The 60,388-nt window shown below is 47.4% G+C and overlaps 1 protein-coding gene across 2 annotated transcripts; it reads left to right on the top strand.

Moving 5' to 3' along the window:
• The first annotated feature begins 6,577 nt into the window (after window positions 1-6,577).
• Mapre3 (microtubule associated protein RP/EB family member 3) lies at window positions 6,578-60,119 on the top strand. 2 transcript variants are annotated; one of them, XM_057782371.1, is made up of 7 exons: window positions 6,578-6,743; window positions 55,796-55,923; window positions 56,550-56,695; window positions 57,268-57,424; window positions 58,624-58,778; window positions 58,884-59,036; window positions 59,194-60,119. In XM_057782371.1, the coding sequence occupies exons 2-7, from the start codon at window positions 55,803-55,805 to the stop codon at window positions 59,260-59,262; spliced, it is 801 nt and encodes a 266-aa protein (XP_057638354.1). In that variant the 5' UTR covers window positions 6,578-6,743; window positions 55,796-55,802; the 3' UTR covers window positions 59,263-60,119. The 2 variants fall into 2 exon arrangements, with proteins under 2 accessions (XP_057638354.1, XP_057638347.1); XM_057782364.1 differs by having other exon boundaries at window positions 57,268-57,469.
• Window positions 60,120-60,388: the final 269 nt, after the last annotated feature.

Here is a 60,388-nt window from a genome sequence, read left to right as displayed (position 1 = left end):
AAATAAGTAAAGCCGGGCAGTAGTGGCACATGCCTTTAATCCCAGCACTTGGGAGGCAGAGGCAGCAGGGGATCTGTGAGCTCAAGGCCAGCCTGGTTTACAAAGTGAGTTCCAGGACAGCCAGGGCTACACAGAGATGCCCTGTCTCAAAAAACCAAAATAAATAAATAGACAAATAAAGGATGTATCTGTCATATACTGAGCATCAAGATTAGTTATCTGGGTGAAGAGATCTCAATCAGGAAAGTGCTTGCCCAGTAAGACAAGGACCTGAATTCCATAACCAGAACCCACATTAAAGCAAAATAACAACAACAAAACCAAATGTGGTGGTTCGCACGTACAACCCCAGTACTGAAGAGGCAAAGACAGGTGGATCCCTGTGTCACTGGCCAGCCTAGCCTGTGTGTCAAGTTTTAGGTCAGAGAAACATCCTGCTTTTAATTTGAAAAATTAAAAAATGTGAACCAGGCCAAGAGAACAATTCCCAAGGTTGTCCTCCCACCCCCCCCACACACACACAAAATCTTAGGAAAGAATTATAACCCACTGGGCAAAAAAAAAAATCTATATCCACATTTATGTACGTAAATAGAGCAATGGCAATACTGAACTGGTAGTGTGTCACTGGATTTCAGTCACTATGGACCAGTAACTACGATCTACACCTTCGCTTTCCTTCCTCTTTGAAATGAGGGTGTCTGTGTCAACGATCCCACGTCTAGACTACCACTGTATGTTGACTATGTAAGAGGCAGGTGATGAGGTTTTGACTTCATCCAAAAACTGATGGATGCCCTTGCTCTTGGATTGGGAGGATCAACATAGTAAAAATGGCAATTCTACCAAAAGCAATCTATAGATTCAATGCAATCCCCATCAAAATTCTTCACGGACCTGGAGAAGACAATAATCAACTTTATATGGAAAAACAAAAAACCCAGGATAGCCAAAACAATCTTATACAATAAAGGATCGTCTGGAGGCATTACTATCCCTGACTTCAAATTCTATTACAGAGCTACAGTATTGAAAACAGCTTGGTATTGGCATAAAAACAGAGAAGTCGACCAATGGAACCGAATAGAAGACCCGGACTTTAACTCACAAACCTATGAACACCTGATTTTCGATAAAGGAGCTAAAAGTATACAATGGAAAAAAGAGAGCATCTTAAATTGTGCTGGCATAACTGGATGTCAACCTGTAGAAGAATGAAAATAGATCCATATCTATCACCATGCACAAAACTCACGTCCAAATGGATTAAAGACCTCAATATCAGTCTGAACACACTGAACCTGATAGAAGAGAAAGTGGGAAGTACTCTACAACACATGGGCACAGGAGACCACTTCCTACGTATAACACCAGCAGCACAGACATTAAGGGCAACATTGAATAAATGGGACCTCCTGAGACTGAGAAGCTTCTGTAAAGCAAAGGACACTGTCACTAAGACAAAAAGGCAACCCATTGACTGGGAGAAGATCTTCACCAACCCCGCAACTGACAAAGGTCTGATCTCCAAAATATATAAAGAACTCAAGAAACTAGACCGTAAAAGGCTAATCAACCCAAATAAAAAATGGGGTACTGAGCTGAACAGAGAATTCTCAACAGAAGAAGTTCAAATGGCCAAAAGACATTTATGGGCATGCTCAACTTCCTTAACGATCAGGGAAATGCAAATCAAGACAACTTTAAGATACCATCTTATACCTGTCAGAATGGCTAAAATCAAAAACACCAATGACAGCCTTTGCTGGAGAGGTTGTGGAGTAAGGGGTACCCTCATCCATTGCTGGTGGGAATGCAAACTTGTGCAACCACTTTGGAAAGCAATGTGGCGGTTTCTCAGGAAATTTGGGATCAACCTACCCCTGGACCCAGCAATACCACTCTTGGGAATATACCCAAGAGATGCCCTATCATACAACAAAAGTATATGCTCAACTATGTTCATAGCAGCATTGTTTGTAATAGCCAGAACCTGGAAACAACCTAGATGCCCTTCAATGGAAGAAGGGGATGAAGAAAGTATGGAATATATACATATTAGAGTACTACTCAGCAGTAAAAAACAATGACTTCTTGAATTTTGCATGCAAATGGACGGAAATAGAAAACACTATCCTGAGTGAGGTAAGCCAGACCCAAAAAGAGGAACATGGGATGTACTCACTCATAATGGGTTTCTAGCCATAAATAAAGGACATTGAGCCTATAATTCGTGATCCTGGAGAAACTAAATAAGAAGGTGAGCCCAAAGAAAAACATATAGTCATCCTCCTGGATATTAACCTTCATCAGGCGATGAAAGGAGACAGAGAGAGAGACCCACATCGGAGCACCGGACTGAAATCCCAAGGTCCAAATCAGGAGCAGAAGGAGAGAGAGCATGAGCAAGGAACTCAGGACCGCGAGGGGTGTACCCACACACTGAGATAATGGGGATGTTCTATCAGGAACTCACCAAGGCCAGCTAGACTGGGTCTGAAAAAGCATGGGATAAAACCGGACTCGCTGAACATAGCAGACAATGAGGACTACTGAGAAGTCAAGAACAATGGCACTGGGTTTTGATCCTATTGCACGTGCTGGCTTTATGGGAGCCTAGGCAGTTTGGATGCTCACCTTACTAGACCTGGAAAGAAGTGGGAGGTCCTTGGACTTCCCACAGGGCAGGGAACCCTGACTGCTCTTAGGGCTGATGAGGGAGGGGGACTTGATTGGGGGAGAGGAAGGGAAATGGGAGGCGGTGGCAGGGAGGAGGCAGAAATCTTTAATAAATAAATTAATTAAAAAAAAACTGATGGATGGACTGGTACCCAGGATTTGTAACCAGAATACAGGACTAGAGGACCCTGGGACCTGATTCAGATGATCAGGGCTGCTGGAATAAGACTTAAAGTTCTTGAGGGAAGAATGAGTGAGTTTTGTAAATAGATGTCCAGATGTGACAAATGACACCTCCCACACTAGTAGCATCAACATAGCTCCCATTCATTTAAATGTATTGGACTTCAGTTCATAAATGCCTGCCACACAAGCATGGGGATCCGAGTTTGATCTCCAATACCCAAGTAAAAGCTGGACGTGATGGTGTGAGTCTGCAATTCCAGTGCTGGGGATGGTGGAGACATGGGTCCTTGAAGCTTATTGACAATTAGTTTAGAAAATCAGTGAGCTCCAGTGGGGCCAGTGAGAGATCCTGCCTCAAAAAATAAAGCAGAAGCTGGATGTGGTGGTTCAAACCTTTAATCCCAGCAGTGGGGAGCAGAGGCATTTACATCTCTATACAGCTGAGGTCAGTTCGATCTACATAATAAGTTCTAGGCTAGTCAGGGCTACATAGTGAGACCCTGTCTCAAATAAATAGGAAGGGATGGACGGAGTGAGGGAGGGAGGGAGGAAGCAATCAGACACTGATATTGGCCTCAGCCTTACACACACACACACACACACACACACACACTCACTCACTCACACAAACAAACACATACGGAAAAAAATGTTGCATACTTTTGCTATATGACTTTGACCTTTTTTCCATGGAAACATGGGATCTATGCTCCCCGCCTTGTAATTGTGTTTTTTGGTTTTTTTTTGTTTGTTTGTTTTTATTTTTTTAATGGCATATAAATTCATAGTTTATTAGTCAAGATTTTTAAAGATTTATTTATTATATATATTGTTATGTCTGCATATATGCCTACTCACCAGAAGAGGGCACCAGACCTCATTACAGATGGTTGTGAGTCACCATGTGGTAGCTGGGAATTGAACTCAGGATCACTGAAAGAGCAGCCAGAAGCCAGTGCTCTTAACCTCTGAACCATCTCTCCAGCCCTGCTTTTATTTTTTAAATCAACAGGACATGACTCAAGTATAGGATTTTGAAGCTAGGTTATAAAAAGGGATTTCATTTTTCTGTGCATTGTAACATCTACTCTTGGAACCTTCAACTACCGTGTGAATAGCCCAATTGCCCTGAAGCTACCAGATGGTAGGAAAGCCAAAAATCTAGGAGATACCATGAAGGCAGGAGGTTGTCCAGGAAGCCCCTAATGTTTAAGCCCAGCCACCATTTGACTGCAATGACACTAGAGCCATCCAAAGGAGGTTGCCCTAAAATCCCAGCCCACAGAAATTAAGATAATGAAACGATTGTTTATACCATAGAAGTTATGACAATTCACTATGTAAAAACAAACAAGCAAACCTTCAAGTGTTGCCGCGGGGAGACTCTGGAAGAGGGGGTAAGTGGAGTGTGCTATCGCTCCTCTTGCCTCCTGTGTGATGAGAGCTGCTGACTTACAACCTTTCATCTCAGGATTACTCAGGCTGTCTGCACCACTCAGGTCTGCACCTGCAAACACAGGGCTGCGCTAGAACTTCACAAGGAAGCAAAGTGCCCTGGGCCTGAAATCTCACCCTCGCTTTCCTAGCATCCAGACACCTTCTGGGTGCAGTCGGGAACCACGTCGGGTTTCCAGTTCTGCGGCCAGGGGCAAATGTAAACTGGTACCTGCATTTCTAGTGGGAATTATTTGACAGATTTCCTGAGAGTTCCTTTAGATGGGAAGGGGGACGAAGGACTGGTTCACTACATGCCAGGTTTTCTAGTTTTATTTTGTTTTCTCCTTACTCTCCTCTGCCTCCTCTTTCCCCTGAGAAAACAGACCTGTTTGGGGTGCTTTGACATCAGTAGTCCTTGGGTGGTATTCATGAAAGCAAGAAACAGAGATTTATAGGAGAAAATTAGACCTCAAAAGCGACTTTTAAGTCACTCAAAGAGAACATAACATCTCTGGTGTGTCAGCATGTCCAGAAGAATTCATTGATGTTCACCAAAGGGGTGTGATGAGAATAGTCCTGTGTTCATATAGAGGGTGACTGACGTCAAGGAGGGGAGGAGGATGTCTTCAGCCAGTATGGACATACATCTCATGAGAAATGCCTATGACTGTAGAAGGGAGGACTGCAACAGGTGAGGATTCGGGATATAGAAAACACCAGAGTCTTGGTTAATAGATGCCGAGAGTCTTGGCAGCAAGATCAAAAGGTAAGGGTGTGGGCCAGCTAAAATAGTAGCATCCGTAGTCTACAAAATATGTGCATAGACAATGAGGAAGATGTGGACTGAGAGTCTGAGGGAGTGGGGCCAGAGAAAGTGAGGGAAAATGAAACCTTTGTCTTCGCGTGAGCCAACGACATACACAGTTGGTCGCTCTCTTCTGTGTGTCACACTCTGTGCGAGATGCAGAGGAGGCTGATGAGTAAGACAGAATTCCTGCCCACCCGGACACGTTGTCTGACAGGGGAGACAGAAGCGTAAACAAAGGATGTTACTGTCAGATGTGTGTAACAAAGGAAGTGTGTGTGAGGTGGGTTCAGAGGTTACCACAAGGCATCTATGGGAGTCAGGGATGGGTGTGGAAGAGATGGAGAGCCAAGCCAAGGAACGACATCTCGTTGAAGCTGGGCATAACAAACCCGAAGAGAACATTGTGAGTCAAGGGACTGCAGGCATTGGGAGGAAGATGCTTCCAAAACCGAGGCCATCCATCAGAGCAGAATTGGAACAAGGAATTTGGCAACATGAATGGGTATGTCAATGAAGGATCTAGTTGTGAAAAGTAGAATACACACCGGCGTGAGGGCCAGAGGAAGGAACAAGAGCTGTTTTCAAGTGCATTGGGAGAGGACTACATGGCTGGTGGACACTCAAGGGATAGCTGATCAGAGATGGTAAGGTCAAGGCCACCAGGCTACAGAAAAGAGCCCCTGTCTTTGGTTTTGTTTTGTTGTTGTTGAGAGAGGATGTCACTCGGTAGCCTAGGAATGACTTTGAACTTTTGGCAACCCTCCTGCCTCCACCTCCCAAGTACTAGAATCATAGGTGTGAGCCTGTAATTTACCAGGCTGGGAGGACCTGTCTCAAACAACAATGGCAAATAAACAAACCCTCGGATATGTGTATAAATGTCATTCTGTTAGCTCGACTTCGGGGTAAAGGTGCAGGTTTCCTGGAGGGAGGCTAAAAGGGATGCTTGGCTGAGGGAGAGGAAAACTACACGCCATTGAAGATTAGAGTAACAGACTGCAGTCGGAAGACAGAAAGCGAGAAAGGCCATCACACCCGACTTCAGTCCTCCAATATCAGCGAAAGAGAAAAAATAGACTCTTCTTTTGCCTTTGCTGAAGCGGTAAGAAAGAACCATCATCCCGCCACTACGGAATGAGAAGTAAAGGCTTGTTCCTTTGACTAGACAGGGTGGAGGAATTGTTAACTGTTGCTAAGGAAAAAGGAAGGGGCTGTTCCCAGTTGCCATGGTGACAAGGTAAGAGCGTTCCCTCGGTACTGTCGTACGTTTTCCTGGCGGTTTCTTGTCCTCGTTACTATGGCGATCTAGAGCGATTGTTCTCGTCTCCCGCACCTCCCGCCGCCGTTGCCAGGACGAGTTAGAGGTAGGGGTTGTCCGCCTCTCGCCGCCCGGTTGCCGTGGAAACGGCGGGTGCTCTGGCCCCGCCCCGCTCGGGCTGACAGCGGCGGCCGCATCGCGCCTGCGCACTGCTCTCTTACCCCCGCAGTCTCTGTGCGTTGAAGCCGGAGACCGCGGCGGCCTCTGCTAGGACCCTCCGCCCCGGAGCCTCCGGCCGGAGCCGCAGCCTCTGTCGCATCGTCCCCGCCGCCCGTCCCCTCCCCTGCCGCCTCCACCGGAGCCGCCTCGCGCACTGTGAGTCGGGGCCGAGGCCACGGTCGCCGTGGGGCTGAGTCAGCGGGAGGCCCGGGCCGGGCTGGGGGAGGGGAACCGGGCTCCCCATCTCCGCCGGCCCCCACCCCCACTCCCACCCGTGTCCCATTCCACCGGTCTCCGGCCCTCGGTGGCCTCCGGGGCCAGGCCTCCCCAGCCACTCCTCCTACCCTGCCCTCCTTCCTTTCTCCGTCCCTCCGAACCTCGGGGTTCTTCCCCTCTGGATGTGGCGCTGTGGCACCTTTGCCCGTGGCCTTGTATTTTCTCCGAAACTCCCTCCTGCCTGCCCTTGTCCCTTATCCCTTATCTTTACTCCGGGGCCTGACGTCTCCCGGCCTCTAGTTTCCCCAAGTGACATTCCAGAAAAAGAGTGACAAGTGAGACAGCCAGTGGAGACTTGGGGGAGGGGGGAACTGTATCTGTCCAAACCTTGGGACCCTAGGAACCAACTTACCGACCCTCTTCTGACCCACTCCTGACCCTCTCCTGACAGATTTGGTTTTGGAAAGCAGGTCTGGATAGTTCTAAGTAGCTTCAGAGAGCCGGCGCGGCTTTCGGAATAGCTTTTTGCTAAGAGGGGACAGACTACCATGTTCTCAGCTACTGTTGGGTGCACGGGGCTCGTGCATGGTGGCCTTCTAGTGTGCTGAGCCACTGCCCTGGCCACAGGGAAGCGAAGGGAGGGAGCATGGTTGGTTTGGGAGTTTAAGCTCATGTGCTTCCGGTGCGTTTTTAGAGTCACATTACATCCTTGGTATATGTGAAGTTTGAAGACCAGCCTGTAATATCTACAGCAAGTGCTTGTTGTATGAGGGGTTTTGGCAGGACTTGATTTCTGATACGTGTGAAATTGGTGAAGTAACCAAGCAGGCAATAGCGGGTTTTGACGGCGTGTGAGCAGAGTTGGGAGGAGGGGCGGTCGTGAGTCCTCGTGAGTTGCTGGGAGACCTGTATTCCTGCCTCCTGCCGCTCTGAGTCCCAGTGGGGGTCCATGACTCCTAGGATTCCCAGGGTTGCCTTTGCCACCCACCCACTTGCCCGTCTTGCCATACCTAGTGTTGAAATAGAGTCCCAAGCTATTTTCCTTTTTTTCCAGCAAGAAACTCAGCTGAAGTTTGTTTTTTGCGCTGGTAGCCAGACAGTTCCTCATAGACATGCCTCAACTCGAGGGCTCCTAACTACTGTGTATACCTCATTGCCAGCCTCTTTTGATTCCCTCCCAGATTTCAGTGTAGTGTTAGAAACGGTGTGTAACTATAAGGCAGTTCTAATGAATAAGAGGCTTTGGATTTCTTTTCTTTTTTCTTTTTCTTTTCTTTTTGTTTTTTTTTTTTAACTCCAGGCTCCAAAGGGCATGGTCTGCTAAAACCCAGGGTGGAAGAGCCACTCGTCAGGTGTTTCAGGAGTTGGGAACAAGGGTTTTGCACCCAGGCCTGCTCACTCATGGCCTATTGGCAGCCTCCTCGGGGCCACTCCCTGCCCCCATGCCTATTAGATTCGTTTGCAGCAGCAAACACGGCTGTCGCTCTAGTTTTAAGCACAGAGGTGGAGTTGAGGGAAATGACAGCCCCCATCCAACAGTGGAGTGTGTTCTGTCTCGGATGCCAGTCTGGGGTTTGGCGGGACGCACCTGCCTGTGGTGCAGTGGGAACTCTGGGGCCTGGGCGTTACATTCCTTCTTGTGGTCCCTCTGTGCCGCATAGCTTGCCCAAATACCCGAGGAGGGCAGGCGGAGACAGCTGTGCTGGAGAGCTGCTCTTCCTGGACTGAGTGTATTTTGGGAATCAGTGTTATTACTGGGGTGGATGGGGGTGAATTAAGCAAGAAAATGTGTCAAGGATAGAGCGATGAGGGGAGTGTGAAGTGCAGTGTTCCCTTTGCAGTCTGCTACGGGATAGAACATGAGTGTGGCTTTTATACGGTTTGATTTGCCTTTGAAATCCTAGCAGTGTTTTATGAGATAGTGACTGAATGCTTTATAAACTGATCCTCTTAAGAGACATGGCTGAGACCTTTGTCATACACCTCTCCAACTGCTATTGAAGGTAATTGTTAAGATCAGGGAGCAGGGCATGATTTGGACCAAGTCAGACCTAAAGCTGTGTGACAGATGTTAAATGGTTTTATAGGAGTGTATTTCCTTGATCTTGAGACAAGCCTGTAATTTACCAACAGCTTTTAGGTAAAGTGTGTGTGTGTGTGTGTGTGTGTGTGTGTGTGTGTGTGTGTGTGTGTAGATTCTGAGCTACATCCTAGTTTTAGAAGCAGGAGTTATCAAGCCTTGAAGGAAGTATTTGTGTGTCTTCGAGTTAGAATGGTGTTTTGTTTTTTGTGAAGATGCCAGGACTGCCCCACTTGACTGCGTTCATTATCAAGATAGATATCTCCAAGCCCATGCTCCCTGTGGGCTTAGATGATTAACCTGACTTAGTAGTGTATTGTTTTGGTTTTGATTTTGATTTTCGAGACAAGGTTTCTCTGTGTGTTTTTGACTGTCCCGGAACTCACTCAGTGGACCAGGCTGGCCTCAAACTCACCAAGATCCACCTGCCTCTGCCTCCCGAATGCTTGCTAGTAGATATTGAACAAAAAGAAGTTCTCCGATGGGAGTCCAACTCAGGGCAATAATATAGTACTCTCCAGAAATTTAGCAAACAGCTGGAAGAAAATATCTTATGAACTAGCCCTGAATATAATAAGCAAGTAGCGTTTTCCAGAAGTTGAGTAGAAAATATAAGTGTTTTTCACATATTCATTTTACAAGAAGCATGTGTTCCAGTTCATTTGTAGGCATGTTTGTGAGGGTGCCAGACATATGCTCCTCTCCCTATAGCATGTTAGAAATGACAGGACCAAAGATGTCATAATGTTCTTATCTCCATGTTTTGACATGAGACACTAAGAAGTGATTTGCCCCAAGGTGACTCAACTAATGTAGAAGGTATGTGAAAACTGTCCCCTGTGTACAGTGTGTGAGTGGCGTTGGCGGCTCTCTGTGTCTGAGTCAGGATTGTTTCCAGACTAGGGCTACGCTGCACCACCACACTGCTGCATCTGTCACATTTAATAGTACAAGGGGCTTTAATAAAAATAATTTAGTAGTCTCTAATTATCCCTGTAGACAAAGGCTTCTTTTATTGTCTGAGATGCTGCAAGGCCAGGCAAAATTTAATGTCCAAGTGTCTAATTAAGTATTTATTCTTGCCACCTTAAAAATAATAATTTTTCCTCACGTGTTCCAACTTCGGGAGGCCTTCGTTTTCACAATATGCATCACCTAACAGAAAGCAATGTGAAGCTGGGTGTTGAAGTCTTCTCGGCCCATCCATGAGCTGCTGCATTCTGGAAAGCAAGGAGGAGAGAGCAGAAATGGGGCTGGGGCTGAGAGTGGGAGCCAGCGTGAGAGGCAGCTTCAGGGCCACCTTCCAGCTCTCAAGTGCAACATTTCATAGGTCCCGGGGGCCACGTGGTGTTCTCATCCCCAGCCTTTGGAAACTGAGTTGATCTGGCCTCTCAAAACAGATATATATATATGTATATATGTGTATATATATATATATATATATATATATATATATATATATATATCTGAGCACATATCCTAGTCCTTCTACTTCTAGCTGTGTGACATTGAGCAGGTTATGTAACTGCTGAGTGTCAGTTTTCTCGTCTGTAAACCTGGACGGTGGCCGTCCCACAGTCCTCTGTAAACCTGGACGGTGGCAGTCCCCCAGGGCTGTTAGAGGATACTAGTAAGCAAAACTTGTAGAGTAGCTGTTTCGTGGCTTATTTACATTTACTGGCGCTTTAAGTTTAAAAATAATGTCAAGACAAATCCATCCTGAGCTAATGCTAAAGCCCCATTCCTCAGGAGCCTTCCTAGTATGTTCAGTGGGAACAAAGATTTGTTCCATGAAAAACTGAGACTTGCAGTGTTATTTCAACTGCCAAATGAGAGAGCATGTATATGAAATGGTCCTTTGTCTCCATGCATTCAGCTGACTTGGTTGTCTGACAAAATGACCAGGCATGAGCAGTTGGACTGGAGCAGAGTACAGGCTGAGTGACTTGGTGTGGTGTGGAGTTGCTCCGTCCTTCTGCTGGGGAGGCTAGTCAGAAGAACGATCTTTTTTTAAAGATTTATTTATTTTTATGTGCATTGGTGTTTTTCCCTGCATGTATGTCTGTGTGAGGGCATCAGGTCTCCTGGAACTGGAGTTATAGACAGTTGTGAGCTACCATGTGGGTGCTGGGAATTGAAACTGGTCCTCTGGAAGAGCAGCCAGTGCTCTTAACCCCTGAGCCATTTATCCAGCATCCCCCATCTCAGGGATGACCTTAATTTGAAATAGAAAAGCTGAGGAGTGCTGGCGTATTAGTAAGCCTCACATGGTCGTTGTGGTTTGCTTCCTCTATTGTGAGGGGTGCACCTTGAACCCTGACTTTGCTCAGATCAGTTGTGAGATACAGATACTTGTGAGATACAGAGGCCGTGGGAAAGGAGCCCCTCCTCCCTGGAGGTGACCCTCCTCCGTGAATGAGGAGAAGAAATGGGGGGCCTTCTGGATGGAGCAATTACAGAACGGTTACCAGGGAATTAGTCAGGTGGCCAGACCCAGGTGGATCTAAATCTCTAGATCAAGTTTGTGTCCATCTGCAGGCATCTAAAGACAAGCTCTGTAGTAGGTAGAGAGGCCCTAGCACGTGCAGCGTCCGGTTTGATTCCCAGCACTGCGGATAAACTTGGACAGTACCTACCCGTGAGAAGTGGGAGTAGAGATGGGGAAAGGAGACCAAAGGGGAACTTTTGTTTCCTGTGCTTCAGTCTTTGACCTGTTGGAAGATAAACTGTTTCATGCACGTAGCTCAGTAAACACATTTTAATATAACCCCAGTTGGAGCATTCAGTGATGGAGCAGATAGCACTAAATAGCTTCCTTCCGCAGACCAAGCCAGTGTCTAAACCAGGCTCTTGAGGAAGGAAGAGTCCTCTGAAGTGGCTGCTTCCCTGGCGGCCAAGAATACTTAGTGAAACACCTACCTCGTCAGTTCTTTGTCCTTTCACACCCCTTTTTGAGGATAGTCCCCTCTTCTTGATTATCTGAAGCAAGCAGTACTTCCTAATAAGCTAATTTAATTTCAACTATTGACAAAAGTGGCATCTGCCCATGTGACCTTTACCACAAATCTGTAAGGTAGACATGGTGTTGCCCATGGAATCCCAGAACTTGGGATAACCTAGGTCACTTAGTGAATCTGAGTCTCAGATAATGACAACATATTAAATCTTGTGCTGCTCATCTCAAAAGAGCTTGAAGCTTAAGGTCCTACCACAGAGTGGGTACACTCTGCATTGGTAGCTACAATCTAAATCAGGCCTGGCTGGTCCTTTAACACAAGATTGACAGATTCTGTTAGAAATGACGAATAAGGGGCTGGAGAGATGACTCAGCAGTTAAGAGCACCTGCTGTTCCTGTACAGGACCTGGGCTCAGTCCCTAGCACCGACATGTTGGCTCACGACCATCTGTAGGAACTCATATGGTGCACATGCATGCAGGCGAAACACTCAAGCACATAAGATAAGTAAACCTAAAAAGAAAGAAGGAGGAAATGGCCATTATACTGTGATAAGAGTTCACTAAGTGATGCTGAATTTTTAATTTTGTCATCAGTTGGCCTGTTGTCTCTTTCAACCAGGTGTCCTATTGAGTACAGAAAGATGACATGCTTATCAGTCGGGCATAAGCTTTGGGTACTTACCCAGAAGTAACATGGATCACTCTGGTAATTTAGAACCCATCGCCCAGTCTTTCCTTTGACTAAGACAAATCTGCATGGTAGCTGGCCAGGGTTGGTGAGACATCCTACAGCCAAGGGTGGATTTTCCCTAGTGTGAAGTTGGCTGGCCAGTTGCCACACACTAGATCATGTTTTCAGTAGCACCATTGCCCTACCAACTTTGCTGAGCTGACTAGATGTTTCCCAACTCCTTATCATAACATCTGTGTCCTACGCTCTGGATGCTTCATTTCTCACAAGTAAATAAGGACTTAGCCCATCTCAAATGTTTGTGCTCCACACAAAATGTTTTCATGAAACTATTACCTATATATAGGAAATACATACTACTTATATAACATGATTAAAATAGCTGAGCAAGAAGCAAGACTCCTAATCTGTCTAGTAGTTCAGATTGTGTGTATGTATACATACATACACACACATACATATGTACACACACATACACACATATAGCCTTAAAAGGACACATATCCTTAGACCATAAATTGCCATTTTCAGACTATTTAGGACATTTGGTGCATTTAAAAATATATGGATTTTTATTAATACATTATTAATAATATAAAATATTTAAAACAACCAGAATTGTTGGGCTGGAAGTGCTGGACATGGTGGCCCACACCTTTAATCCCAACATTTGGGCAGCAGAGTCAGGCAAATCTCTGTGAGTTCAAGGCCTACCTGGTCTATGTATTGGTCTATACATAGTTCCAGGCTAGCCAGGACTATAGTGTGAGACCTTGTCTCAATCTCCCCACCCCCAAATTTAAGTAAAACAACCAGAATTGTTAGGCACTGAGGACTGGGTCAGGTTCGCAGAAATAAAATATTACATAGGCTTTAAAAACCTTTGGTTAATATTGAAGCCAGGAATAGTGTGGCACGTGTCTATAATCCTAGCACTCAAGAGCCTGAGGCGAGGAGTTCCAAGTGCAAGGCCAGCGTGGGCTGGACACCAAGTCCCTGGCCGCCTCAGCCACTGCACATACGTGGAACATACACATGCATGCATGCAGACCAGGCACCTTACACACAAAATAAAAATAAGCTTTTTTAAAAAGTGGATCTTAAAATAGCCTTATTTCCTTTTAACTTTTGCTATCTAAATTTATCAGCTGCCACAGCCCCGACCTCTGTTTTGGGTGGCCTGCCTTCTCCCATGCCTCTCTAGATTCTCTGAATTGCCAGCTCCCCAGTGCTCTGGGCCTTCCTGTAGGCTTTCCCTTGTGTTGAGTGTACATATTTCCATTTGAACTGCTTTCAGTCTATGCTCAGGCCTTCATAGCCCCCTTTTCTCTGTCCTTGGTCCCATTTTGTTTGCCCACCAGCTCAAGATCCTTTCTCTTCCAGGGATGGATGTGGATGTCTAGTTTAGGCTTTTGCCAGTAGTAGAGTTTGTTCATCTTGAAATGCTAGGAAAGGGACACTTGTAACCTCCTCCTCCTGGGGATCGGGCCCACGCGGAATGAAGGGACATATGGCCCGGTACACAGCTTGGCCTGTGCTGCAATCAGTGTTTGCTAAATGGGGTCTGTCTCTGCTTCTGAGTGGTTTTGACTACCCAAACACTCATCCCAGATGGGACAGATGCAAGCCCTGCTGGCTGCCTTTATTAGTGAAAAAGTCTCTGGTTATGTCTGGCTGGAAAGACTCCACTAGCAAGTGATTGTTGAACAAGCAGTCACCTTATCTAGAAGGCGTTGTTGTCCTGGTTACCTCATAACATAATATAATTATAATATAATGTCCTGTTGGCCTTGTAGTGCTGTTTCCTGGCTGGTAAGAAGAGATATCTTAGCTGCTTTTGAGTCAGCAAGATCATAGTTAGGGTTGATGTGTGTGTTGCCATGTGGAAGAGGCAGGTCTGAGAGCCCTAGATGAAATTCAATATTCCTTCTCATATGAGGAGTGTTGTGCTGAGGGCTTATCTCCAGGGCTGAGAAATGTACCTTGCAGCCAGACTTCCCTGTAGCACCAGACTCTTGGCCACTAGCCAGCCCTCATCCCCTTCCTTGTGGGTTATTGCCGTCTGTCAAGCTCTCGGGTTTTGTCTCAACTTGTTCTGATTTTCGGTAGGTAGAGGTCACAGCTGGAAACTTGCCCTTTGGGCATCACATTCAGACCTGTAAGCGACAGGACTGCAGCTACCGAGATGTGATGTGCTGGCCCCAAAATAGCAAGCTACAGTGTTTTGAGACAACCGGTAAGACTTGTATTCCCCAAGAAGTAGAGTTTCCAGGTTTATAGGTTAGTCTTAGGATTGCGCATGTTGTCTTCATGAGGCCATGGTGTAAGTAGAGTCAGCAGGTACTTGTCAAGTGTTTTCTCTGACTTGCATACATGATTGCTATGTGTTGATGGTGGTCCAGCTAGCTTTCAGTTAGAGTTTAGCATTACAGTGATTTTGGAGAGGTCTTCACATATTTAATGGCATAAAGAAGATACGCTAGAATCAACCATCCGTATCTATGGATTTAACCAACCAAAAAGCAAACCTTGAGTTTGGCATGTGCTGAGAGTCTGTGCTGAATCCGTGTGAGGTGCTGTGTAGTCACTGTGTTAGGTATTACAGGTAATCCTCTTGTGTCCTCCTGTATCATCCCCTTGACCCTGACCCTGATTTAAAGTATAAGGGAAATGGCTATACCTAGGTTGTGTGCTATCTTATAGGAGAACTGAGCATAAGATTTCAGCATCCATTGGAAGACCCTGGAGCCAGTCTCCTATGAAATTATGTACCAAGGGACATTTATATTTGGAGACATTCATTTAGTACAAAGGAGAAAGAGCGCAGAAAAGAACTGTTTTTGAGAGACCAAGGAAGGGATGCCATCAGAGGCGAGGGCTCTTCTCCCTCTGAGACTGGTGGGGGAGTGGGGAGACGGCTCTTTCTGCCCAATAGGTTAAGTTCAGGGAAGATGGCTGGCTTCCTGGTAAGAAACGCCCTTCCCATCTTCTGAAACTTGACTGTCAAGGCTGCCTGCTAAAGAGGAGTGAGGGGGTTGGTGGTGGGAGATCGAGGTCTTGAAGACCTGAATTAACCACAGTGAAGATTTAGCCTGGGCATTTGGAGAGGAATAAAAGTCTTATTGTTCAGGGGCAAGGGCCTATTTGGGCGTATGAATTCATAATGGGCCAGGTCTCCTTGCTGGACCAGAGACACAAGCAAGGGGGTGGGGCACCCGGGTTGGGGTTGTGTGACATTTTCTAGGCAGGGATTCTGAGGAGGCAGAGTTTAGAATGGCTATGAAGCAGCCGGGCCAGAAAGGAGTGATCCTGATTTAAGCAGAGCTGGCTGCCCACCAGAAAGTGGGGGCAGAGTGCAGGCCCCAATGAGAGCAAAGACAGGTTTGCGATGAGGGATGAGCCATGAGGAGGCCAGAGATGGGGGAAGGTCTTCGCTGGAGCTCTAAATTCTATTGCAGCTGCCTTTGCCTTTGCTTACCGTCATGCAGTACTTGGAATTGTTTTAAGTGGACATACAGAACCAGCCACATCTGTAGTAGCTAAAATCTCAAGAGAAGACCTGGGGCTTCGTGGTCCAGCTGGCTTGCTTGGACCCTGATAAGGGAGGCATGATGAGGGAGACGGAAGCAGATCACGGAGTCTGGCTCTACAAGTTGTCGGAACTGGGAGGAGGCTCTGCTTGTCAGCTAGTGGCTCTGCCGTCCCTGCTTGTCACCACTACAGAGGCGTCCAGCCACTAGCCCTTATCTGCCTGCACACAGGGTTTAAGCTTGAGGCACTGACGATCCTGGAGGCTCCAGAGCTGTATCTTAGACGTGCAGTTGTGTGGCCCGGGCTGTTTCCCGTCCTCTGCCCACATGCCCTTCCAAGCCAGTCAGGGAAGAAGACCACTTCTGTGTCCCCAGGACTGATGCCACCCCTTGCTAGAAGTGTAGTCTCCTCCCTTAGCCATCGCTTGAGCTGGGTGCTTTGTGCAGTGCAGAAACTGGACAATTTTATGTCCAGAAATCCTTCTTTTCTCTCCTGTTTTCAGTCCTAGCCTAAGGCCCCTGCCTCTGCTGACCCCTCCGTCCCGATGTCCTCCTAGAGCGTCTACTTTGACCCTGACCCTGGCCGACATCCTTGCTCGTGGCCTTTCACCCGCTAGACTCAAATTACTCTCATGCTGGATGACGGAAGGCATTTGCCAGCTAGTACTCCGAACCAGCCACAGGGCTGATGACCCTGGACACACAGGGTGGAAACCTGAGGGAGGCAGGTGCGAGTGTGGGGAGCTGGCAGAGCGGGCTGCCTCCAGTCCTGGGCTCTAAACCTAACCTAACCCTTGCCTGGATGCTGTGACCATACCCCTCCCTGAAAGCCAGGGCCCAAGTAGGAGCCTGGATCCCAGCCAGTCCCCACAGGAAGGAACAAACAGCCTGCACAGGCCTCAAGCCAGGTGGGTAGAGCGGAGGCGCATTGTTGTACCCAGAGAATCAAATGGGCTCTTTGTAAACAGCCTTGTGCCCATCTTCTTCCCCTTTCTCCTGCCGCGCCTGGAAGAGAGTCATTAGTGCTGGGCTCATGATTGGGTAAATCGAGGGAAGGACAACAGCTCAGGGACTGCAGTGGTGAACCTGGAGCTGGAGTTAGGAGACTTTGAGGACGTCATCTCTCTTTGATCTCGGTTTCTCTTCCTGTACCATGAGGGCGACCTGGTACAGGACACATCCTTCCCTGGCTGTGTAAACCTCCTCTGTCCTGGCCTAACTGCTGTGCCCCCAGCAGCATTCTGCGACTCCCACCCTGTTCCCCTGGAGTTTAGGGTTCCTGGGTTACCTTTCTGTCCCTATGACAGAATTCTGTGAAAATCAACTTAGGAGAATAAAAATACACATTTTAGCTCATGGGTTCCAGAAGATTTTTATCTGTTGTCAACTGTCTTCATTGTTCTGGGCCTGCAGCAGGAAGAGCAGCCTGGCTAGGCGTGTGTGGTAGAGCAGAGCTGCTCACCTGTGACGGCCAGGAAGAAGGGGGAGGAGGGGGGAAAGGAGGGGCAGGGAAAATATCCCCAGTGACCTAACTTCCTCCTGATAAGTCCCACCGTCCCACCACCTAAGGATCCCACCACCTCCCAGTAGGACCACAGTGTGACAACCAGCCCTTAATACATGGGACTTTAGGGGAGATCCCAGATCCAAACTACAGTGGCCTCCATGATAGGCTTTTCCAGGTGGTGGGTCGCAGTCATTAGCAGCTGAGAGCAGTTAATTGGGGGTATAATCACTGTTTTTAAAATGAACAAGCCAGGGACTGAGGATATAACCCAACTGACAGAGAGTTCAAGCCCTGTGTTCCAGCCCCCCCCCCCCCCCCCCGCACCATACAAGCTGGGCGTGGTGGCACCTGCCTGTCATCCTACTGCCGAGGAGGTGGAGAGACAGGAGGGTCAGAAGTTTAAGGTCATCCTTGTCTGAGGCCAGCCTGGGCTACGTGAGACATGTTTCCTCACCTCCCCCAAGAAGGAACAGATCAGAAAATACCGACAACAATTGCTTATGATACGAATAAGAATGCTTTAATGAATCATTTGTTATTACATACATCTCTGTCCATATGTTTGTATATATGTTAAATTACAAAATACATTTTTATAAGTAGATTAAAGGCCTATGTTTTAGAGATCTTCTTTCCCAGTACTTGTCCTTTGTGATATTTAATGTGCTGTGGCAACAGCTTATAATTATCTCAAGTTATGGGTATGATTTACCATAACAGGCTCCTTGAGGCAAAGACCAAGACTAACTCATCCACATAAGACTTGATGGTAATTTGGATGTGTCCTTATTTTGTGTTGGTGTGTATATGTATGTATGAGTGTATGTGTGGTCTGCATGTATGTAGTGTGTATACACATCTGAATACATACATGCAGGGCCAGAGGAGGTTGTCAGTCCCCTCCTCCATTGCTCTTCGCCTTCTTTCCTTGAGACAGGGTCTTGCACTGAACCTGGAATCAGATGGGCACCAGCAAGCCCTGGAGATACTCCTGTCTTTGCCTGACACAGCCCTGGGGTTACAGACACCCATACTCAGGTTTCTGTGTGGGTCTGAGGATTCAGAACCTTATACTTATAAGGACTCAGGTCCTTTTACTTGCACACCAAGGACTCCCCTGTCTTTTAGTGATAGGTAGGGATCAGCATGTCAGTGCCTTCTGGCCTTCAGGGTTATGCTGTGTTGTCTTTCCTTAGTCCTGTGGCGTGTTCCTGGAGTCAGCACAGTAACTGTGAGGACGGAGGGAAAGCCTCACTATGTACGTAATGGACAGTAACACGGGTAAAGCAGCCTTTCCGTTTCTCCATCCTCAGTCGGGAATGACGCTAGAAAGTCCCCCCCACCGGGCTGTTGGAGGCAGGAAGCCAGCTAAGACACACCTGAGCACCTCGGGTCCAGCTTTTCCAGAGCAGCTGCTTCCCTTCCCTTCAGGCCCTTCCTGCTGTTGGGGTCTCAAGGACTGAGGTGTCCATCAGGGTCTACCACACGTGCAGTTTTTCCTCTAGAGAACTCCATTTCTGCACTGTAACATGAAGGTCCTGCTTGCTGGGGTTTCTATCCCACCCGGTACCCCGCAGCTGGCAAGCCCCAAAGAAAATCACACAGAGATCTCTATAAGTTTATAAAGCTGATTGGCCTATTAGCTAAGGCTACATATTAGCTCTTGTAGCTTATATTAACCCACTGTTCTTATCTATGCTAGCCACATGGTTTGGTACCTTTCTCAGCAGGGCAGCTCACATCTTGCTTCTTCGGAGTATGGGCAGGAGTGGGAGGAATCAACTTCCTCCTTCCCAAAATTTTCCTGTTCTCATTACATCATTTCTACTTCCTGTCTGGTTTTCCCACCTATACCTCCTGCCTGGTCAATCAGCGTTTATTTAAAACATGATTGACAGATTACAGACAATTCTCCCGCACCACTGCACCATCGCTTCACCTTGCCTGGTGATGTCTGTACCCATGGGTCTGCTTTTTCAGGAGCTGAAGGAGAGAAAAGACTACTCTCAAAAGCACTATGATTTTGCCCATGTTTTGAAAGAAACTTCCAAGAATGCCAGATGTGAAAGTTCTCCATAACCTTGTTCCCAGAGAATCACTGCCAATATTTAGTTGAGCAGTCCCCCTTTCTGCACACACTAATGTGACTTGTTTGTTTATTCAAGGCAGGCTCTCACTATGTAGCGTTGGCTGTCCTGGAACTCATACTGTAGACCAGCCTGCCTCTGCCTCACAAGTGCTGGAATTAAAGGCATATACCACTGTGTCTGGCTCTAATATGTTTGTTTGTTTGTTTTTAACAAACAAAGCAGCAACTTGAGGGACTGGAGAGATGACGCCGAGGATGAGAGCCCCTGCTGCTCTGTAGTGGACCCCGGCTCAGTTCCTAGGACCCACATGGTGGCGCACAATCACCTGTAACTCCAGTTCCCGGGAAAATAGTGCCCTTTCTGGGTTCTACAGGTACTAGATATGAGTGTGATACACACACACACACACTAAAGCAAATACTCAAGCACATAAAAGTAAAAAAATTGAGAACTTACTAATTTTCTTTCATAGAAAAATCGAGAGAGGTAGAAAAGCATAAGTGAGAGGGGTAAAAACTCCTTAGGCTGGGTGTAATCCCAACACTTAAGAAACAGAGGCTGGAGGATTGTGGTCTAGGCTAGCCTGGGCTACACAAAATCATGTGTCAAAAACTCAGAGAGTTGGGCAGTGGTAGCACAGACCTTTAATCCCAGCACTCGGGAGGCAGAGACAGGCAGATCTCTGTGAGTTTAAGGTACAGAGTTCCAGGACATTCTCCAAAGCAACAGAAACCAAAAAACAAAACAAAAACAAACAAGCAAAAAAAAAAAACCCAAACACCTCAGAAGGAAAAGAAAATAGAACCATTTTTAATTATACTACTGAGAAGTGGTCCTAAGGGGTATTTAAGTGGACTTCAGCACTACCCAGTCTCTTCAAGCAGCCGTAAATAGACACAGATTGTGTGTGTGTGTGTGTGTGTGTGTGTGTGTGTTCGTTCTGCTTGTGAAGTTTCAAGACCCTCCAGGCGACCTTCCCACAGAAGACTTCTTGCCTCTGAGCTGTTTATCTTGGTAAAATGGATGCATTTTCTTGCACGTCCTCTAACTAAATTAGAATCATCTGCACCTAGGTTTCCAGCAGTCATGTTCCAGTCCCAGGGCAGAGTCCTGTGGGAAGCACTGCCGGTCGCTCCCACAACTCTGGTGCTAGTTCTGCATTATTTCAAACAGGCAGAAATAAAATATCAGGAACTTTGTTCTGAATTACTCTGTGTCCTAGTCAGGGTTACTCTTGCTGTGATGGAACACCGTGACCAAAGCAACTCGAAAAGGAAAGGGTTGATTTAACTTATCCTACCACATCACAGTTCATCACTGAAGGAAGTCAGGACAGGAACTCAAACAGGTCAGGAACCTGGAGGCAGCAGCTGATGATGCAGAGGCCATGAAAGGGTGCTGCTCACTGCCTTGCTCCTCACAACTTGCTCAGCCTGCTTTCTTATAGAACCCAGGACCCACCTCCTGAGGTGGCCCCACCCACAGTGGACTGTGTCCTCCCCCATCCATCACTAATTAAGAAAATGCCATACAGGCTTGCCTACAGGCCAATCTGGGAGAAGCATTTTTCAATAGAAGTTCCCTCCTCTTATGTGATGACTTCTGCTTGTGTCAAACTGAGATAAAACTATCCAGCGCACTCTGATGTGCTTCTGCTGTGGTCGCTGAAGAGCTAAACACTAAGGCCGTCAGTGACTAGCTCCGCCTTAGCTGGACTCACCTGTGGATGTCAGAATGCGAAGGAGCAGCAGGGGCTTCCTGGGTCCTAACCTCTTTGAGCCTGGGTACCAGTTGCTTCATGCCAGGTCCCGCTCAGATGAGCCTCTGCTTTGAGAAAAGCTGTTAAAGACATGCCATGCTACCTTTCTTCCCTTTTGTATAAGGTTGTTGCCAGAGTCTTCTGGGTGCTGCCTGGTCATGATCCATGCCACTAAGATATAACATGATGCTCTTGCCCACAGTATTTCACGAAGTCCTCTTCCATGCATCGATTCTCCATGTGTACCTTTCCAGCGGGACTTCTGAGAGAGTCAGGCTGAGCAAATGATGAAGCTATTCCTTTAGAGGTAGCATGACAGACATAGGCTCTGGGGAACCACCACGTCAGAACAGCCACAGCCAGGCAACCATCATAACCTCAGGAAGCTCTACAGGGCCAAGCAACAGAGAGACTATTCGGCTTAGTGGGCCCAAGTGACAGGAGATAAGATTTATGCAGTGATTTTCAATTTTGCCTCTAACAACTTAGAAATATTCTGGCTCAGAATAACACATCATCTTAGGGCTTTGGAAGCTGCAAGTCCAGAATCTTTGCCAATGGGTTTGGTGAGCAGAACAGTGCCTCCCAACATGTTCTAAATCCCAGAACTAGAGTCTACTACTTCATATGGCAAGACAATGAACATTACTTTATATGACAAAAGGTGGAGCTAAATTAAAGATCTGGTGATGTACACACTGAAACCCAGCACTAGGGGAGCAGAGGCAGACAGATCTCTGTGGGTTCATGGGCAACATAGTCTACATAGTAAGTTCCAAGACAGCCAGGGCTAGGTAGAGAGACCCTGCCTCAAAAACAAACAGCAAAACAAGTAACTATCTTGAGCCTGGGTTATCTTGGTGGGCCCTAAATGCAGTCATGTCTCTTTACTGGGGATGAGATGTAGCTCAGCAGCTTAGTGGTAGAGACCTTCCCCAACTGTGTAAGACCCTGGGGTCTGTCTCCTGTTCTGTCTCCAGACAGGCAGGCAGCCAGCCACGCACACGCACACACACACAAACCCTCCTTGTCTGTGTGTCCTGATGAAGGAGAGGTAGAGAGGGATTTTACAGAAGAAGAGGAGACTTGGAGTGGTGTGGCTATAAGCCAAGGGATGACTGAGGTCCCCAGAAGCTAGAAGAGAGGCCAGGAGTGGATCCCCAGAGTCTTTAAAAGAAGGGGTGCAGCTGGGCCAACATTTTGATCTGGGGTTTCTGGTCTCCAGGATAGTAAGGAAATAGTGTCTGTTGTTTTAGCCACCCAGTTTGTGGGAGTTTGGAATTGATTGTAGCCAGAGGACACTCAGCAGGTCAAAGTTCAGGTGTTCGCATGGTGTTTCTAGAGGCCATAGGTGAAACTCTGTTTTCCTGCCCTCTTAGCTTACGGGCCTGATTCACTCAGCCTGTCACCACCCCCTGACCACCAGCTTTCTTTGACCCCACTGGGCTCACCTAGCTAATCCAGAAAGGCCTTTCCTTCCCGTGATGATAGCTCATCCTCACCACAGGGCAAAGTCCTCTTTGCCACTTTAAGTAACAGAGCCAAAGGTTGCCAGCAAGAGGGCATGGATTCTTTGTGTGCGGGGATGCTCAACACAGTCTGTAAACCTGGATGTGGAGAGGGAAGATGGGTCTGTTCACCACGCCTCAGGGTGTTCCTGGGAGAAGCTATTCTTAAAGCTTGAGAACGGTGGAATCGAGGAAAGCACTGAAGTTGTGTGGACCACGTTACTCTCCCAGGTCCTTTAGGCAGGAAAACATAGACAGATCTAGATGAGCAGTGGCTGAAAAGGTGAAGGGCTGGGGCTGGCTGTGCAGCCCAATGGGTAGAGGCACACACCCACTGGTCAGAGGACATGAGTTCAATCCCCAATTCTACAAGAAAACCGACTTCCAAGAGTGCTGTCTGACCTCCATGTGCTTGCCATGGTACACATAACATCTGCACATACACCCCAACAATAAAAGTGATAGATGAGGGTGTGGATGTGACCTGGCTGAGATGAAGTGCTCCCTTAAAATATTTGAGGGGACGAGGCCAGAGGGTTGTCTCCCGTAGCACTCATGAGGCAGACTAAGCTAAAGGGACCTTTGACTTAGCCCGATGATATTTTGTGCAGCCACCAGCTCTAAAGCTGGGGTGGAGATATGTCACAGGAAGTGTGCATAGTGGGGGGAGGGGCTAGAGGTGATGAGCAAACTCTCACACTGAGAGCAGCATGCTCTATGGCAGATGTTGAGGCTCTCATCACAAAAGATGGAGCTAGCCTGTGGGGTGTTAGTCAGAAGGGAGAATGAAGGGCTGAGGAGTGGCCATCAGAAGCACTTCCACCTAGATGGAAGACAACGTGGGGTCAAGTGGCGTTGCTGTTGAAGCAGATGGTGTTTGAGGCCATTTGAAAATAAATCAAGACCATCAAAAACAGAGTCCCCATTCTGTTCCCGACTGTCTCTCCAGCTCTGGAAAATGATTTCTTCCTTAGAAGTAACTAAAACTTCCTTCTCAGAGAGGATGAGAAGGCATTCATTATTAATGTCTATCTTCATATTTGTAGATGGAAGGTGCTCTGACTTCAGAGCGGTAGATCGGTGCTGGGAAAGAGTGTTAATTCTTGACATTAAAATCATCTGCTAGAAAACACTCACACCAGTTTTGAAAAAGTTTCTTAAGGTTGAATATAAAGTTGACAATTTCAAAAAGAGATTTGACAACCAATAAAAGTGAACAGTCTCTTAGGACAGAAGTGTTCCAGTTCCTAGGAAACAAAACTCATTTCTAGGACAAGGCTTTAGACAAGGACGACAGCAGGCAGCCACGGCAGGCACGCTGGGGACAGTAAGAGGTTCTGGCCGGTTCTCACAGGTTCTCAGCTGTGCCACACCCCACTTACAGAAGGCCTCACTGTGTAGCCCTGGCTGGCTTACTTCCACCTCAGCTCTTCTGTCATAGATCTGGAATTCTAATCGATGGATTTCCCTTTTAAAACAAGCTTTTAGAATACTTGCTCTGACTTAGTGGTTCTCAACCTTCCTAATGCTGTCACCTTTTAATACAGTTCCTCATGTTGTGGTGACCCCAACCATACAATTATTTTGTTACTACTTTATAACTGTAATTTTGCGACTGTTAAGAATCATAATGCAAATGTCTGCTATGCAGAATATCTGATATGTGACCCCCAAAGAGGTTGCAACCCACGGGTTGAGAACCGATGGTTTAAGGTAAAAGACACCAAAAGAACCCATCCTGCAGCCACCTTTACACAGACACACTGCCACCTGACACACACACTCCCGATAGTCTCAAGTAGGCTGGCCTAGAATTTACCGTGTAGCCGAGAATAGCTGATCCTCCGGATTACACCTCCCTAACACAGGGATCACAGGCGTGACCACCACACTGTGTTCACGCAGCACGGACCAGGCCTAGGGCTTCATGCACACTAGACAAGCAGTCTGCCAATCAATATTCCCAGCTCCCCGCTGTGCCACCTCACCCACTGGCCTGTGCCACAGTAATGTGGCTCCAGTGTCACTCATGGACCAGCTTCCTGATGTGATGGTAGAGGTGTTACTTAATGTTTTGTTTTTTTTTTTTTTTTTTTTTTTTTGGTTTTTCGAGACAGGGTTTCTCTGTGGTTTTGGAGCCTGTCCTGGAACTAGCTCTTGTAGACCAGGCTGGCCTCGAACTCATAGAGATCCGCCTGCCTCTGCCTCCCAAGTGCTGGGATTAAAGGCGTGCGCCACCACTGCCCGGCCCTTGATGGTTTTTTTAACTAAGGCCATCCCCCCATCTCAGCATCCTGTGATGCTGCAAGACAGTATCTATCCTAACTATTTGATTTTACATGTCTAATTGTCAAGAAAGAGCACTGCGTACATTTATCTTCTGTAGAAGAAACAAATCAGCTGATAGCCATAACCTATAATTCCCAATCACTGATGTGATTTTGGGTTTTGTTTTAGGGGGTGATTTTTGTTTTTACATCTATATAAGAAGGCAGCACTTTAAAAAAAATTCTTCATATTGCATTTATCCCATCATCACATTCTGGAACCCAAGAGAAAATACTGAGGCTTTTGGAGATGAGGGCTGTAAAATACCATGTCTTGCAGTGACCCAGCTGTTTACTGGTCAGGCTGCTGACTGACCAGAAGTGTCAGGAACGGCGCCAGAGCCTGGAGACTTTGTGTGTGTTCTCTGGAACTGACCTTCTCAGACATAGCCCTGCCGCTGAGTCACCAGGCAAGTCTGTGAAAATGCAACCCCGAGCCCACATAGATCCTCCCTGTGCTCGCCTTAGACTCTTCAGTAGAGACAACCCAGTCCGTCCATCCACACCTGAAGAGCTTTCCTTCTCAAGGTCAGTCTTGTCTGAAGGTGTGTGTGTGTGTGTGTGTGTGTGTGTGCGCGCGATTTGAGCCCGGAGAGAGCCATACACTGGCTCAGCATTCTCTGCATGGAAGCCCTGACAGTTCTGGCATTTTTGTGCTCTAAATTGATACAGCAGCCAAATCTTGGCTTGCTACTGCTGTCACCTCTTCCATTGCATGACGGTGTTCTTGAGTTTTTCTTAACTCCCTAGGAGGGAAGGGCTGTGAAGACTTTCTGGTTTGTTAGACATCAGGCAACATCCTCTAGTCTCCAGTGCCCCAGGAAGCCCCTCCTTGGTTTGGTCCAAGAGAGAAATGTGTGCTTTGCTGAGCTCGCACCGTGCAGAAAGCTCTGCACGCACACCTTAATTCATAACGAACGCCGTCCTTCATCGTGTAATTCAGGGGAAAGGACAGTAACAGGAACAGAATGACCGACAGGCTTGGCTATGTTTTCACTTTCAGTGTTGTTGGCCTGCCATGCTGGGAGAGTCAGCTCCTCATACCTCTACATATCCTTCTGGAAAATAGAAAATGAGGTTGCTGTCTGTTCCCATTGCTGCTCATGAGACAGTATTGAGAAGACTTTTAATTTTTCAGATGAAAGATGATATTAAAGCCCAACATGAGGAGCTGGCTGAAGGACAAGGTGCAGGGTAACTGCAAAGGAGGCTACAGAGCACAGCTGCAGCATGTCAGGGTGTCCTCCGCTGCCATGGGGGCTGGGGCATTTGTCCCACGCTTGTCTAATGAAGGATAGGAATGCACAGTGTCACAAAGAGAGGCAGCCCAGTGGAGCGACCACAGCAAAGCCTTGGGTCAGAACCAGAATTGTTGGGGATGGAGGCAGAGCACATTCCTAAGATGATCTAATGCACCCCAGAGGTGGAAGAGCATCTCTGCCCCACCAGCATGCTTTTACACACTTCCCCCGAAATGCACACACACACACACACACAGAGAGAGAGAGAGAGAGAGAGAGAGAGAGAGAGAGAGAGAGAGAGAGAGAGAGAGAGAGAGAGCATTCTCCTCTACCACTCAGTCCCTCCTGAACAAGTATTTTGCTCATCACACATAAATCAGATGGCTCACTGCTGATGAACCAACTCTTCCTCCAGAACCACGGCGCACATTACCCTTTGCCCCAAGCTTTTCAGGCTGAATTACTCTCAAAAATGAAAGAATAATATACAACCAAGAGACAGTGGGGAGTTTTTCCATACCTACACAGAGATATGACCATGATGCTTTGAGAGGGAAAAGTCACACTATATTCTGATTCTCTGCTCTCTAAATATTGATTAAAAATATGTGTGCATATAGTTTAACTTATATAAAGGTTCGAAGAAAATGTACATATTAAGAGTAGTTTATGTGCTGGGCAGAGGTGGTGCACGCCTTTAATCTCAGCACTTGAGAGACAGAAGCAGGTGGATCTCTGTGAATTTGAGACTGGCCTGGTCTACAGAACGAGTTCCAGGACAGCCAGGGTTGTAACACAGAGAGACACTGTTCCAAAAAACCTAGATATATTAGATAGATAGATAGATAGATAGATAGATAGACAGACAGACAGACAGACAGACAGACAGACAGACAGATAGATAGGAGAGTAAGTGTTTGCATAGTTACCAGGGAAGAGTTGGTTGTCCTTATAGTCCTTGTATAGTATGTCATCTTTGTGCTTGTCACTTTCCAATGTTCAGTGACAAACTCTATAATGACAGAGTCCTATGCTGTGTGTCTGCTTGTCACCAGTGTTCAGCACTGCCCCTGACACTTTGGGGATTATTGGGTTTTAAAGATCTAAACATCATGGCCTGGCGTTGAATGCCTATAATTGTAGCGTTGAGAAGGCTGATGCAGGAGGAGTGTGACTGAAGCCAACCTGGGTTCCTGTTGAAGAGAGGATGGGAAGGAGGAGAATCTAAAGCATGTTCTGGGTGTCTCAGATGGTCGTCCTGGGGAGGGTCAGCTCAGAACTGATGAGCAGCTGGTGGTCATGGCGACACCAGCAGGAATGAAGCAGAGTGTGGACCACTATTCCCCTCACCAGAGAAAGAATTTGGCAGTGATGTGAGAAAGAAGAGAGCTTGACAGTGGCGGCGGGTACACATGGTCTGGGTGGGTGGTCACTGCCACTGGCTTGTTACAGGCTTGACTTCTCAGTTCTACAGCCTGTGTCTGCCCAAGAAACTGCTAGTCTTTCAAGATACAATAAAACACACTCTTCCGTTGTGGGACATAAAGAAATGGTGTCGTCTTCAGCAAATGTCGTCCTTAGTGTCCTCAGTCTTTTCCTGTCTAGACTCCTCCCTCCTAAAATCGCCTCGGTGGTCTCTCTGGAAGGCCACCCTCTAGGCGTCCCCTTGTCTCACACTCACTGTCAGCTTCTCAGACCCTAAATGCAGACAATTAAAAATAGGCGCCACTTCCCATGTGCTGGTCAAGCTAGGCTGGTCACTTTGACCCTCTTCATCCACCCACATGAGAACTGAGTTCCCGCCCTTCACTATCAAAACCAGACACAAACTTTTGCCAACTCACTGGTAGAAATTGGATGTGTCAAGACTTTTCAGACTAATGGGGGAGTTCGAAGCTGTGCTGATGGCTGTACCTAGGAAAGAACAACAAATGGGTTGTTAATGTTGAGAGTATTTATCCAAAAGCTCTCGCTATACATGGGATGTTAATGTTGAGAGTATTTATCCAGATCTCTTGCTATACACGTAATGTGTATTTTAAAACTGAGGATGTAGCTTAATGCTGGAGTGTTTGCCTAGCATACTCAAAACCTTGGACTCAATCACCAACACTGTTTTTTTGGGGGGGGTTGTTTTTGTTTTTGTTTTTTAAGTAACTTTAGGTGCTGGAAAGATGGCTCTGTGGTTAAGAATCAAAACTACTCTTGCAGAAGACCCAATTTCTGTTCCCAGCACCCACACCAGGCAGATCACAATTGCCCATAAATCAAGCTCCGGGGGACCCAGTGTTTCTACTCCAAGGGTGCCTGAATCCACATGCACAACACTACTTTTAAGTGCATTTTCAAAATTTATTTTAGGATTGAGGTCACCGTGTCATGACACATGTGTAGAGCTCAGAGGGCAACTTGTGGGAGTTGGTTCTCTCCTTCTACCTAGATCCTGGGGATCAAACGCAAGTCATCAAGCTTGGTGGGCAGACATCCTCACTCCTCAATCTCTCTGTCCCTCTAAAAAGTGATTTGAAAGTCATATTTTAGAGGAATCATAACACTTGATCTTATTAAGAATTGTTCTTAATCCCAGCACTCGGGAGGCAGAAGCAGGTGGATCTCTGTGAGTTCGAGGTCAGCCTGGTCTACAAGAGCTAGTTCCAGGACAGGCTCCAAAGCTACACAGAAAAACCCTGTCTGAAACAACCAAAAAAAAATTGACTTATTGTAAGAGTTGAGATGACGTATGCGGGGAAGAGAAGACAGGTCACCCAATAAACACTATAAATCGATTTGGGCCATGTATCAAAATGAAAAGATAAATATTAGGCAATGCTACCCATTCCTGTCCTTGAATCCATATTTTGGTTTTAATATACTCTGCTGTAATCTTGAAAATGTTGCATAAGTCCCCACACTGGGACTGAATGGAAATTGATCGATATTACTCATCAGCATCCTTGTTAAGACACTGTGTGGGCTGGCAGTGGGAAGACGGCTCAAAGCCTTCCACTTCCCCGTGTGGAGGCTGAGTCTGCAAACCGTGTCATTTCTGCCCAGGAAAGCCAGGCTTCTGCTTTGTCCCCTGCACACATTGTACCTTCATGTCCTTTTCACCATTCTGTTGCCTCAGAGCGCAGCTCCTACCTGATTTTCTCTGGAGATGCTGTGCTTGCTGCAATAGAGGACCTGGCCAAGTGTGGTGTTAGAAACTGATCCTCTATACTCCTTTCTGGCCCCTTCTAAGCCATCTGTGTAAGTCACTTTAGACTGTCTAGTGTCAAATTGGCTGGGCATTCCACCAGATTACACCAGTTTCCTAGTCACACCTAAGTCCCTCTCTAAGATACAAGTTGTTCCCAGGGACGGGAGATCTTTGTCTAAGGGGGAAAGTGCTGGGTTGATCACGAGGAGGTGTGGGGCCTGCCTGACTTAGTGCAGCGTGCTGGCGTCAGAGGTGGGCGTGGTGTGTGAAGGGCAGGAAGACAGACTCATCAGCAAACAGACTAACAGTATAGATGTAATCAGTGCCAGAAAACCCGGAGCTGGTGCCAGATGGTGGGCGCTGTCCAACATTTCAGCCTACTGGAAGGAAATGGAGTGCACTCTGGCCATCTTGACTATTTGGAGGTCAGCAACATGACTGGATAAAGGCATCTGCAACTATCTAAGTTGAGGAAGAAGTGTTTATTTGGCTTAACCTGCCTAATCGCTATTCATTGTTGAAGGAAGTCAGGACAGGAACTCAAACAGGACAGGAACCTGGAGGCAGGAGCTGACGCAGAGGCCATGGAGGGTGCTGCTTACTGGCTATTCCTCATGGCTTTCTCAGCCTGCTTTCTTGAGGAACTCAAGACCACCAGCCCAGGTGGCACGCCAACAATGGACTGGGTCCTCCCCCATCTTTTGGAGGAATTTTCTCGTTTAAAGTCCCCTCCTTTCAAATAACTAGTTTGTGTGTCAAGTTGACGTAAGACTAGCCAGCACAGCAACCAAACCTGAATATCTGAATTCAATTCCACAACACACATGATGGAGGAAAGAACCGACTCCATTAAGTTTGTCCTCTGTCACAAGCTCGCAATGGTGCACATGCACACACACACACTCACACAAACCAACAAATAAATGCAACTTTAGAATGTATTGTTTGCTGTTTGCCATGTTCCAAGGAAACCAACATAGCTCACAGTGCTAGTTTCTCAGGTTTTTGGGTCTAACAACTTTCTGAAGGTCACAGGGTCTTGAGGACACACTCTACAGTTACTTTCCAGACACAGAGATGCCAGAGATTCAGTTTAACATAGTGGGGACATGCTTCTTCATCTACTGTGGTGCCTTGGAAATCAGGAAAGTAATCAGAGCTTGCTTTCTGAGCATGAGTCGAGAGCGCCTAGAGTTGGGAGAGGCTAAGGAACGATGTGTCGTCCACATGGCTAGTCCGTGTCCTCATCGTGGCTAGTCCATGCCCTCCACTAAGGAATGATGTGTCGTCCACATGGCTAGTTTGTGCCCTCCACTAAGGAATGATGTGTCGTCCGCATGGCTAGTCCGTGCCCTCCACCAAGGAATGATGTGTCCTCCACATCGTGGCTACTCTGTGCTCTTCACTAAGGAATGATGTGTCCTCCACATGGCTAGTCCGTGCCCCTCCACCATCATCATGACCAGAATATCAATTCCAGCTGAAAAGGATGCTACTCCACTGGACAGTGTCAGAAATTCTCTGGTATAGTTTCACTCTTCAGTTGCCTTTTCTAGATTCTGTAATGACTACCACTTCTGTTCAAGACCGTCATTGCAACCAGACTCCACGTTATTCTGTATTACAGTTTTCCAAGTCTGTAGATTAGTTTGCATTGGTGAGTTAAGTCAGCGCTGCCTGGTGGCGTATAGGAGCTATAGAGGCCATATTTGTAGTACACGCTGTTTCTCCTGACAGGTGACCTTGTGCATAACGAGTAAATACTCCTTAGTAGGACTTAACAGGCACTGGCTCTAAGGGCCAATTACGGAAAATTGTACCTTGGCGGGCCAGATGATCTCAGTCACAATGACTCTACTCTACTGTTGCTGCCCACTATGGGTAAATGAGTGGGTGTGTCTGTGTGCCCGTAGAACTGCTAAAGAAAAGTAGGGAGTGCCAGCTGCTTGTGAGTCACGGCCCCAGAGGGAGCTCTTTCCTGGCTTTGCCACAAGCCTCTTAAATATTGGCGTGAAGCTTACACCTTTAAACTGGACTCCATCTGCCTCTCAGAAGTCTGGGAACCTGAACATGGCATGCTTGAGGCCGAGACTGGGCAGTGCCCACATGGTAGCTCACACCTGCCTGTAACTCCAGGTCCTGGCGTGTGGTACCCTCACACAGACATCCATGCAGGCAAAACACCAGTACACGTGAAAACAGATTGGTGGGGAGGGCATCAAGACAGGGTTTCTCTCTGTGGTCCTGGCTGTTCTGAAACTCACTCTGTAGACCAGGCTGGCTTCAAATTTAGGGATCTCTCTGCCTCTGCCTCCTAAGCACTGGAATTAAAGGTGTGTGCCATCATCACCCAGCCAAAAATATGTCTTTCAAATAAAAAGAAAGGGAGGGAGGTAGGAAGACAGAAAAATTGAGTGCCTTCTTGAGGAATGGTGGGATGTGTCTGAAAACCCAGCAGGCAGCTGGGCTCCTCATGGATAACTTGTTTTCCCTGGGTTTTACTGGGACAATTAGAGTATCAAAATAAATTATATCAATGTGTTATAACTGCTCAGATAGAATAACAGTCTCCATGGTTACAGCAATCTTAATAAATGGGAAGCCAAAGCCCTTTCTAGGTTTTGGATTAGGGGGAAAGAGTCAAGCCATGTGGGGTGGCACACGCCTTTGATCTCAGTACTCAGGGCAGACGCAAGCAGAGCTCTGTGAGTTCAAGGCCAACCTGATCTACAGAGTGAATTTAAGGACAGCCAGGGCTTCACAGAGAAACCTTGTCTTGGAAAGAAAAAAAAATGTGATTGTCCAGCAAACTAGAGGGAAGGCAGCATCAGGCCATTTCATAATCTGAGCTTCTTGCTAGAGGGTAATGTGCAGGAGAAAAGCTCTCCTGGTGAGGCCCATGAGGCCCCTGGAGACCCTGACATCCAGGTTGCAAAAGACAGAGGACAGTAGAAACGCAGTGGGGACCGTAAGCCTTCCTGGCCTGGTCTTCCTGCTGTCCCCACTGAACTGTCTGTACTTCCTGTTAACATGCTTGATCTTCAAACCTGGAGCTCCAAAGCCAGGAACTCCTGCCTCTAGAGTCCTTGGGCAGCTCTGAGAAGACAAGAGCCTTCTTCTGTAGTGATATTTTGTTTGTGTTTTAACAAATAAAGCTTGCTTGAAGATTCAGAGTGCAGAGCTAAGCCACTAGAGGCCAAGCAATTGTGGCACACACCTTTAATCTCAGGACTCGGGGGACAGATGGATCTGTTAGTTCAAGGCCACCTGGGCTACAAGAAATTGATTTAGTCTAAAAGAGAAACAGCTCACACACAGGTGATCCCAGCACTTGGGATTGCACACCTTTAATTCCAGCACTAAGAAGGTGGAGACAGATTGATATGGCTGGGTGGAGATAGGAGCCCAAGGCAGTCTGAGGAGCAAGCAGTCTGAGGCAGTCAGTTGAGGATGCAGTCTGAGGACAGGATTGCCCCTTTGGTCTGAGCATTGGTAGAGGTAAGAACTCTCTAGGGCTGGCTGCTCTGCTTCTCTGATCTTCCGGCAAGCTTTTTTTGTTAAAACACAGAATATCACTATATTCTTCAGTAGCAAAGGACACAGACACATAGACTACTTCTCTTTCTTTTTTTTTCTTTTGGTTTATATTTTGATTTTTCCAGGCAAAATTTCTCTGTATAGTCCTGGCTATCTTGGAACTTGAACTCTGCAGACCAGGCTGACCTCAAACTCAGAGATCTCCCTGCCTCTGCTTTCCAAATGTGGGATTAAAGGCATGTGCTACCACCACCCCATTATTGTAAAAAAATTTAAAATCCAGATAAGTCTAAAGAATAAACTAAAAATCCCCTGTAGCTTCACCATAGACAGAACTATTGAGATTATAGCGTGTATCCTTAGATTATTCTTCTGAGCCTGTTTGTTGTCTGGTTCAGTAATCCATCCCCTTAAAATGCGTTAGAGGCCTCTTCACCTGTCTTTTCAGGACTTTAAAAACAGTTTAATATTTACTGGGTGGCAAAAACATGCCACAGCATGAATGTGGAGAGGTCAGTTGACTTGCAGAAGTTGGTTCTGTCTTTCTACCATAGGGGTCCTGTAGAACAAACTCAGGCTATAAGGTCTGGAGGCAAGTGCCTTTACCTGCTAAGCCTCTTCGGCCCATCAGGATTGTTTTGTGGATTTTTTAAAGATTTATTTTTTACTTGTATTAGTGTGTAGTAAATATGTAGTCTGTTTGTGTACATGTGGTATCCGAGGAAACCAGAAGATGATGGTGGATTTCCTAGACTTTGAGTTACAGACAGTTGTGAGCTGTCTGCTGTGGGTGCTGGGGACCAAGCTCTGGTCACCTGAACAAGCAGCTAGCCATCTCTCTAGCCCCCAGCATGGTTTCAATGCAAAGAATAGCAGCTCTGCTAGAGACCTTAAGCAAGGGTGTGTGTGTGTGTGTGTGTGGTGTGATGTGTGTGTGGTGTGATGTGTGTGTGGTGTGATGTGTGTGTGGTGTGATGTGTGTGGTATGTGTGGGGCATATGTGTGATGTGTGTGGTGTGTGTGTGATGTGTGTGGTGTATGTGGTATGTGTGTGGTGTATGTGGTATGTGTGGGGGCATATGTGTAATGTGTGTGTGGTATGATGTGTGTGGTATGTGTGGTGTGTGATGTGTGTGATATGAAATGTGTGGTGTGTGATTGTGTGAGTGTATGTGTTGTGTGTGTGGTGTGCAATGCTGTGCAGGGTGTGTATATGTGTGTGTGGTGTGTGTGTATGTGGTGTGTGGCATGTGTATGTGGTGTGTGTGTGGCATGTGTATGTGGTGTGTGTGTGTGTATATATGTGGTGTGTGTATGTGGGGTGTGTGTGTGTATATATATGTGGTGTGTGTGTATGTGGTGTGTGTGTATATGTGGTGTGTGTGTATGTGGTGTGTGTGTGGCATGTGTATGTGGTGTGTGTATATATGTGGTGTGTGTGTGTGGCATGTGTATGTGGTGTGTGTGTGTATATATGTGGTGTGTGTATGTGGTGTGTGTGTGTGTGTGTATATATGTGGTGTGTGTGTATGTGGTGTGTGTGTATATGTGGTGTGTGTGTATGTGGTGTGTGTGTGGCATGTGTATGTGGTGTGTGTGTGGCATGTTTATGTGGTGTGTGTGTATGTGGTGTGTGTGTGGCATGTGTATGTGGTGTGTATGTGTGTATGTGGTGTGTGTGTGGCATGTGTATGTGGTGTGTGTGTGGTACATGTGACTGTGTGTGTTGGAGGTTGTTTTGTTCACATAATGGAATCTGGAAGAAGTTCAGGGTGGTAAAAGCTTAAGGACCTGCCAGCTCCCTTAGGCTCCTTCTGGTCTCAAGATGACTCGGCTCTAAGGGAGGCTGGGGAAGCAAGGGTCTCCATTCCTGGCCTCTGGACAGGCAGGAGAGGAAGATGGGTGTTGACTCAGCAGCTCCCAGTACTGAAGCGTCAGCAAATACATCTGAATAGTTCTTACGTAGTGTAGCTGAGATACACTGTGATGTGTTGAACAGTTGTAATTGAGCGTTTCTCCTGCTAGCTTTTCGTGGTTATAGATAGGCTTATGCCTAAAACCGGGTATGGCAGGGGCATCTTTGTAAACTCGTCACTCTAGAAGTGGAGGCAAGAGGATGAGGAATTCAAAGCCAGTCTCGGCTACATAGTCAAGGCCAGCAGGAACTGTAAGAAATCATGTTTTGAAACAATAAATAAATATATGCCTAGAGTGTGGAATGCCCATAGTTATTGGTTTATTATAGAATTCCTAGAAATGAACTTAAGGTCAAAGGGTATATTGGAAATGTAAAGGCATTTGATTTTTCTCTCCTTCCTTCCTTCCTTCCTTCCTTCCTTCCTTCCTTCCTTCCTTCCTTCCTTCCTTCCATCAAATTACCCTCCGGAAAAGGCAAGAGTGGGCCAGTGAGCTGGCTCAGCTGGTAAAGGCACTTCTGTCAGGCATGATGGCCTGAATTCAACCCTTGAGACACCACACACGGGGTGGGTCCAGAGCTCTTGGTAATTGTTCTTTGAAACACACACACACACACACACACACACACACACACACACTCATGGCTCTTGCACCCATAACACATGCACAAACAAAATAAATACAATATTTTGAAAGGTGAGGCATACTATTACTCTGAGCAGCTGTGTTTAGGAGCCATTTCCCCTATGCCCCAGCAGTAGATATTTTGATTTTGCCATGAAGTCCTATGACTACTATCCATAGGTTCATTTTGCCTTAGCCCTGACCACACTCTGAAATGCCCACTGGCCTCTTAGAACCTAGAGCCAGGGACCTTGGAAGCCCTGGGCTAGTTCTCCTCCAGCCCTTTGCCATCTGGAAGTGGGGCTGCAGGCTCACCGTGTGGCTTCACAAGCCCACCTGTCCCTGTGCTGAAAACCCTTGTTTTCTGTTTTGAAAACTGAGGTCTTTCTACATAGCCCTGGCTAGCCTTGAACTCACTTTGTAGACCAGGCTGGCCTCAAGTCTCAGCAGTCCTCCTGTCTCTGCCTCCAGAGCGCTGGGAGTACAGGTCTCATGCTGACATATCCCACTCTGAAGTCTTTTCTGCTCTCTTGTCTGAGCCCTCAGTCAAAGCCATCTGACTTGTCTAGATTTGTCTGTACCTGGGATCTGGCCTAATTAGAAATAACTGCCCCCATATCCTCTCACAGCTCCTCAGGAGGGGACCAGACATGTTTCTTGTCTGTGACAGAGAACTGGGTGTAGCTCAGTGGGGTAACTCATGTTTTGTGTGTGTGAAGCAAGGAGCAGGGCAGTGGGGGTGGCTGCATGGGAGAACAGACAACGTGGCCTTACTCCTGACGGACGGCTGAGAAGATGGTGTCAGTAGATTCCAAGGCTGTTTTAATCATATTGTGTTGTGACGTGCTGTGGTTTCCTGGGAAGCAGTCAAAAGAACAAGTTTTGAACAGTTACCACCACCGTTCAAAATGCCTACTGACTAGTGAGCACTTCGCCACTGTGTGTTGTCGTCTAGCGAGGTCAGCCACCCCATGCTGCAAGGCCCTAGTGCAATGCCCGTGGTGGGGCCGCTGTGCCCACAGCTGCTCTATGATGTCCACACCTGTCGGCATCATCATCCTGAGTCAGCAGAGGAGGAGTGGGAAACAAGCAAGGCAGCTACATCACACGCCAGCACTGTACCACACCACTCTAGAAAGAACATTCCAGATCCTGATATTGGGGGAGGTGGGTGACAAGGATTCCATTTTAATGGTCCTTCAGGACCTTACCCAGACCCAAGGGTGACTCCAGAGTGTGAGAGGCGCTGTCTTACAGAAAATGGGTTCTTCAGATGCCTTCTTGGGTGTGATTTTCCTCCTTATTCATGATTACCACCACTGGAGAAGAGAAAGGAAAACCAAAATCCATGAAGCAGCTCTTGGGAATCCAGCTAAAGCCAGGACTGGTGCCATGTCCTGTCACTACTGTCTTAACCCCCAGCTCATGGCTTCTTCCCAAACCCCTCCCTGACTCCACTGTTGAATGTTGCTTCATGCCACACACGACTCTAGCTATCACAGCCTCCAGTCTCCTCCTCCCTACCTCAGTAGCCCATTCCTGGCCCTATGTTAGGCTTCCTAAGATTCTCTTGCAATCAAAATTGCATTTAATAACCTCTGACCTGTAACCATTACTAACCCAGACTGGTCAAAGTCAAGTCCTGTGTGACTACCACACTACCTGAACTTTGACCTTCATAAACTCTGTTGACTTTGTTTGACTTATGTTCTATAAAGTTGAGTTTGTATCCTAAATTAGCCATTTACACTCACTTTTCCCTGGATCGTCTGACAACCCCATGATGGCTGAAAGGCACTGTATTATATAGTAAGAACTGCCCTGGAGAGGCCACCGTCATCCAGGGCACTGGCAGTCCTGAGAGGCAGAGCAAGTGAGGTATGTAGAGGTTTTTTTACAGCTTTTCTTTCCTTTTAAAAATTTATTTATTTTTATTTCCTGTGCACTGGCGTTTTGCCTGGATGTATGTTGGACATCAGATTCCCCTGGAACTGGAATTGTAGACAGCTGTGAGCTGCCATGTGGATGCTGGGAATTGAACCAGTGTTCTGGAAGAGCAGCCAGCACTCTTAACCACTGAGCCATCTCTGCAGCCCCCTCTTATTGCTGGTTGTTTTTACTCTTTGCTTTTTGGGGGGCCTACCACCCAGCTCCCAAAATAAATGCACACCAGAGTCTTATTATTACTTATGAATGCTCAGCCTTAGCTTGGCTTATTTTTAGCCAGCTTTTCTTAAATTATCTATTTTTTGCCTCTGGGCTTTTTCATTTTCTTCTGTGTATCTTAACTTTCACTCGTACTCCATGGCTGACCCCTTGTGTCCACCTCTCCTTGGTCTTTTTTTTTTTTTTAATTTTTTAAAAAGTATTTATTTATTATGTATACAATATTCTGTCTGTGTGTATGCCTGCAGGCCAGAAGAGGGCACCAGACCTCATTACAGATGGTTGTGAGCCACCTTGTGGTTGCTGGGAATTGAACGCAGGACCTTTGGAAGAGCAGGCAATGCTCTTACCCTCTGAGCCATCTCTCCAGCCCCCTCTCCTTGGTCCTTCTTCTCTCTTCTTTATCCCTCTTTTTCTCCTTCTGTTTATTCTGTCTGCCTGCCAGTCCTGCCTATCCTTTCTCCAGCCTTCCTGTTGACTGTTCAGCTCTTTATTAGACCAATCAGGTGTTTTAGGCAGGCAAAGTAACACAGCTTCACAGAGTTAAACAAATGCAACATAAAAGAATGCAACACATCTTTGTATCATTAAACAGATGTTCCTCAGCATAAACGGATGTAACACATCTTAATATTCTACAGCACCCTCTCACGGCTTTTCTTTCTGTGCACCACACTGCCTGTCTGCATAGCTGAGTGTAGGTGTGTACACCACACCACAAGGCTGTCCAGAATATTCCTAGGTACGTACATCCCACAAGGGTGTCCTTGGTAGTTTTCAGTCAGAGTTTGTTCTCCGAGTTCTGCACTCCCTACTCACATCAGCACCTTGAGAAACCCCACATCATTTTCTTTTTCTGAACAAGTCCTTCCCATTTAACTTTTTTCCCTTGACAAAAATTTAAGAGGGGAGTATCTTGGGCAAGCTTCAGCTTCTGCTTGGTCCCCTGATAATTTGTGTTTTTCTGTTGGTATCAAATTCCCCCTTTTTTCAGTATAGCGGGAACATTCTGTTTGTTTAAATAATTGCTTTCTGTGGACCTTCAAAACCTTCAGTAAGTCTAGTGTCAAGTTCTTCAAATAAAACTCATAGACTAGTAAAAAATAAAATTAAGTATTGTGGATATGTCCAAGGTCCGTACAGATTTGCCTCAGGAGGCATGACTTGTGAAAATTCATCAGGATTCCCAGATGTTAGTGCATGAGCACACAGATTTCCAGATGTTAGACATGCATGATCACACAGATTTCCAGGTGGTCACTAGATATTACCAGAAACAGTTCACAGAAGAGTAAATGTGTGTGGGCAATAAACATGAAAATAAGTAAACCTTTACAGTCACCAAAAAATAATAATTAAAAGAACAAAAACTATCAATTTTATTAAATCAACCCATTGAAAAACAATAATACTCAGGGCCTGGGCCTGATTTTATCAAGAATATTTAAAATTATACTGTTTAGTTCAGGGGTCTTGGATATGAACAAAATGTTTTGAGAAACACCTTGGAACAGTTCAGAGGACCAGTTAGTTGCTCCTCGGATTCTTAGGGCTGGATCTCCTGACGTTCAGAGTCACCTGCCTCTCCATCTCTCCACAGACTTGTAACACCCTGTGATGTCAGAGCAAAGAGGGAATAAAACAGTCCAAAGCATAATCGAGAGAGGCCTTGTGTGCTCCTTGAAAGACCCTGACACTCCTCACAAAGCGTGCCACTAGGTGGGATTATAGATTTGCTTAGAGCCCTGAAACCCTAAATTGTTGCTTCCTCATTAGAACCAAAAGAAAAACAGTGTCTCTAGTTTTTTTTCTTTAGTTGTTTTGGAGACTTCCTGGGATTGGATTGGTTGTTTTTTAGATAAGGTCTCACATAGCTCACACTAACGTAGGTAAACTCACTCTGTATTGAGCTCCTAATCTCTGTCTCTGAAGTACCGTGATTACCCAAGTGTGTCACCACTGCCAGCTTGTAGTTTAATTAATGATATATGTGATGATCGGGTTTAATTGTCAACTTGGCACAGCCTAGAATTAGCTGGGAAGAGTGTCTCAGTGAGGGATTATCTAGATGGAGCTGGCCTGTGGGCGTCTGCAGGGTTGGTCTTGATTTCCTACAGGTGGCCGGACCTAGGATCTTGAACTGAGTGAAAGAAATCAGGTTGAGCACAAACAAGTTTCCATTCATTCAGTTTCTGTCCTGGACTGGGTGTAACTAGCTGTTTCCAGTAACTGGGGCCTTGACTTCCCTGCTGTGTTAGGCTGTGGCCTGCGACCACGAGCCCAATAAACCTTCTTTTCAGTTGCTTTTGCCCAGGTGTTTTATCACAGCCACGGGAACAACACGAAGATAACATAACAAATGTAATAACCTGTTGTTAGTAATTGTGTACAGCCTGACAGGAGGAAGCTGGGAGAGTCCAGATGAGGACGACTGAGAACTCTATTTTTGTTTGAATTTCAAGACTCAAATCACTTTAAAATAAAAACTTGCAAAACTTGGAGCAGTCCTTGGAATCAATTCTTTTCGGTGTTTCATAGAAAAGACGACATAAAACAAGAGCTCTGGAAGTTGTCCCTGGAGTTAGGTTACTCAATGCTGTGTCTCGGTGCTTTCTCTTTAGAAATGGTATTGCTGTCCTAACTGTGGTGTTGTTGCCTGTACTTTGTATTGTTGCAAACATATTATATTCACAAGAAAATAATCTTTGACGAATGTCCGCCTTGACCCTGGCATCCAGAGCCGCTGGTGATGTGGCTTCACTTTGCTTTAGTCGTGTCCTTGGCCACACGTGCATTCTGGGTAGGCTCTTGGCTGTCCTCTCTCTTCCCCCATTCATTTCCCTTCCTCCTCACTCAGTTCAAACTCTGCTTTTCCTAACAAGAAAAGGAGAGCAGCTTACTCAGCTGAGTGTGTCTCCTCTGGTCATTTCTCTCACTTCTCTCCAGCACCAGCCTGGGTCTCATGGCTTCCTGTAGGCCGCATGCCTTGCCCAGTAGTTGGCATGGAGCCCTGTGTGTAGGGCACATGGTTCCATTGCAGTGGGCGGACTGGAGGGTGGAGAACAGGGTGGTCTCTATATGTCCCTGGAAATTCTTTTATTTCTCCTTATCGCCTTACAGTAACTTTCCTTAAAACAAGAAGTCAGAAGGGCTTCTAGTGAACCATACAACTAAACCAAACACCAAGTTAATCCTGAAAACATTAGTTTCTGGGCTGGAGAGATGGCTCAGTAGTTAGAAATGCTTGAGGACCCCAATTGGGTTCCTAGCACCCATACCAGGTTGTTCATGGCCTCTTGGAACTGCAGCCCTACGGTATCTGAAACCCTCTTCAGACCTCCCACGTACCTACCTGCACACGGGCAGCATACACAAGACACACACATACACATAAATAAAAATATTTTTTTAAAAACATTTCTTCCTAAATATTCAACTTCATGTAGATTTTATTAACATTTCCCCTCATTCTTTGGGGTACTGGCAATTAAAACCAGGTCCTTACCCAGCTAAGCTGGCTCTGTAGCTGAGCTATACCCTCAGACCTGTTCATCCTTTTCTTCCTTCCCTCCTTTTAATTTTTTGTTTATTTGTTTTTCTTACTTTGAGACAGAGTCTCACTAAGTTGCCTAAGCTGGCCTTGAACTTGAACTTTGCCGTTTTTTTTTTTCTTGATCCCGTGTTGTAAGCGTGGGGGATATGCTCCACTCCTAAGCCCCCTTGCACATAGATCTAGAACTGACCTGGGCGGGTAGACCATGAGTTCTGAAGGAATGTGGGACCTACCAAGCCACAGAGAACAAGTCTATATTTAATCTATATGACACTTAAATTTTAACTACAGGAACCTGGTCTCACTGCTCTACAGGCTGCCAGTCCCTTGTCTGCCACAGGCACATGTGATCTTGATGACAAACTCCTGAATTCCTTCCTTAGCGTTCCTCTGGCTGGGACTTCCCAGTCACTTGGAGGTCCAGCCTCCTTCCTCCCGCAGACGGAATGACTCAGAACTCCTTCTCCTTCTTGTGCGCATTAATGACCACTCCATTAAGTTCTGGTCACGTCATTAACTGGACTGCCACCCTCCTCCTGGAACCAGCCCCTCCCTGGCTCCTGAGACTTGCCCACCTGGCCTGGCCTCCTCTCCTTTGATGGCACACCCTAACATTCCTCCTCCAGGACTTAGTCACGGTTCTCATGCTCACTTTGTCAAATAAAAGTGACAGTAAACACACTTTCCATACCCCAGGTTCCCTGTCATCTTCCAGGCCCAGACCAGGGATCCCTTCCCCCAGAATTGCCTGCCTACTGAGTCCACTCATCCTTTGCAGGCCAGTGGGGTGCCTGAAAGCCAGATGTGCTGTTCTAGTGATGTGGTCCCTCGTTCTTTAGGAATGACTTTATGTCTTCAACCAAACAAAAGACTCCTTAAAGACAAGACCTGGCCTGGTGCTGCTGGGGCTGCAAGGTGCCTCACTGTGTTGAACGCATGAGTCAGTGGTCAGCAAATACTTGTTAGTTGGAAGTAAGGTTGTTGAAATGGTATTGTTAGAGAGAGACAGACGAAACCTCTAGAATTCCTTCCCTCCTCTTCTTACTTAGAGTATGGAAGCAGCACTGCGGCTGTGCAAACATCAACCCTTCTTCCAGTCAGTGTGATGGTGTTGGAAAGAGTTATCTGCAGTCAGGAGGCCTGGGCTCAGCCCTCATTTGGCCAGTAGATAATCATGAACATGGGGAAATGGCTTGAATCCAGAGCCTTCATTTCCTCATATGCAGAACTAAGTTGGTGATTAAAGCCTTTGGTGGAGAAATGCTCTGACTTCCGTGAGTGATGCTCCTAGTAGGTATTTCAGGGCCTGTGATAGGCCACAAGAGAGGCTCCAGGAAGGTAGGTGGGCTTTCTGAGACCTCACCAGTGTGCATCCTTAAGGTGGGATCTGTCTCCATCTGGGATTAATCCTGTAAGGTAGGCAGGGAGGATGGAGTGCTGGACAGAGAATCAAACAACACTGAATCCTAAGTTTGTTCTGGACAGCTTTATCCATGTAGGTGGATAGAAAGGCTGGAGGGTAAATGAGCAGTCTGTGCTCCGTCAAAAGGGCAAAGGGGTAAAACTGGAGGATTCTAAGGGGACACTAAATGGGGGAAGGAAGGATAAAACAGTGAAAGTGTCGAGCCACGGCCAGAGGAAACAATCAATTCATGAAATCCAGCATTTGAAGAAGGCCAAGAACTTAACACTGTCCTGGATTAGCACAGTAAGATTCAGATCAGAAGAGGTGTAGTTCTGCTTTTTGGTTTGGGGTTTGTGTGTGTGTGTGTGTGTGTGTGTGTGTGTGTGTGTGTGCACATGTGTGCCATGGTATATATGTAGAAATTAGAGGATAATTTGGAAGAGTTGGTTCTCTCCTTCCACCACGTGAGTCCCAGGGATTGAACTCAGGTCATCAGGCTTTGCTGCAAGCACCTTGACTCACTGAACCATGTTGGAAGCCCAGATGTAGTTTTAAAAGAACATAGAGTAATATGGTTTGTATGTGTCTGTGGAGACATGGACAGGCTTTGGGAGCATGGAGAGCCACAAAGGAGATGCCAGACCCAATAGGTCTCTGGAAATGGGAATGTTCTCCTCCCAACATGTCCCAGCTCCATTCCCTGTCCTTGGACCATCTGCAGTGGGCCAGCTATCTGTTCTCTGGACACGCTAGGGGGAGAGACGCTCCTGGAATGTGGCCAGATCCTTCTCTGAGTAACCTGGGGAACTGTGTTGTCTGCTGCTGAAGAAAAGGCTTCAGGCTGAGAGTCCCAAGGCTACTGTATGAGTAGCCAGATACCAAGTTGGTATTTCCTCTCTCCTTGTAGCCAACAGCACTTCCTTGGAGTAAACACATAAAAAGAACAGAGAACCATCTTTCTGAGCCCTCCTCTGCTGTCTGAACCCTGCCCTCTGATGATGCCTCTTTTACCACTCAGCAGCTGTTGCATATAGGCTTCTAGGCCCACTCTAACTGAAGAAAAAGAAGGGTACCTGGCTCCCAAGACACCTCTCTTCTTCCTGCCAAGATCCTTGGCAGCCAGGCAGCAGAGAAGCAAAATCCATGTCTGTCCCTGCCCTCTGCCTGCTCAGGACCCTGAGCCAGGAAAACGAGTTGAATATATTGATGATACTCAGAGTTGCTCAGCTGCCAAGGTGATGCAGTCTTCGGTCCTCACAGCAGTGCCTCCTTCTTCTCCTCAAACCAGCCCCACATTCAGTATTGTCACAAATCTGGTTCTTCAGTCATGAAAGCCGGACTTCCTCCCTGGGCTGTCCAGGAAGGAAGATGCTTTTCTTGCTGCACATATGTCGCGGCCCCCCTCGTCCAGCAAGGATGACGCGACCACCGGAGCTCTTCTCACTGCAGTTTTATTCAGGACCTTTTGACAATTGTAAAATCTCTCTCTCTCTCCCCCTCTCTCTCTTCTCCTCTCTCCCTGGGCAAACCTCTCCCAGCCCTTAAGTAGGCCTGGGCCGCCAACCTCAGATTGCCAGGTGGGCACTGCTCATAGGTCCACGCATATGCAAGCAGCTGACAGTCATTGCGTGATAATAGTATAAGTCAGGCTTTAGCCATAGGAGTTGATTATCACAGAGAGCACTCGCTTTCGGGATCGCGGAGGGCGGGAGCCAGCACCATCATGTGCGACTCCACGCAGCTCTCTACACATAGCCATCAGGTGTGACTCCACACGGCTCTCTACACACATATCCTCACTGCATCACATCCTCACTGTACCACATCCTCCCTGGACCACATCCTCCCTGCACCACATCCTCCCTGCACCGCATCCTCACTGCATTACATCCTCCCTGCACCATATCCTCCCTGCACCACATCCTCAATGCACCACATCCTCCACGGACCATATCCTCCCTGCACCGCATCCTCCCTGGACCACATCCTCCCTGCACTGCATCCTCACTACACTGCATCTTCCCTGCACCACATCCTCCCTTGACCACACCATCACTGCACCACATCCTCACTACACCACATCCTCACTACACCACATCCTCACTGCACCGCATCCTCCCTGGACCGCATCCTCCCTGGACCGCATCCTCCCTGGACCACATCTTCCCTGGATCACATCCTCCCTGAACCACATCCTCCCTGGACCACACCCTCACTGCACCACATCCTCCCTGCACCACATCCTCCCTGTACCGCATTCTCCCTGAACCACATTCTCATTGTATAACATTCTTTTGGGTTTGATGATGGGTTCATGTTGTAATATGAGCGGCGGGGCTGCGTCCCCGGCACCCAGCCACCCACATGGCTAGCTTATGCCCCGAAATAATTACACAGAAACTGTATTCTTTTGAACACTGCCTGGCCCATTAGTTCCAGCCTCTTATTGGCTAGCTCTTACATATTGATCTAACCCATTTCTAATATTCTGTGTAGTACCACGAGCTAGCTTACCAAGAAAGATCTTAACCTGCGTCTGTCTGGAGTGGGAGAATCATGGCAACTCACGACTTGGCTTCTTTCTCCCAGCATTCTCTTCTGTTTACTCCACCCACCTAAGGGTTGGCCTATCAAATGGGCCTAGGCAGTTTCTTTATTAATTAACCAATGAAAGCAACAGATTAATACAAGACCCACCTCCATCATTTCCCCTTTTTCTGTTTAAACAAAAAAGAAAGGCTTTCACTTTAACATAGTAAGATTACATATAGCAAAACAGTTATCAAGCAAGAATTACAGTTATAATATTTATATCTATTTTATCTTTATCATAACTAAGGAAAACTATAACTAACCATTCTTCAACTCCATCAAAGACTCCAGAAGGATATAATATTATCTAAGCAAACAAGAGATCCAAAATTCTAGAAATGACAGAGGCATCTTGCTGCCTGGACAGTCACCCAAAGTTCTTTTCTACTGTTGGGGCATCCATCTTCAGCCTTCAGGCCCATAGTATCCAGCAGACATTTTCATCAAGCAGGAAATTCCAAAGACAGTTCAATCACTTTTTGCTGTGTCCTGCAGAATGTCTCGCAGACTCTTTTATGAGTCAGGAACCCCGAAAAACCATCTCACCTTTAGGCAAGTTCAGCAGTCCTCTCTCTGCGGGTTCTCTGTGTCCAGTTTATGCAACAGTCCAGGCAAGAGCAGTTTCTTGCCCAAATGGCTATCAAACTCCTTAAGGAGCCTCTTCGGTGCCCATCTTCCTCTTGAAGTAGATTAGTGCTGCCGGGAGCAGACGTGTCTCATTATCATGAAAAGCCCTAAGTTATTAAAACATTAAATGCCATGTTCTGTAGTCTTTGAAAGATATGAAGAATGCCTATCTAAAATATATCTATGCACACCTTGAAAATCTAACTAACATGACTACAAGCTTGACTATTATTGATGATTATTCATTAACAACCTGTATTTCCTAATTATACATTACATTCTTAAATAAACTACACAATCAAAATACCTTAATAAAGATCAGAAATACATATAACAAAATTGACCTTAAATTTCTATCAATAAGGCAAAATTTATACCTATGCAAATTATTCATATCTATATCATATCCCCCTTTAAATGTAAAAGAACATTTATAAACAATATTTGGGAACATGGGCGCAGTTTTTTCTCTCCAAACTGCTTCCTGCTGAATGGGGGCACTGTATTCAGATCTTTCATGGTGTAACCTGTGTGTCAGGGTCATCTCAGTCGGCAGTTGAATGAAGTAATTTTCTGAAGGTGTTCACAGCAACCTTTCAGGAGGGCGTGGTCTATCATACCATATTGGGATAGACACAATCCACAGAATCTCATCCTCTGTGAAAACAAAAGAAGACCCTCTCCAAAGCATCATATCCTTAGACGCAAATTCTGAAGTCATGATACTTTTAGAACATACATGTAGTTTGGCAGACCACATAATGAAATGTCTCTCTGTACTTAGCTCCTTTATAGTCAAAAATTTTAAATAAAACACAATGTACATAATCCAGACTCTCTGTAAATTTTCCATTTTTACGTGGCTTATTTTTCTTTATTTCTTTTAATCTATAACTATCTGTACTCTGTCTCTTTAAAGACTTTATCCCCCTTTTTTAAGGGCATTAACTTTATTCTCTCTATATATTTTTTTTTTCTCTCTCAAGCCTACGTACATTCATCCAACAGTGTCTGAATCAGTTCTATTGTGAATCTGTAATTTTTTTACCATCCAGGAGCATTTCTTAAAATGTTAAGCACTTCTTAAAAACTTAAGTTGCACCATGTACAGATAATACAGTACCACCTGTGTCCTGCCCAGTTGAAACCTTAACTGCGCTGTTATTATGGTAATTATGGTAGTTCCTGCCTGAGACCAGCACAGTTCAGCATGGTGGAGCTGAGCCCTCCTGCCTCAGAGCCATTTGGTGCCGCTGAGCCACACACAGTTCCAGGCACACAGCAGTCCAAATTGCCATCAAGCAAGCCATAGCACTTTACTCCAAATGCTCCATTCAAAGACTCTTTCTCCCGCAGGAGCCAGACAGAGATCGCAATGGCGGCACAGCCCAGAAAGCCGGCATTTTAAAACAGCCAGTTTTTTCCTGTTGCTGAGTCAGGACAATTTCTTTGCCGCACACAACCCACAAACAGCAAAAAGCTGTCTTAAATTCTCTCTGTCCTTTTTAAGCCCTCTCAGGTTTTACGTGGAGTTCATTAGCACGTTGGGAGCTGCGGGGCTGTGTCCCCGGCACCCAGCCACCCACATGGCTAGCTTATGCCCCGAAATAATTACACAGAAACTGTATTCTTTTGAACACTGCCTGGCCCATTAGTTCCAGCCTCTTATTGGCTAGCTCTTACATATTGATCTAACCCATTTCTAATATTCTGTGTAGTACCACGAGCTGGCTTACCAGGAAAGATCTTAACCTGCGTCTGTCTGGAGTGGGAGAATCATGGCAACTCACGACTTGGCTTCTTTCTCCCAGCATTCTGTTCTGTTTACTCTACCCACCTAAGGGTTGGCCTATCAAATGGGCCTAGGCAGTTTCTTTATTAATTAACCAATGAAAGCAACAGATTAATACAAGACCCACCTCCATCAGGTTCATGGAGTTTTGTTGGCTTAAAATATGTTAATGGGGCTGGAGAAATGGCTCAGTGGTTAAGAGCATTTGCTGCTTCTACAAAGGATCCCAGTTCAGCTCTCAGAACTGGCATGGCAACTCACAACAGACTGGAACTCCAGTTCCAAGGAAACTGACACTGTCTTCTGGTCTCCCCTAGCACCAGGCATGCACATGGTGTACAGACTTACATGCAGGCAAAACATATCATCCACATAAAATTTTAAAAAAACCTTGTCTCAAAAAGTAAAAACGTGGCCTGGTGTGGTGATACACACCTCTAATGCATTTAGTCCCAGCACTCAGGAGGCAGAGGCAGGTAGATCTCTGAGTTCCAGGCCAACCAGTCTATAGAGCAAGTTCCAGGATAGCTGGGGCTACACAGAGAAACCCTGTCTTGGGGGTGGGGGAGATAGATATCCAGAGAAAAGCCTTTAAAAGAAATAGTTGTCTTTCTCCCTGCCCACTCAGATGGGCCTTACTAAAAGGGCTACTTTTGGCAATAAGAGCTATTTCTGCACGCCTAGCTCTCCCTTAGCCCTTTGAATTATGATCAGATAGAGCACACTCACTGTGACTCCCCCAAAGACACCATTTCCTTGGCAGTGACCAGCCCATGGAAACACCTGTATGAATTCAAATCCTGTTTGACAAGACAAGACCCATTACCCAGCACTGAGACCTCGGCAGGGCTCACAGCAGGGGAAGAACTCAGCTATTTAGGAATGTTGTGAGGATGGACTTCTGAAGAAGCCCTGGTCCCTGTGTGCCTCTGCCACCACCCAGATTTTTTGCTGGATCTACCAGAGTGGGTGCACATGTGTCCCCTGGTAAAACCCTTAAACCACTCACCTGCCCACCTCTGCTTTGACTGATGCAGGTTTTTGCCAGTGAACATCTCTGTGAGTCAGGTCTTGACTCAGCCATGAGAAGAAGGTGATTGGCTAGGCATGTCAGGGCTTTGTGACCCGCTGGCAGAACCCTGTGTCTCTGCCAGCCTCAGAGCCTCCATCCCTGCTGTCGCATATTGCCTCCACGTGTCCCAGGAATAGCATGAGTGTGTGAGCCAAACAGGGAAGGAAAAGCAATTCTGCAGTGTTTTCAGACAGGCGACTTCAGCCCCTGGGCCTGGCAGGAAGGGGTAGCCCAGGGACAATGGGCATAACCCCATATCAGGAGTGGAGATATTTTGGCAGGATCCACAGAGTTCTCTCCTCTCAGGTCTCACAAGCTCTGTTCCAGTTTTCCTTCAAGGTAGGATACCCTCTGAAAGCAGATATATGGAGCTGGGCCTGGTGGTGCACACCTTTGATTCCAGCACTTGGGAGGCAGAGGCAGGTGAATCTCCATAAGTTCAAAGCCAGCCTGATCTGCAAAGTGAGTTCCAGGCCAGCCAGGACTATATAGTGAGACCCTGTCTCAACAACAGCAACAAAAGGCTGCTATATGGGGAAACTTGGGAGGGGATCATATCAGACCCTGATGGCTATCCCAGGCAGAAGGGCGGAGAACAGGACAATGTTGAGGTATCTTCTGAACCACTTTTAGGATCCCTGAAACCTGACAGGAGTTGTGTGCCAGGTGCCCGCTCTGAATCAAGTGTTCTTGGACTCTTTGTCTTCTCAGTAATTTGTGACATTTAGCAATACTGGGCACCAGACTTTGTATGTGCTCGGTGCTCGGTACATAAGTAGTTCACTCGTAGTTCACTTAGCTCTCAATAGCGCCATCTGGTGGAGCCACCCATTTTATAAATATGGAAAAGTAAGGCCTAAAATATAATAGAACATGGAAGAGACAGGATTTGAACCTGAGTGGTTTGACTAGAGATCCAGGACTCTTTCAACAAAGGTTTTGGAGCTGACATGATATCAATCTCAAACTGTGGGGAGAAAAGCTATGTGAGTTTATAGCTGTGCTGAGCAGAGATGGTGACCTGGGACCTGCAGAGAATTCTAAACCTGAGGGAAAGGGATCTCTAGAGATTAGAGGAGATGGGAGCTCCCGAATTGTCTTTGAGACATGGGTAGAGGATGGATGTCCACTCAAGATTTAAAAAAAGCCAAAACAAAATGTAGTTAAGATGATGATAAGGCAATTAAACATTAGAATGTGAGACCTCAGGGGCCTTTAGACATACTGTCTGCAGTTTAGGAGCGGAAGTGCCAGCCAGGGAGACCAGGTATCTGAGAAGTACTGGGAATCTATAGAAACCCTTTAAAAGAATTATTTATTTGTGTGTGTGCATGTGCTACAGTCCATGTGTGGAAGTCGGGACAACCTCAGTTCTTTCTACCTTATGGGTCCCAGGGATTAGTAAAACTCATGTTATCAGGCATGGCAGCTGAGGTCTTTACCCACTGAACCATCTCACCAACCCTCTAGAAACCCTTCTGACTACGAGATATCAAAGGTTCTTCCTGGTAACCATTTTTCAAGGCCCCAACCAGCAGAATAAGCAGCAACTCCCCTCCTATCCAAAGCTGTGGGCCCCCAGACCCTGAGGATCCTGGCTCAGGCAATGACTTAGCAAAGTCACAGGATTATACATCCTTTCTGACTCTGGAGCTGGTAACAGGAGTCAAGGCCCTGGAAAGCAGGCTTTTCCCAAAACCACATCTTGATGTGACCCTCGAGTTTCTAGCTAACCTGGAAGGAAACATGCTACGGCCTAATCAGAGGATATTTCTCCAGACAGTCACCTTGTCACAAGAATGGTAGTAGAAAGATAAGGACATTAGAAGATCCGGCTGGTGTAGCCCCTGGGAGGCTTCCTGTCACCCTCTTCCGGGAGTTAAAAAGCTCTTGATGGCAAGTCTGTTACCATTACAAGGTATGGCAGAGGGTGACTCTGCTGCCGTTCAGGCAGCTGCTCCAATGGGAAGCAAACGTCTGGGCCAGTGCTTTATATGCCTTTGCCCCAGACACTGAGTGTTGGGCCTAATTCAGTCCTCAGCCCAAGGGGCCATCACACGCTGAATCAGTTGTTGAGTTAGTGGCTTTCGGAGAAATGAAGGCTAGAGTCATCCCACAATCTGAGTGTAAACTCTGCTTGGGCCACTCCAGCTGACCTGGCTCTGAGGGGACAGGCATCCCATTCACCCCCTTCCATGTTGTTACCAGATTTGGGGGGAACTTGGCCTTCTTTGGGGAAAGGGAAGCTCAGATCCAAGCTATTAGGGAGAAGGCCCTGACTGGGAGAGACAGTGCAAGGAAGGACCTGGGTGCCACCTGCTGGCGTGTCTGTGTCCATGCACAGGGCCAGACTCAGGACAGGAAAACTGAAAGAGGGCGCCCGTCTGCCCCTGTCCCCAAGCCTAACAAGGGGCCACAAGGCTGGCTTCTTCATGGCACTACAGGAGGTGTGTAGATCTCCACAGGACCCATCAGATGAACCCCCTGACCCAAGATGAACCCAGCCAGAGCAGAGAACGCCCCGCCTGCAAGAACCACTCTGCTTCTGGCTTTGGCTGCTCTCTCACAAAGGCCAGTGATGGGGGGTTGCATGATTGGTTACTTGGCCCTTAAAGGAGCTGGGAAGCATGGGAAATGCCCCTTCCCCCATCACGGGGCACTGACAGAATGGGAGGTTTCTGGCCAAGGAGGAGACCTGGACACAAGTAGTCACGTAACTGGTGACTCCTGAGAGCAGCTGTAGTCTAAACTCTAAGGAAACTAGAGATTTTTCTTGATACCAAGGAGGAGGGCACTAACATTTTCCCTCAAGAGCGGTGGCAAAAATAAATAAATCCTGCTGTCCCAGCCTATGCCATTGCCAAGATGATGACTGTGGTTCTCAGACCTGCTTACAGCAGGGTCACCTGGGGTTTAAAAAAATGTGAGATAGATGGATAGATAGATAGATAGATAGATAGATAGATAGATAGATAGATAGATAGATAGACTGACAGGTGGGTGGATGGGTAGATGGAGAGACAGATAGTATGCATATATAGTACAAACACACACACAGGCACATGCACACACATGTTTGGCTTCTCCTAGTGTGGAGCCTCTGGAATGCATGGAGTGGACCTAAACCTTCAGCAGGTCTGGTTCTATAGAATCAGAAGGCCTCTCTCAGGAAGGCCTCCCTCAGGCTAAAACCCTTTTGAAGGTCATAGACTGTAGAGTGAAGTATAGGACCATTGCCTTCGAAAGTCTTACCCATTACACAGAATAAAATCCCTTATTTGACTCAAGAATTCCCAGGGCAAAACTAAGAACAAGAACCACCCCACAAGCCTAGACCCTTTTAGTCCTGCCCCAGAGTGTCAGCAGACTAGAGCTCAGGGGCCGCCTGGAGAAATGAGTCCATATGGGAGAGGCTCATTTTGACAGCTACCAGAACAACGTGTGCCCACTGCACCCAGCCAAGCAGACACACCCATTTGGTCCACCTCTCTCTGAATTACATGCCTTCCTTGACTTCCTGTCATGCTTTTGTTTTGCCACACATTGTGGCGTTTGATTTGACTGTTTATCTCCTGAACGTGGGGCAGGTTTTCAACCCCCACAGTCCATAACATATGAGATAAAATGTCATCCTTGACTCTTTCCCATTCTGCCTCTTGAAAGGCTTAGAATCCACCCACGCTGTTCACCACCCTGCTTGTACTTCGGAGGACTCCCCTAGAGGCTCAGAAGCCATGACTCCAGCCTCCACCTTCCACCAATGTGGTTAGGCCATTACTGCTCACCAAGTGCTAGCAGGGAATCCAGAGGTAAATCACACAGCCTGGCCCTGAGGAACTCGGTCAAGTAGTAGGGGCAGACACACTGATGCTTTTGCGAGTGCAAGGACGCCATTGTTAGCTTTGCTCAGGATGCCATAGTGAAATTCTCTGTGGAGAATGCTGGCACCAGACCCAAGGAGTGGAGCTGGGGACCCAAGTCAGAAAGTGACAGCAGACACTGAGAAGGGGTGTGAAAGGTGTCACCCATCCCTTCAGCAGCTTCCCTGAGTGGCAGACCATGTTTCCAGGCCCTTCCTGCCTTGGGGAGCCAGGCATAGAAACATGACTAGTGGTGAGTTTGAGGGTCAGGCACAGGGCAGCAAGTTCAGACTCAGTCAAAATTATCCTGGGAAACCTTTTAAATTGTCAGATCCTGAGTCCTTAGAAAGTTCCAAGATGATAATTTTTGTTTTTCTTGGCTTTTGAGCCCCACTTGGTCTCCCTTTCCCCCAGAGAGTGAAGGAAAGGGCTTATTTGAAACAGAGAAGAACTAGGAGTAAATAACAGGATTTTTCTTTAGTGGTTTTTATGCTGAAGGAAAGGTTCATTTAAGTTAAAGACTCATGTCATAGGCTCCACTAGACAGCGGTGGTGAGGGCCAGGGACAAGGCAGCCCACACAAAGCTGAGTGAGCCCTGTTCTACCGCCGGACTTGTCACATCTGCCTGGCCTAGCGTGAGCGGCTTGATCAAAGTTGGGTTCGGATGGAGCAGGTCTAGCTAGGTCTGCCTGTCAAGAGTGTGTCTCCAGGTCTAGCTAGGTCTGCCCATCAAGAGTGTGTCTCCAGGTTGATGTGGAGGAGGGACGCTACCATGTCTCGTGCCACCACCTCTGGTTTTTCATGCAGATCAAACTCAGGGCTTCATGCGTGCTAGACATCCCACCAACTGAGCTACATCTTTAGCTCTGGAAATATTTTAGTGGGACCCCCTTCCTACCATTTGTGCTACTCCTAAAGAGACCCTGTCTCTCTGCCTAACCTCCAAATTCTTCCAGCTAGGAGCCAGAGGTAGCTCTCTCCTCAGCCTGCCTTTGGCAGTCTGTCCCCAGTCCCGAAGTCCATTCATTTACTCCCCCAGTGGTTTACAACATGTCATCCCTGGTCTCACAGCACTGGGCTATGTGGACACCGTCTCATTAGAAATGATAGTCCTTGTACATCTCTGTGTATCAAGTTGGGGTACTTGTGGGAGGGGATGGCTGCCTGCAGGGCGCTAGGAATTGGGGCCATATTGTCTTCCTTAACAAAGACACTGCACATTAAATCTAGAAAAATAGCCAGGGATGATGACCTTTAATCCTAACACTTGAGAGGCAGAGGCAGGTGAATTTCTGTGAGTTCGAGGCCAACCTGGTCAATAGAGCAAGTTCCAATACAGTCAGGGCTACACAGAGAAACCCTGTCTCAGAAAACAAATGAACTAACAAAAAAACCTGGAAACATATTTTTTATTCCAGAAATAGGAGCTCTTCAGTTCTTAGGGCACATCGTGCTTTTATCTCACTTGTTTCTCTGTTTCTAATAAAGACCAAGGGATAGGAACTTGTTCCCACTTTTCTTGGCAACGACCAAGCGCAACTGATTCCTGACTTCTGCTCAGGGTGGTAGGTAGCGAGGGGCTCACGCCTGCCTCCTGGATTGGCCTGAATGCCTCTGCTCAGTGCCATCAGTAGGAGTGGGGAATATTTTGGCCCAGGGTGGCAAAATAAAATAAACCTTCAGAAATCCTCAGTGGTCGTTGCAAAGCATCCTAGCCTGTGAATATCGAGCCCAGATGTTTTCAACATTGCCGCGGCTAAACAGTTCAAGTTTGCCAAGCGAACGCATGCCTGGGCGCCTTATTTACCACTGTTGGCTTGAAGTTGGGGTGTGGGTGTCCAGGCCTGCTGTTAAATAAATTCAGGGGTGTTGGAATGGATGTGGGAGAAGGGATGGTGGCCGGAAGGCTTTGTGGGAGGTACCCGGTAGCTGTAGCTGCCAGAAACTATGAGAAAAGTCGGAGGGAGGGAAGAGCCTGGACCATTGAGGAGGGGGAGCTGAGGAATGAGACATACTGGAAGATGGCAGAAGAGAGGGTTGGTGGGCTAGCAGAACTCACAGGTTTATAACAAGACTGATTCAAGGCTGGTGTTTATAGTCTCTGCAGTTGTAAATACCGAAGATGTTTTATGAGACAGTTCTGGACAAATGGGACTTAGTTGCTTTTGGGTGGGTCATCTAGCAGACCGCTGGCCACAGGAATGGGGATGCAGAGGCAGAGGAGAAGCAATGGCTAGTTGGCTTTAGAACAGAAATCTGATCAGGTTACTGTCTGTTTAAAACCTTCCAGTGACTTCCAGTTGACTAAATAGAATTTCCCCAGGGGTAAACAAAACCCTTCCAGATCTGTCCCTGCTAATCTCACTGCATCATGCCTCAACACAGAAACCTATGCCCCAGGCCTGCTTAGCAACTCAGAGCTCTTGAAATGAGTCATGCCTTTGTTCTTGCCAGTTCTCGGGCTACTGGGCCCCTTCACCCCATTACTTGGTCTGCCCAGAAAATCTCTTCCCATCTCTGCTCTGAGCCTTCACAACCCTGACAAGCCAAAGAGATCTCTCTCTCTCTCTCTCTCTCTCTCTCTCTCTCTCTCTCTCTCTCTCTCTCTCTCACACACACACACACACACGCATTCACATACACATATACACACATGCACACACACACACACCTTTTTATTTTTTATTTTTTGCCATTCTTGATCTTCATGTGTTCATCAACTGCTCTTCTCTCTGTGCTGAGGTTTTCCTGTCTCCTGAAGGTAGAAACTTAGTAACTTTGTATCATTCACCAGCTCCTGGAGAGAGCCTAGGTATAAAAGACACTAGTTAACTTGTCTAAGGAATCAACTTAAGCCCATTTATTCTCTATGGTGTAAAGAGAGTGCTCCTTGCGTCCCCAGGGCTCCACCAGGCTGGGGAGAGCTCAAAGCCAACATCTCTTCTTTCTTTACAGCTGGGGTATGGCCGTCAATGTGTACTCCACATCTGTGACCAGCGAGAATCTGAGTCGCCATGATATGCTCGCGTGGGTCAATGACTCCCTGCACCTCAACTATACCAAGATCGAACAGCTCTGTTCGGGTAGGTGACCTATGGGAAAGGCTCATATGACTGTAACTAACGTGAAGATGAAGAGCAGGGAGATTACGTGATACTCAGAGTCGGAATCAGAAAACTGAGGCTGCAAAAGTGGAGAGCTGATGGGGCATTCCTGGGTGACCAGAGCCAGGACAGACAGGGAAGCCACCATTTAACAGCATGGAGGTCCCATGGGGCCACTCTGAGTCCAACTCTGTTCTCTGCTGCAGCCCTTGTAGGTGCCAGTTTTCCCATCCAGTCAAAGAGCCATCCTCTGTCTCTGTCAGGTGGCTATAGGGCACTCCTACTTACTGAAGTGCTTGGAATGGCACCAGTACATGGTTTGGATCAGTATGGGGCTGGGCAGGTAGCTCAGTGGTACAGTGCCTGTCCCATATTTGCAGGGCCCTGGGTTCAATCCTTAGCACCACCACCAGATAAATACATAACTGGTGATCATGGATAGATGTTCTTGTAAAGCCAAGGAGAATTTAACCACATCTAACATCCCAGATGGACAAGCCCTAGCTGCAGGACAAAGGGAGAGGGACCAGGCTTTGGGAAGTAGAGCAGCAGGGGCCCGGGTGGTGGGGGAGGCCCCTTCATCAGTCATGCCTCTCTCCTCACAGGGGCAGCTTACTGCCAGTTCATGGACATGCTCTTCCCTGGCTGTGTACACTTGAGGAAGGTCAAGTTTCAGGCCAAACTAGAACACGAATACATCCACAACTTCAAGGTGTTGCAAGCAGCCTTCAAGAAGATGGGTGTCGATAAAGTAGGTGTCTGTACCCTTGGGGTCCATGAGGAGCGGTGTAGCCCTGGGGAAGAAGATGACCCACCAGCCAGGGTGACAAGGGCTACTTGGTTTATTCCACCACATGTCTTTATACCCTGAACCCTAAAAAGAATGCTGTCCACCCAGCTCAAGTCACAGTTGAATGCACCCGCCCAGACCCCACCGAGACAGCACCTCCTTCCCTTTCTCCTCATGGGCCCGCCTACTCCAGATGTTAAGGCTCTGAGTACGACCCCTGCCATATCTCTTCAGAGGCCCACAACATGCTAGCTGGCTATGCTGCCCGTATGGACCCTGAGCTTCCAGTCCACCTGCGGGCAGCAGGGTCACCTCCCACACAATTTTTCCTGTGCTTGTAGGAAAGGAATGTCCCTGAGTTCCTCCCTGGTGGGGCCTGCCAGCCTGCTTGTCCTCTCTGGTGCCATGGGAGGGGGTACAGATGGAGAAGGTAGACAATGCTGTGGCCTAGGGCTGGCTTTCCTGTGCTCACAGTGGAAGGCCGTCCTCCACAGCAGCTGCCTAAAATGATGTGCTTCTGTGGTCTATTTCAGATCATTCCTGTAGAGAAACTAGTGAAAGGAAAGTTCCAAGATAATTTTGAGTTTATTCAATGGTTTAAGAAATTCTTTGACGCAAACTATGACGGGAAGGACTATAACCCTCTGCTGGCGCGGCAGGGCCAGGACGTAGCGCCTCCTCCTAACCCAGGTGATCAGATCTTCAACAAATCCAAGAAACTCATTGGCACAGCAGGTAACATGCCCAAGCTGATGGAGGGAGTTTGGGGGGCTGGGCCGGCAGGGCTATCCAGCCAGGAGTGCCCCCTGGGCTACCGGCCCAGCCCTGCCAGCCTGGAGGAGACTGTTATCACGGAGTTCAGATGACATCACCTGCTGCTTACCTAGATGGGGAGTCCCATTTTGGGGTGAGAGGGCTCCAAAAGTTGTCCTGAGAGAGGAGCCACCTGCACCAGGTATGGTGGTAGCAGCTTGCTGAGACCCAGGACACTTTGTCGAATAACATGAGCTAGCTTGTTTGCCTCAAGCTGGGTGGGGCCTGGCTCCACTGTCCAGAGCCATCAGACTGAGCTCCCGGAGCCCGGACCCAAGCCCCTTGTGTATCCCTGTCCACTGGATACCCGAAAGCAGGTTCCAAAATCCCATAGCCCAGAGATTCCTTTCCAGAAATGAAACCTTGCTGGGCTGCTGGGAGCAGCAACAGAACCAATGAGGCCTGTGGTGACAGCAAGTGTGTGGCAAGAAAGAGGGGAGCAGCTCCCAGCCGCATCTGACCCGTCATAGCAGAGCCACCTCCTCCGTTTGCGCTGCTGTCCTGCCTGGGCCTGGCCCACCCAACTGCTTGCTTTGCACTAGAAGCAGCTGCTGTCTAGGGAGGTGCCAGTTGCTTAGAGCAAGTAGCCACAGCATGCAGGCTGTGCTAGGGAGGAGCCTGCGTCCTCCACCACTGTGCGATACCGGTCCAGCCCAGCAGGGGGAAATGGAGCCCAAACTGAAAGGGAGCTGAAGGGGTGGGGCTGAGATTCACTGAAGGTGGCTTTGGCTTCTGCTGGGACAGACTGCATCAGCAGCTCTCTTGGGTCTCATCTGTCAGTATAGAGCCAACCAACTCCACTTCATCAAATTCACCATCCAAGTGTCCTGCATCCCGCCCTCAGGCCAGCTCTCCTCAGGTCCCAATACCCAGATCACCTTTCCTTTAGCTTCCTGTGGCACTCTCGCTCCCAGGCTTGCCAAAGGGCTGTGCAGTGGCTGTAGTGTCACATGTGGCTGAGGCTGGAGGCCTAGATGTAGCTGCTCTTCTGAGGGAGAGTGCCTGTCTGTTGCATGGTCCTCCTACCGGGGTCTCATGGGCTGTGCCGTGTCGTCTGACTCTTGTCCTCTGGACAGTTCCGCAGAGGACGTCCCCCACAGGCCCCAAGAACATGCAGACCTCTGGCCGACTCAGCAATGTGGCCCCACCCTGCATCCTTCGGAAGAATCCCCCATCAGCCCGAAATGGTGGTCATGAGGCTGATGCCCAGATTCTTGAGCTCAACCAACAGGTGAGTGGATAGGAAAGGGGAGTTGACCCTGGGGACAGGAGGAAGGCAGGCAGAAGCGTCAGAGGCAGGACCATCTGGCATAAATACTTCTTCCTGCCTAAGCAGCTGCTGGACTTGAAGCTGACGGTGGATGGGCTGGAGAAAGAACGAGACTTCTATTTCAGCAAACTGCGTGACATCGAGCTGATCTGCCAGGAACACGAAAGTGAAAACAGCCCTGTCATCGCGGGCATCATCGGCATTCTCTACGCCACTGAGGTGAGCCCTCTCCTCACCCCTCCCACTACTCTACCAAGATTGGAAAGCAGGCTAGACCTCTGAACCTGGGGCCACTTGGCCCTGTCTCTAGACTGTGTGTGGAACCTGAGCCCTCAGCCTGGGCAGCTGGCTCACTGTTCTCTCTCCTCCTCTCCAGGAGGGATTTGCACCCCCTGAGGATGATGAAATTGAAGAACACCAACAGGAAGACCAGGACGAGTACTGAGGGCAGCACCAGCCCTGACTGACTGTGGCTTCCCTGCCTCCCATGCCCACCCCACATTATAAGTCCTTTCCTACAGCCAGTCAGCCAACCGGGTGCTTTGTGTCAGTGCCGCAGCACTGGGGAGCTGGGCAAATGGGGTTCGGGAGGTTGGGGCTGGTAAGAGGATGAGGCTCTATCTGGGTCCCTCAAGTGGCACTGGCCCAGGGGACGTCCAGGACCCCTGTCCACTCCCCACTCCTATTTATTTCCGTTGTCTCCATGCTGTGTTGGCCCAACACTTCCCAGGGTGCTGCTGTCACCCACCAGCCAGCCCCCTGCTCCCCGACAGCCAGCAGCTGTATATTTGACAAAGGCATTGGTATATTTTTACTTACTGGATTGTCCTTGCACTTTACTGCTCTTCTTCAGGGCTGACAGCAGGGCTCGGGGCAGTCTTCCTGGATTGGCTCCCCTTCCCTATAGCCGAGACTGGGCAGGGCTCACCAATTCTTATTTATTTTGTCTTCTGACTTCTCTCTCAGTAGTTGAGGGAAAGGCTGGTATGAGGAAGGGGGTAGGGGGTTGAGGAGGCAGTGCTGTGAGTCCAAGGATCAGGGAGAGAGAAGGGAGCATGCAAGGGATAGAAATGACCTCCTGGCCCTGGGCTCACCCACCCAAGGCCCCTGCCTCAGCACCGAAGCCCAGCACTGCCCCAAGGCTTCCTAGCCACTCCCTCCTGCAGCCTGGTTATACCACACAGACTCTGCCTGGCCCCCATTTTCTGTCTGTCCCCCATTCTCCCACCTCCCCATCTTTGCCCCCTGGGCACTAGCCTGCATATGTGTTCACTTTTATTTAAATAAATTTGTGTGGTAAAAGTCCTTGCCATGTTTCCCTCAACCGAGCCATAGCCAGATATCAGGGCACATCCCCTTCTGTCCTCCTCTCTCCTGAGGGACAGCCATGCAGCACAGCTCACATTATCAGAAGCCACCACTGTCACTGGGCTCTGACCTGCACCCAGCTCCCAAGGCTGCTAACTGCTCTTGAGGCAGGTTTTATGTGACTTTTTCAGGGAGATGTAAGATTGCCTCCTAGAATGGGTTGGCACCAATAGGCCTGAAAATGACTTGATCAGGTTGATGAG

This window comes from Chionomys nivalis, chromosome 1 (genome assembly GCF_950005125.1).
Source record: "Chionomys nivalis chromosome 1, mChiNiv1.1, whole genome shotgun sequence".
Classification (NCBI taxonomy): domain Eukaryota; kingdom Metazoa; phylum Chordata; class Mammalia; order Rodentia; family Cricetidae; genus Chionomys; species Chionomys nivalis.
Note: the sequence above shows the minus strand (reverse complement) of the source record. Positions and strands in the feature narration are given on the sequence as shown.

Coding starts and splice junctions, on each gene's coding strand:
- Mapre3 (XM_057782364.1), top strand. CDS start 55,803: ATGGCCGTCAATGTGTACTCCACATCTGTGACCAGCGAGAATCTGAGT. Junction 55,924..56,549: donor GATCGAACAGCTCTGTTCGG/GTAGGTGACCTA, acceptor CTCTCCTCACAG/GGGCAGCTTACTGCCAGTTC. Junction 58,779..58,883: donor TTCTTGAGCTCAACCAACAG/GTGAGTGGATAG, acceptor CTGCCTAAGCAG/CTGCTGGACTTGAAGCTGAC.